The sequence below is a fragment of the Chelon labrosus genome (assembly GCF_963514085.1).
Source record: "Chelon labrosus genome assembly, chromosome: 1".
NCBI classification, from domain to species: domain Eukaryota; kingdom Metazoa; phylum Chordata; class Actinopteri; order Mugiliformes; family Mugilidae; genus Chelon; species Chelon labrosus.
This window is the reverse complement of record NC_140337.1, coordinates 30523077-30595165: the sequence shown is the minus strand read 5'-3', so window position 1 is coordinate 30595165 and position 72089 is coordinate 30523077. Positions and strand designations below refer to the sequence as shown.

At 41.9% G+C, this 72089-nt stretch overlaps 3 protein-coding genes across 3 annotated transcripts; all 3 read left to right on the top strand.

The window, feature by feature from the left end:
• Window positions 1-36851: 36851 nt before the first annotated feature.
• LOC311489778 (Fc receptor-like protein 1) lies at window positions 36852-38960 on the top strand. The gene is made up of 6 exons (XM_084547041.1): window positions 36852-36985; window positions 37189-37227; window positions 37407-37664; window positions 37748-37993; window positions 38077-38145; window positions 38338-38960. Exons 1-6 carry the CDS (start codon window positions 36955-36957, stop codon window positions 38556-38558), a joined length of 864 nt encoding a protein of 287 aa, XP_084403167.1. The 5' UTR covers window positions 36852-36954; the 3' UTR covers window positions 38559-38960.
• Window positions 38961-42454: 3494 nt separating this feature from the next.
• LOC311492382 (high affinity immunoglobulin gamma Fc receptor I-like) lies at window positions 42455-58059 on the top strand (the record flags this gene model as incomplete). The annotated part of the gene is made up of 8 exons (XM_084550647.1): window positions 42455-42628; window positions 48709-48750; window positions 48930-49187; window positions 49270-49515; window positions 55159-55404; window positions 57654-57713; window positions 57804-57877; window positions 58045-58059. The coding sequence occupies exons 1-8, from the start codon at window positions 42598-42600 to the stop codon at window positions 58057-58059; spliced, it is 972 nt and encodes a 323-aa protein (XP_084406773.1). The 5' UTR covers window positions 42455-42597.
• LOC311486038 (putative high affinity immunoglobulin gamma Fc receptor IB) lies at window positions 42662-45124 on the top strand (the record flags this gene model as incomplete). Its single annotated transcript, XM_084541791.1, has 5 exons — window positions 42662-42785; window positions 43059-43316; window positions 43399-43644; window positions 43709-43777; window positions 43962-45124. The coding sequence occupies 5 exons, from the start codon at window positions 42662-42664 to the stop codon at window positions 44165-44167; spliced, it is 903 nt and encodes a 300-aa protein (XP_084397917.1). The 3' UTR covers window positions 44168-45124.
• Window positions 58060-72089: the final 14030 nt, after the last annotated feature.

The following is a 72089-nucleotide window of genomic DNA, read 5'->3' as shown; positions in this document are numbered from 1 at the left end:
CTAGCAGTCATCTTTCACTGCTTCTATCATATCTTGAAATGATAGTATATTTACAACTGGTCGTAATCAGTCGCAAGTCCGTCACTAACCAATCAGCATTCATTAGCAGAATGCTAGCGTGTTCCGGCCAACAACGGCCCAACCTGTAAGAAACTGAAAAGACATAAGTACTCATTCCAGTGTTTCCCACAGGATTTTAGGAGACTGTGGTGGCACGGTCCGGGGGGGGGGGTGGTTCATTCACAATATATATATAGTCATATTATATAGCGCTGTCTCTTTACGAAAGACGGTAGTCTTGAGTTGTTGAAGTTGTGCGTGGCTGTGGATGTGTGCCTCTGAACTGTGGGCATGTTGCAAATATAAAGTAAAAATAAAGATGAACGTTTGTCTTGCTGTTTGTTTTGGAGTTGCAACAGATAAATGTTTTAGACTAACATCTAAAAAAAAAATTCGGCGGCACGCGATCTACCCGCACTACCTTTGCGATCTACCGGTCGATCGCGATCGACGTAATGAGCACCCCTGCCATAGATCATCTCGTCGTTTCTCTTCTCAAAAAATTTTCAAATTCTCTTCAAATGCCGTCCTGCTGTCCTCAGATGTATGACTGGATAGCTCCAGGTGCAGCCAGGAAAGCTCCAGACAATGCAGCGCGACCTATGCGTGTGTATGTATGTGTGTGTGTGTGTGAGTGAGTGCGAGTGCGCTCACTCGCAGGCTGGAGAGACCGAGTACACCGGGATGGGCTGACTGACAGTGATTAGAAAATAATGAATATTGTTTATTATTATCATCATCATCATCATCATTTATTTATTTTATTTTTTTTATGATTTTTTTTTTTATGGTCAAATGAGACTGGCGGGCCCAAACGAGACTGTGGCGGCCCGCCACAGTCTCGTTAATTAATGTGAAACACTGCATTCATTCGACTTTTGGACTATAATCTATATTGAACTTGCGGAATCAACAATAAAATCTACGTTGATTCAACGACAAGCAGGAGAAAGAGATACATTTAGCCGTCTAGCTCCATAGAGTCCCATTCAGTCTGCACTCGCCCGCGATCACCTCCAGTGGAATTCTAATGGAACTGCAATCAAGATCGATACAATGGGGCTAATAGGAAGTGCCAAGGCTCCCCGTAGACGGGCTTTGGTATCACCTAGTTATATCAGCCATCTTTGAGCTATGGAGCTATAGAGCTACAGCTAGCTAAACTTAGAGCTACTGTTAGTTACCTTTAGAGCTAAAGTTAGATCTACGGTCTATGGGGAATGTCTCGTCTTGTCGTCTTCCGCTTATCCGGGTCCGGGTCGCGGGGGCAACAACTTCAGCAGGGAAGCCCAGACAGCCCTCTAACCAGCCACTTCAGCCAGCTCCTCCGGAGGAACCCCCAGGCGTTCCCAGGCCAGACGAGAGATATAATCTCGTCTATGGGGAATGTCTCTGCCAAATTCAGTGACTTAACTCTACATCTATGGTTATCTAAACTTATCTAAGCTACAGTCAGCTAATTTAAGAGCTAAAGTGAACTGATATTAAAGCTACTGTTAGCTAGCTCTAGAGCTAAGGTGAATTGACTTCAGAGCTACAATTTGCTAATGTTAGAGCTAGCGATGTAGCAACACTTCCAGATCTGCTTCCAAAACGTTTAAATTCAGTTGCCCACATGTGTTTAGGTCTTTGAACTCAGTTTTGATTCACTTGTCAAGGAATCTTACCAACACCTCCGAGGTCACAGACATATTTACTGCCTTTACCTGTCATTTATGCAACTGTGCTGAACTTGTAGAAATAAACATAATTTCTAAATGTGTTTTAAACAGAGAGGAGTTGTTTTAATATATTTTTCTTCTTGATTAGATTAAACCTCTGATGCATGAATTACGGAAGCCTTGGTCAAGATTTTTTTTGGGAAGTGTTTTTATTAGGGCCGGGACTCGATTAAAAAACTTAATCTAATTAATTAGAGGCTTTGTAATTAATTAATCGAAATTAATCGCATTTTAATCGCATATAAATATTTGACCTGAAAACAGTGAGAAGTAATTTTTTTCATATGGATTTTTAGTATCATTTAGTACCATTGAATAATGACTAAATTTCCCATCCACGGGGCCAACCAAAGCGGTCTCATCAGCTTCTTCTTTCATGTTCACTGTGGTTTGTTGTTGTCTGAAGTAATGAACAGTGATGCCAACTCCTCAGGAAAGGAAAGTAGCTATTGGCTGTCCTAAAAGTCGCTAGAAGTCGCTAAATGACGTCATCGGCTAATTTGCATAATTTACCTTTCGGATGTAATTGTGATGGACGCTGTATTATTAACGCGCCTCCTTTATCCGGGCTTGGTATTGGCAAAATGACTCTAAAGAGACACAAGTCACAGGCACAGAAGAACCTGAGCATTTTTTGCCATAACTAGAATATTTTTAACATTTTTTGTACAAACGGTTTTTACTTGACAAAATTAACAATCTAAATGGATTATTATTTTATTATTTATTTTAGTGTGACAGTGAAGAAACATTTACATCCCGCTCTGTAAACCAGGGCGCGATCAGCGGCAGCTTTGCGCATGCGTCATTCGTTTGCAGTCTGGACGCGGTGGCGTGGTTCTCCCTCTCTGCTCTGACCGCTGCTGCGCGGGGCTACTGTGAGACTGACCGCCTGTGAGTGCTTTGGGACGGGAGAGGGGCTCACGGCAGCACCCGCTGCTTGTTGAGGACACTGGTAATGAACGCTAGTTGGTGCTCCAGTATAATCGGTCCGCCGAAACTCATCCAGTGAGAAACGTTCTGCGGTGCAAAAATAAGTGTGATTAAAATGCGTAAAAAAAAATGAACGCGTTATTTTTGTGTAATTAATTAATCTTAACGCGTTAAAGTCCCGGCCCTAGTTTTTATTCTTATCAGGACATTAAAAAAAGCGGTGAGGTAGAGATATGTGCAATATAAGGCAGTGCAAAAAAAACAGATTTAGTTTGTGCAAGAACTATGTTAGACAGCTATAGAGCCACTGTTAGAGCTACAGTTAGCTAACTCTAGAGCTAAGGTGAATTGACTGTGAAGGTTCTCAGTCATCCAGGTCATGGTACATCCAAAAAAGGTTTAAAAAAGGCAACTGGACTTGTAGAGTTTTTTGAGAAGACGTTTCACTACTCATCTGAGTGGCTTCTTCAGTTCTAGGGGACTGGTGGAAACCGGTGCAGCTAATTTCCATTAAGGGCTGGATACTTACCTGACGTTAGAGCACCATTTTCATTCGTTTTAAAATAAGTTCAGTGTATGTTCCATCATTTCCTTGTAGCTGGTGTCACTTGAGACACTTGACACCTCTTTGCACCTCATTTCTGACTTTTTGCCAATGAGTGATTTAAATGCTAGCTTAACTTGTTTAAACACTGTTTTAGTAGAAGCCGTGTTGTCTACATAATTGGGTGACAAGTTCACACATGCCTCAGATGACATTTCTTTCTCACTGGTGTCCTCTTCTGTGTTTTTCAGCTCCAGAGAAAGAACATTCTTTCGATTCTGAGGTTGTGGACGAACCATAGAAGTAGCAAATTACAGGTAAACAAGCCAACCGTCGCAGGTGCACACCCCGGATGATGATAACACGCAACTCTGGACTCAACGGGGAATTCGCCTTTGGCTAAGCCCCACCCCCCTTAGTTACTGTTGCTACGTCCGACATTATCTTCTGGGCTTTGGTTTTCTGGTTATCTATAAGGCTCTGGTATCAACATGGCTTATGCTGTGACAGCTCTTCCTGCTGAACTTTTGTCAAACTTTTATAAAGCAGCAAATAAAGTGTCCGATAGAAGTAGGCAAAAGGGGCTGCAATATGCGTTCGAAGGCTATATTCAGGACATACAAGTGAAACGCAACGAACAACAAGGCATCCAAATAGAGGCAAAAGCATACCGGTCACAGTCAAAAAATGAACCACCGCATATCCTATTAATCGAGACGGAGGCTGGGACTGACAATATCAAGGAGCAACACTGTTCATGCAAAGCTGGGTACGTCTCTATTCACTTCTATAATCGTTATTACGAAGCAAACGGACTAACGTTACGCACGTATAACGTATTTCTTCAGCGTGTGCTAGCGTATCAACAACTATGCAACTTAAGCTGTAGCGGTGATGTTTTGGTTAGCTCCACAGGGTTTTGCGCGCACATCATTGGGGTTTTGAGGGGTTGAGCTGACTGTGAGGACGTCCACACAGTTTAATCCAAAGACGACACTTGTCAGGATTTGACTTCGGTTTTGGGAAGGGGAAAAAAACGGACACCCCCTTCCAACCTTTCTGGTAAAACGCGTATCTGTGTTACAAATGCCCCAGGCACAACGTTTAACCATATTTTTGATAAACTACGACAGTATAGCCTGCCGAGACCGAAAATATGAGACGCCTGCGTTAAAGTCAATGGAGCGCTGTGAAAAAGTGTCGGACCCCTGTGGGAGCTCTCTTGGCTGTGATTGGTCAATCTACATTCTAGGGTGTGGCTTAGCCAGAGGCGTGTCTAGCCCATTTTTAAGGGTGCTCAAGCTCCCCTAAACTTTGTCCCAGCACCCCTAAAAATAAGAGTTGAAAAAACGTTTTTTCATAGAAAAACGTTTTTCTATGATAAGATGACAAAAAAGTCAGCACAACTGTAGAAAGTATGTGGTTTAAACGTAATATTTTAACGAGGAAATGCAGCCCCACCACCACCACCACCTCCCCCTTGCATTGCAGTGATATGATCCACCTCGCTCGTTTGCCCCTCCCTACCCCATACAGCGCGCACACACTTTAAGTTTGGCTGACCATCTGAGGCCTCTGGCTCCTGTGAGTTACCAAATATATATCTATCTACTTTATCACTCATTACAGTAATTAGCAACATCCCTAACTTTTACTCTTTTTACTGTTCTTGCTATTGTTATGTACGAGTTTGCAAGCTTAAATTCTAATTTAAAAAACTTAAAAAGTTTTCTGAATCTGAATCTGACGTGTGTGTGTGTCGCCAGCTTTAAACCATGGACATTTGTAGTTTTTTTAAGAAAAAAGAACCAGGTTCAAATGAGAGAGTAGCAGCACAGAGTGGGAGAGAGAAGAGGATGGAGAGGAAGAACTAGGTGAGAAAGCTGATAGTTAACGTGAGTCAGACCACATACTCATAATGCCATAGCTTCTGTTTTCCTATGCTCATTGCAGTAGAGTGCATAATGATTTCATATAACCAAACCATAACATCCTGTTATCCAGGGCTCTCAAGTCTACACATTAATTTCGATAAATTCACACGCCTGACATTTCTCACACTGAGAAGTGATAAAACTCGCCGCACATTATTACATACACATATGTACATACAAAAGATGAGTAAACTATGAATGGATGAGTCGAAGGCAGACTGCGCTGCTTGAATCAGCGACCTACCAATCATAATATAGTATGTTTCGTTGCCAGGTAAAATAGCAGCGCCGTAACCACGCCTTCCACATATGCGCGCGAATGCTGCGATTGCGTGCATACGTCCAAGAAGAGCTGGAAGTGGAAGCCCGCGAGCACGTAATCACTTCATCACTTAATTTTTTTATTTTTTATTTTTTTTAAACAATCCACCTTATTCCTAGCTCCCATGAGTCCTTGCGTAAATTATGGATGAGACTTCCGGTGTGGACGGGAACCGGCGTTTTTACATGCTAGCTGTCGGCGCTAATCCACTTTCTCCGACTACAACAAGACGTAAACCATGTGGGAACACCAGCTGTCACAGCTCAAACAAGACGACGTTACAATCCCGCTGCCTAGTAATATAGAGGGGAGGGAGGATGACATGAAGAAGTGGCCTAAAATAACATACAGTGGCATAGTTATCTAATTTATTAATTCTGCTGCTTCGGACGGGGAGGCAATGAATATCTAAAAAGCTCTGAGGTGCATCAGTACCTGCACAGTAATAAGGTTGGACGCGTTTTGTTAAAAGAGATTGAGGGACACAATCTTATTTACCTTAAAGCAGACGTAGAGCCCAACTCATCACCGAGCCTGGGTATTAGTGTCATCATCGGGTGAAATACAAACAGCAGGGTGTTCATGTGTTGCAGGTCAAGGCAGAGCTTGCAGCCACGCTGCTGCCACCCTTTGGAAGGTATTGTTCTGATAGTGATAATGATATTGTACACAGCAGTGTTTTGAACATGCACCCCGGACGGAGAGGGAATGTTGTTGTGAGAGTCGGTACAGTTTCCACCGCCTACCGAGGGATGAGGAACTCAGAAGGATGTGGCTGAAACAACTGAACCTGAAAAAACTTGAAGAAAAAAAAAACACCAAAAAACATTGTACGTGTGTACACTCAGTCACACAAGGATAGTGTTGTTTGCTGGAACTGCTACAAAGCAAGTCAAAGAAAAGGCAATGTTGTAGAGCAGATAGAGGCAGCCAGTGTGACTGAAATTAGTGAAAGAAGGGAGTACCTGGAACGTGTTATGGCGGTGACTTGTTTTTTGGGGAAGCAAGGAATAGCGTTTCGAGGTCACGATGAAACAGATGAGAGCCTCAATAAAGGCAATTTCCTCGAGTGCATGGCACTTTTGAAGCAGTTTGACCCTTTTTTGCAGCGGTATACACCCCCATCAAATGCCACTTACCTCTCAAATCTCAATCAGAATGAAATGATGTTCATTTGAGGTAACTGCAACTATTGTCGGTGAGATGAGGGAAGCAAAGATGTATGCCATTATGGCTGATGAGGCCAGGGATGGAAAGACAGAACAGCTGGCACTTTGTGTCAGATATGTGTCTTTGGAGGGTGCGGTGAGAGAAAGGTTCCTTGCCCTTGCAGAAATACACAAGTTTGATGCCACATCGATAACAGCAGGAATTGAGGGTCAGTTGAAACAGAAGGGAATTGACCAGCTGAAGTGTGTGGCACAAATATACGATGGAGCAGCTGTCATGAGTGGTTATGTTGGGGGCGTGCAAGCCCAATTTCAAAAGCAGCATCCTGAGGCAATATATGTGCACTGCTATGCACATGAGCTGAATCTTGTGCTATGTCACACGTGCAGAGCTGTGTCTGAAGCCACAGAGTTCTTTAGCTTGCTGGAAAGTCTCTATTATTTTTTTTTAAGTGTGTCACTTGAAAACCATCACAAGTTTTTGAACACTCAAAAGAAGTTAGGATTACAGCGAAGTGAACTTGTAAAGTTGTCGAACACACGCTGGACATGCCAGCTTCTTTCAGTGACAGCGGTGCTTGATAATGTCCCTGCTATCATTGAGTGCCTCTCCACAATCAACACACCCATCGCACCGGGACTGAAGGCAAAAATTAGTAAATTCTCTTCAGTGTATTTGCTAATGGTTTTCCAGACTCTCCTATCTATAACAGCAGGTTTACAAAGATACCTACAGAAGGAGACCACTGACATCTCACAAGCACTGACATTCAAAGATGCAGTGATTGACACCTTAGAGCAGAAACGCAGTGATGCCACTGCTGCACATCTTCACACCAAAACAAAGGCTATGTGTGAGGCAAGCCAGATAGCTATCCCTGAGCCGTCCTCTGGACAGAGACGGAAGACAAGGAGAATGGATGGATTCGTAGTCGAGTCAACTTGTGGGGCAGGCAGTGAAACCAGATGATCTTCAGACAAAAAAAATGTGTTGTTGACAGAATGATTTCTGAGCTTAAAAGGCGTTTTTCTAGTGGGAACCATGAGATGCTAAACGGAATTCAGGCATGCAATCCAACCTCAGACCTCTTCTTGTCTGAGCCTCATTTGTCAGCACTGGCACAGCATTACCACATTGAACTTAGGTCAGAAGAAGTGGTAGTTGCCAAAAACTTTCTGAAACGCAAGAGTGAGGCTGGTGGTGTTCCAGACATGCTTACGGTGTACAATCTCCTGGATTCCGAAATGTTCCCTTCCCTGAAAGATGTAATTCAGGTTGCCCTGACAATACCAGTTAGCAGTTGTAGCTGTGAGAGGTCTTTTAGTGCCTTGCGTCGGCTACATACCTGGCTGAGAAGGACCACGGGCCAAAGCGGACTCCAGCACCTAGCTGTGATGTCCATTGAGAAGGAGGTGCTTGAGAGAATCAAGCATGAAAAGGTAATTGACAGATTTGCCTCTCTCAAGGTGAGGCGACATAGATCAACTCTCCCAGAGTAGAGAGGGTGTGTGTGGGGGGGGGGGGGGGGGGGGGTGTCTGCTAAGAGTCTGTAGGGTCTGTTCAGTCCAAAAGGAGAGACAAAGGATGGAACATCATTCTATTATTCTGCGACATCATTCGTTGTCTCTTTGGCAGGGTTGCCTATCTCAGGCATGCAAACTGGTCAGGGGTCAAAAAGGTGAGAAGAGTGCGCAAAGAGGGAAATGGCCACGAACCCCCCACGAAGCACGAAGATGTGCACTGCTAAGTTTGACGTTGTTTGGATAAGAAATGTAAAATATATCGGTAAAATAGGTTTTCTCCGCTCTAACTGATGAATTATTATTGCGCTGGCTCAAACGCTAGATGGTAACCATGGCAACGGAGACTCAACGTTATTTTACAGTTTACAGACAAAACATGAGTGATTTTATCATCTATCTATAAATCAAGAATTTCTTTTAACTTATTTGGTGAGTTTGTGTTTGTGTGTGTGTGTCTGTCTGTCTGTCTGTGGCACGCATATCTCGCGAACCGTTGGCCCGATTGATTTGAAACTGGGCAGGTGTCTCGCTATACAATTAAAACCACCAGTAAAAACACTACAATTAATGTCTTTGTGGGGAGGAGACATGGGTCACGACAATGGTCACAACTGAAAAATCTTCTTCAGCTCCCAATACATACTTCCGACGGGCACTGCACTAGTTGACAACAAATGAGCGGCGTGACGCGGTCGGAGCGCACTGAGGACAGTGAGTCCGCTGCCGGTCGGCAGTCGCGCCGGGAGCGAGTGGGCCCCGTCCCTCCCCGCACGGAGAGAGGGCGCAGTGAGCACTGATTCCACGACCCCAGGGAAGCGGTGAGGTGAGATGCGGGGGGTCGCTGTAAAGCTCGCGGCCGGAGCCGACGAGCCACCTTCGCCCCGAGCACTTACAGGCCGCGCACCGCCACGGAGGAAATGCGCCCGGCGGGGGCCGGCCGACGCCGGGGAGAGGTCCCGCTGAGGGGATCCTCCCACACCGTGCCGCCGAAACCCTGACCCGCCGAGATGGTTCTAATAATAGCCCCGGCCGCTATTAGAGACCGGCCTTTATTTACCTTCGCTGACAGCGAGACCGGCCAATGTTGGAGACCCGGCCGCTAATGGAATACAGGCCAATATTAGAGGATTTACGGTATATAGAACATTATATTATTATATTATTAAAATATATTAAAATAAAAGTCAACGAGTAGGCATCCCCCCCCCCCCCCCCAAATATTTTCTCCTCGGATTTGCACGAATCACATAAGTCACCCAATTTGGATTGAAAACGGCGAATTTCGCCGAAAGGTGAGGAGTTTGCATGCCTGCTATCTACTGACCTTCATATCTTTCAGTTTGTTTTGCACAGATTGTTCCTAAATCCTCTTCTCATTTAAATTTATTTTCTTTATTTTTTTCATCAAATGATAGCTTTGTGACACGGTAATTTGACATTAAAGAAAGATTTGTTCTCTCATTTATTGTTGGCTTTCCAGTCTTTGGTGGGCAGTGGTGTGTGTGTGTTTTTTTTTTTTTTTTTTTTTTTGGCACTAGCAGATAATGTGTTATTTAGAGGCTGCGTTCCGGTGCCCCAGTCACTCCCACTATATGGATATACACAGATCTAAATATCTCCCGACGGACTGCAAATTACACAAAAGTTATATGGGTGAGTAAACTACCGTATTTTACGCCAGAAATAAGGTCCAGGTTGTAAAAACACTAGTTCCCCTTTAAAGGGTTGTTTTCTCTTCTCACTGTTTAATGCTCAAGGTCAAACTGTTTTCTTTCTCTCCCTCTATAACCTCTTCCATCTATGTTTAACTTTTCCTCTCCTGTCTGAGTTCACCATAAAAATATTTGCAAACCTTTAAATGTTAGAACTGGAATGTTTGAATGAGGAAAAAGAGAAGAAATGAACCTGAAAAACTTAATTACATTAAAAATAATGATGTATCTGAATATTAATTACTTTACAACGTTAATTATTTAATACAAAATAAAACAAAAAATTAAAACTGAAGTAATACAGAAAAATAAAACATGGTCCTAGTTATAAATAAATAAATAAATAAATAAATAAATAAAGGTTCAACCCTCCTACCATGAATCTACCGATGGTCCACGTACACAGAGCGTCCTCTCACTGGCACGATGAAGGTGGTAAAAGTCGTCTGGGTTGGCCGCCATCTTGTCTCTTGTGATCGTGTTTGTGTGGGACCTAAACGCAAAGAAATGTGGTCGTGAGAATCTAAAACACTGTGTAAAATGTCAATAGAATAAATAAATAACAGGACGCTTTATATGAACATTGACGGTAAACTTCTTCCCAGGCCGTCTCCTGCGCTGTGACCAATCAGCTGACAGCAGGAATCCCTCTCATCTCATTGGTCGAGGGACTGTTGCTTGTGAAGAAGATACCTGAAGACAACAAAGAACCAACTGATTCTCACACTTTTCTTATTGCACTATTACAAGAGTTTTAAGTGAAGCAGGACAGGTTTCTGTTTAACCCTTTGGGGTCTGAGCCCATTTTGGCCACGTTTGATTTTGCCTTTACATACCACATAAAACAATGTTTGCCATACCCATGCTTGGTATCTTTTTTTTTTTTTTCAGCACGACTTCATCTCTATGATCTGATAATTATTTTTTCACTTTGACCTACTTTATTAACCCACTGGGCCCAAAAATAGACAAAAATTATCAAATCCAAATTGAAAAAATATTATTTATTACAATACAAAACACAAACATGCTCAATGAACTGCTTTGAAACTTGAAAAAGTAAACATAGGTTGCAAATAGGGCTCGTATCTATATCTAGATATGAACATTCAAGATATTAATATCGAAAAAGCAACGATATAAACGATATAGACCAATGACAAACATATGAGGGCGGGAGTGAGGAAGACGGAGACGCGCACACACACACACTACATACACAGCGGGGAAATTAAAAAGAAAGAAAATAAAGTGAGTGTGGAAGATAATGCGGCCGGTGGCGGTGCAGAATAGAGGGTGACAATTTTTCGGGACTCGCAGTCCGGGAGTCAGTTTCACTGTTGGTAACGCGATAGGGACGGGATAGAGCAAATAATCAACGGGAGCGGGACGGAGCCGGAGATTAAATGCGGTGAGTGCGCCCAACTTTAGACAACAACATAGGGAGCTGGACGGGATTTGGAAGTCTTTCTCTCGTGATTTTGCGGGACAGGATTTTTGTTGGGGGGCAGTCACGTGATCGGGATATGACGGGAGTATTTTTGTGGGCTTGGGATGGGAGAGACAGTTGATTACCGTGTCACTAGTGCAAAATCTGATTTGGTGCCAAAACATAATCATCTTCCATTATTTCCAGGTATATTGGATTTAAAAATGATGATGTAAACCAGAGCGAGGTGTTGTGCTGGTCGCTTGGCGAAAATTGCACAAGATAGCACAAGAAACATGTTTCAGCACATGAAACAACACCATCACGTGCTGCACGAAGAGTGTATTGCGAGAAACACCGGGGACTTCTCAGTCATCCCAAAAGAAGCCAAATCAAAGTTTGATTGCTGATGCGTTCAGTAGCGTTACACCGTATGAGTCAACGTCCACCAGACATAATTTACACATTACAGACGCTGTAACATACCACATTGCGAAAGACATGGTACCCGTGTACACAGTGTAGAAAGAGGGCTTTAAAAAAATGGTATCGAGATATCTGGCATAATTATCGAGATATGAAATTCTGTCCATATTGTTCAGCCCTAGTTGCAAATATGAACAAATAAATGTAAAATTGAAATAAATACTTTATACAAATATTTACCATATAAAGCATGTATATTTATAGGCGTTTTTTACCTTGTCACCTGCAAGTCTTCAAAACAAAGAGAACTACACCAGTGCTTTGTATTCCCTCAAAGTCTCAAATAGTGCAAATGTAATATAAAAGCTAAAATTGAGATGTAATCAAACTATATACAATTTTTTTTTTTTTTATCTGTGCCACTCCACAAAGCAGTTTCTGTTCACAACGAGACACAGCGTCACATCACAGGACGGGCACTTCCAGGGAGTGAGGTTTCTTTTTTTGTCCACCTGGTGGCAGCGTAGGCAGCTCCACTGTCCTCATATCTGTACATGACAACAAATAAAAAAACTAGCGATTGTTCAGGTTATTGTTCACATGCATATGATGGATAGTGAACTCAAATGTGGGATATGTGAATACTCAGTTTACAAAAGAAAACCTTACAAGTAAATAAATAAATACATACAACTAGAAATAAACATAGATAACGTAAAACACAAAATAAACTTAGTATATCCATCTCCTTGAAATGAGTATGAGAGTTCAGATAAAGCCACCTCTGAGTTCAGCCCTGCTCTTCTGTACACATAAACCTAAATATATATATATCACGTTATTTACATATCAGACGGTTTTATAACATTTACCATACAGCAGTAAACAAAACAAACGCTACAAATATTCATGATTAGTTTGACTTACCGCTCATCACCGGCGGCGTTCTCGGTGATAAAAGACAAGTCGGTCACGTCATCATCATCCTCATCGCCGCTCTCCTCCTCCTCCTCAGACGATGAAGATGAAATAACGTTACCTTCGTCATCGTCCTCGGCAAAAAACAGCCCGAGGTCTTGATGGACATCCAATGAGCTGCTTCATTTCCGTCTCAAAAACTCCGGTTGGCTTCTCAAGGCGCTTTACAGTCTTGACTTGACAGTCTTGCCTGGGCCCGGGACGAGATAATCTTAAATCCCCCCCCCCCCTCTCTCCTCTCACCGGTAGCCTGACTCTGTCCCTCTGCTCCGGGACAGCGGGCCCCTCCCGCATCACTCTCTCTGTCACCTGACTGCAGCCGGATCTCTCTCCTCTCATCCTGTTTCTGTCAAAGATAACGTGTTGTGTCAGGCTTTTATACAAGCTAATGGACGTTAGCATTAGAGCTAGCCTGTTAGCTTACGTTACAAGGCTGGTAAACGTTGGCTGCTCTGTTTCTAACCTACGTTCACTTTACTAGTCCCAGCTTCACCGTCACCAACTTTTTTTTTTTTAAATATTTGTTAAGAAAATGTTTAAGGCCTCTATTTTCTTCTTCTCTTCTTCTCTCGTCTTTCCTTTTCTGAGCCCCGGACTTCAAATCAAACGGCAGCATCACATTATGATCAGTGGCCAAACCATTTTTGTGTTGGGGGTGGGGGGGGGGGGTCTTGACCACTATTTCAAGGACAATTAAGAAGAAAACAAATAAAAAGCTTTTATGTAACAAAAATATTACATATTTTTTCACAAATAGACCTATTTTATTTTATTTTTTTAATTATTCCATAATTTAATGAGGCCCCTCCCCCCTTGCCTGCAGCAGTTTTTCTCCACCCGCATCCTGCTTCTAATTGACCTTTGGCTAAGCCCCGCCCTAGAATGTAGATTGACCAATCACAGCTCCCACAGGGGTCCGACACTTTTTCCACAACGCTCCATTGACTTTAACGCAGGCGTCTCATATTTTCGGTCTCGGCAGGCTATACTGTCGGTATATATCCAGCATCCAGGGTATGGATAAGCCCAATGATGTGCGCGCAAAACCCTGTGGAGCTAAACCAAAACATCACCGTTACAGCTTAAGTTGCATAGTTGTTGATACGCTGCACACGCTGAAGAAATACAACGTTATACTTGCGTAACGTTAGTCCGTTTGCTTCGTAATAACGATTATAGAAGTGAATAGAGACGTAGCCAGCTTTGCATGAACAGTGTTGCTCCTTGATATTGATACCAGAGCCTTATAGATAACCAGAAAACCACAGCCCAGAAGAGAATGTCGGACGTAGCAACAGTAACTAAGGGGGGCGGGGCTTAGCCAAAGGTCAATTGGCTCTGACCCTGATGGCAACGAGTACTAGCCAATCAGAGGCAGAGCGGGGCAATCTGTTTTTTTTTTTTTGTCAGTGAGTGACGTTTAAATGAAAATACGCGCGAATGATGGTGAACTTTAGGAGAGTTTTTAAAGGAACAAATGCCCGGGACAAAGTGGACGCAATGCGCGGAAAAAATATAACAAAGACTGGGAGAAAGAGAAAAATAAACAAACTGTATCGTGGGTTCAGTTTTGTAAAACTGCGCAGTTCTGTCCACTTGGATGTAAATTAACAAGCCTTACCCACAGTTTATAAAACCGTGCGCACGGTTTATTTATTGTTCTCTCCCCAGGACCTGGGGAGGGTCCGTAGAAAGAGTCGCTCGTTTTCACAAACCTCGTTACTTATTTGTCTCGCGAGATCTGGCAACACCGCTAGACAACCGTTGGTTCAACCGTTAATTAGCTAATTAACTAATAATTAACTGCAGAGCGGCAGCTTTGAACTCACGTCTCCGTCTTTTACACTTAATAAAAATCAACACTTTGACTAACACAGCGTACATTCACATTTCGGTCCTTTAAAATAAAAATAAAATGACTAGCCTGTTGTGTTTTATCGCGTTTATGGCATGCTACAATGCTACACCGCTAGCTCTTTGATAGCATACGCGAGTAGCAGTTCAAACAACAAAACAGAGTTAAAACTCACCAAAACCGCCGTGTTTTACTTTACTTTTACTGAACATCCACGAATTCCCGTCTTGAAACATTTTTTCTGGTTTCAAAATCATCTTTTCATGAACGTATTTCACTGGATGGTTTCTCGCTCCTCCGCTTGCTCTCTCTGTCTCTCGTCTTCACCGAGGTGGCGCCAATCTCTTAAAGGGGAAGTACCATACAAGTCTCTTAAAGGGGAAGTACCATACAAGTCTCTTAAAGGGGAAGTACCATACAAGTCCCTTAAAGGGGAAGTACCATACAAGTCTCTTAAAGGCATAGAGCTCCGAGAGACTTTTTTTTTTTTTTTTTGTCGACACCTCCATATTGGCAGGAAAACTGGAGCCAGCACTGATTCCAGGCCGTCAGTGTTTACTGACTTTAAACAGACCAGTACAAGACTTTTTTTCAACTACTTATTATTTCTTTTAAAATTATTCTATCACATGCGCCAGCTCAGAAATTTTTATATTCTGCATTTTATTTGAACTTGATTTATATTCATTCATACTGGCAAAAGTAAAACCTTTTTAAACCGTCATGACCTTGAAAAGGCTATTCACGCTCTAATAAGCTCCAGACTGGACTACTGCAATGCCCTGTATACTGGTGTCTCCCAGTCCTCTGCTGGCCGCCTTCAGCTTGTGCAAAGTGCAGCTGCCCGTCTTTTAACGAGCACTAAAAGAAGAGAGCACATAACTCCTATCCTCTATTTCCTCCAACAAACTTTTAATGTTTGTTTTTAAAGCTCTTAGCACCCTCGCCCCATCTTACTTGTCTGAGATGCTGACCATTTGTGAGTACGGTAGAACTCTTGAACACTGGGGTGACCGAGCCTTTTCAGTTGCTGGACCTAAGCTCTGGAATAAGCTCCCCAGTGACATCATTACTGACCTGGGCCTTTTTAAATCAAGACTTAAAACGCATCTTTTTAAAATGGCTTTTAGTACCCGGTAGCGTGGTGACACTTATATATATATATTTTTTTTAATCTATTTTTATCCTTTACTTTATTGTTTTTAGTTTTTTTAGCTTTGTTTTACTAATGTACTTATTTTCCGGTGTGTTGTTTTAAATCGTTGTTAAATCTTTTGTAAAGCACTTTGGTTCACCTGTGGGTCGACGTAAGGTGCTATATAGATAAAGTACATTTACATTTACAACCTCAGCAGGCCACCATACCTCCAAACCATCAACAAGGTAAAAGATAATATAAATTATTGGTGCTTCATGCACTGTCACCTTCAGTGTCTATATAAATCCTGCACACTTAATTGATGCAGATGGAAGACATGCACTGTATATACTGTACATAATCACCAATGTATCCATTCGTTGATGTACTATTTGTTTAGATTACATCTTAACAGCTGACTTGTACATACACTTTTTACTTTTGTTTGGTGCTTTTATGCGTTCGTACTTATTTCTACATACTTTTGTATAATCTCATCTATCTCTTCACTTGATTGGTTAGCCTTACTGTCCATGTTATTATCAGGTAGTTTTACATGAAAAGTAATGTAAAAATGGAGTCAAGAACATTAAGATGATTCTGATTTAAACAAAAAATAAATCAATAATGTATTGTTCCATTTTCTGCCATTGTATTTCCCATTCACCTAAAAGCATCATTTGGACTTTTGATCAACAAACAAACAATAGCATCGGGGTCTTTTTTCTTCATGGATTTTGCTTCCAAAACGCTGATCCTAAAAAGTAGTTGTAGTAGTAATAGTTTATTTTGTAGTACATTAAGTATATAATTTTTCAAAAGGGGTAGTTTTTTTTAGATGCTCTCTCATATTAGTCTGATGTGCCTATCTGATGTTTTAAAGTATTTGGTCACTTTTGGAATGTCTTTGCCATGGGTGCTCTTGGAGAGGGCCTTGCAGTTGAAGCAGAGCCCGCAAAAAGTACTGGCTGGTTGGCGGAAGGAGAAGCTGGTAGGACCCACATCACCGCTCTCTCTCCATGCACTTCATAATGCCCCCTTACTATGAGGTCAACAGCGCTGAAGTGACCATCATTTCCAGGAAATATGGCAACATTAGTATCATTAATGATGTAGAGACTGGAGCTATGAACCTTTAAAAAAGTAAAGCCAGAGTTCCTCTGTTTACAACAAGAGCCCTCAGAGAAGTGAGAGGAAAGAACAGTTAACAGAGATTAAAGCATCTGTCACAAAATTCATTGCTCTGATTGGTTGTGGGACTATCCAATTGGATGCAGAGGTACTTTTTTCACTATTGGTTGAACTGCTCCCCTGAACAAAATCTCATTATGAAATCCCCATGGCTAGGCTGGGCTACAACAAGAGTGGAAACTCAATGTTAACACAATAACTGTACCTAAGAGCTTTATTAGGACTTTAGTGTACTGTAGTTCTAAAGTTTGTATTACACTAGCTTGTACTTTGGTAACCTTATTTGAAATACTTACAGGTATGTAAAGGTCATAAGCTCCACCCCCTCCATATTAGTGGATGGGACTTGGACCGAAATAAAACACTAAAATACAAATATTTATTTATTTTTATCTGTCATTTTAGGTAGTTGATATAATGATGACTGTTCAAGGGTCAATTTTTTGGATAGTTTTTTTTTCATTCATTCATCTTCTGTACGCGCTTATTCCTGTTAAGGGTCGCGGGGGTCTGCTGGAGCCTATCCCAGTTTTCATCAGGCGAGAGGCGGGCGTACACCCTGGACAGGTCTCCAGTCTATCGCAGGGCTAACATAGAGAGACAGACAACCATTCACACTCACACCTACGGCCAATTTAGAATCACCAATTAACCTAATGAGCATGTCTTTGGACGGTGGGAAGAAGCTGGAGAACCTGGAGAGAACCCACGCAGACACAGGGAGAACATGCAAACTCCACAAAGAAAGGCCCCGTCGGCCCATGGATTCAAACCTGGGACCTTCTTGGATAGGATCTGTTTTAGTTATTTGACACTATAAAAACAGGATGTGACATAATGGCAACTACCAGTTGCCATGCCAACCGCTCTGTAAAGCGGTCCCATGAAACCGTGAGAGTATTAACAATTTTTATACATAAGTTCAGTGTATGATCCATCATTTCCTTGTAGCTGGTGGAGGTAGAGCAGAGTGTGGTATTAATTAAACAAGAACACAAGTGAGTCTGGAGGAAGTGTGGGCGGGGCATCCATATCACGGCTCCACGTGGCTCCACCCTCAGACCGTACTGATCAGACTCCGGCTCCAAAGTCACAAGATGGCTCCGCCCCTATCCCCGGGAAAATAGAGTCAGTTTGATCAATGAGAGTGGGGACATCTTGTCCATATTTATACAGTCTATAGTTCAGGCCACATGTTACTGCTGGTCTGTCTCACTGAGAGACACCTGATGACTAGACTGTGATATGTTTTTGGAATTATTTCTTCACTTCCTAAAAACAAAACATTAGCTTAGCAATTGTTACAATTTTCTCTATTGTAATGACTTGCCAAAGCAGCAGATTAATGTTTGTATTTCTCTGAGTATAGTGATTTTTTGGCATTGTGCTTAACAGGGTATAAGATGACCTACAATCTAAAATAAGATTTTTAGAAATTAAAGGTCTGTGAAAATGGACAGAAGAGCTTTAACCAGCTTACACAGGGTGAGATACATCACACCTCTCTCTGGATTTTTCAGAGATGCAACACGGCTTCACCAAAGATCTAAATGATTTTTAGAAATTAAAGGTCATAATGTTATAAGGGCATGTGACACTCTGTCAGGCTAATTATTCAAGTAGCAACTATTTAATTCAGTAAAGGACAATTTATATAAAAACTATTTATAATCAGTTACAGAGCAATAGTGAACTGTAGGTAATATTGTAATTCTAAATTGCAACATTTCCATCAGTTTTTTTGTTCAAAACAAATAATGACCTCCGAGTACAATACTGGTTACTTGTTTCCACTCAAGACCACAACACTGCAGGACATCTTTGAGTTCCAGCATAAGTGCTGAAGCATTGCTAATATTAACTTTCCTGCTTGCAAGATGTTCTATTATTACTCTGGCCACATCATCATCAAAAAAGTGAACCAGTACGTTAAGAACTTTGTCCATGCTCTATAGCGGCTTCATCAACATTAAGAGAAAACATACACGTTTTGAGCTTCTCAGACAGACGTTTCTTATGGTGCGTTCGAGTGCCCATCCAAACCAGTGGGACGTGGGACTTATCCTGCCTCCAACTAGGAAAAGTGCACTGGAATGCCTGTCGAAGTGGGAGCTCGACCTACCCCGACCTCACCAAAATTAAGTCGGAGGATAATGGCGGCGCCCAGGGAGTCTCACGTCGTTTATATTGTGCGCTCAAACTCATTGATTCAATATTGATTGACATTACATCAGGACAATTGTGTCATATAAACACGCAATTGGTTTACTGTCATACAGTTTTGTAGCGTTTAATAGGGGAAGGGGTAAGACAACACGTACCTATGCAAATGGATAACGTTACATATTTTGTATGTGACCTTTAGATGATTTTAGACTTTTTAGAAGCAATTTAGCAAAGACAAAGGCTACAGTGCATAATTACTCATCCGCAGTTTGGCCTCTTCCATCTCGTTTATGTATGTAAGTAGACTGAATTGCTGACAGTCAAAATGCCTCTTCAAAAACAAAGCGAGTATCAGTTTAGCGCGGCGGTCGTCCATGTTTTCTGTTTACATTCCACTTCAATTGCCTCGAACGCTTAGAAGTAGGAGCTAGTACATTTCAGGTAGGATAAGTCCCACATCCCACTGGTTTGGATGGGCACTCGAACGCAGCATTACTCTGGTGGTGTTCATAGAATTGGCATGCTGATAACAGACATTTTTTTTTTTTTGCACAGATCTATAAGCGGTTGAGCGATCGTCAGTGATAAATCGTGTTCTGCAATGAACGGGCACACACGTATTTTCAAGTCACAAACACCATCAGTCATTGACGCCGGTACATCAGCTGTGGATGTTGCTCCCGGCAAACGACTTGTGTGTTGGAGAGCGTGGACAGCTGTTCTGTGACCGGAGTCTCCTTCGTGATGCCGTAGAACTTTTTTTTGCTGCTAGTAGCGTAAATTAGCTTCTTCGAGCACAACACACAGAAACAAGAACCTGGCTCTCTTAATTTCTGGCACCAGCTACCAAAAGGTTTGCCGTTTCTGCCCCTTTCTTCTATCATCGCCCAGCGCCATTTATTTTTAAGTTCTTTATTAGTTAGGACGTCTTCCCCTGGCCTCATTAATTTATTCTCCATCTTTCAACTTTGGTGAAACTGGTTGCGTTGTGTCAACTATGTTCAAGACAACTCGGAAGTAACTGAGAAGTCATAGTGTTCACGCTACAGGTTAACTCAGAGAAGAAAAAAACGGTTTAGGATATTTTCACTATTTGCTGAAGACTACAAATCTGCAGCAGCAATTTACGCTTATTTTGGACAAAGACAGATAGGCGTGTAATTTCCGAGTTTGATTGAATTAATTTTTCACAACTCGGAGCTCGTTTAATCCCCAAGTCATGAACGCAGTATCAACTGCTGCTGGATCTCAATTAAGATTGTCCAGGACCCGCCCCCACCCTACTTATGATTGGCTAGTATATTCGTTCGGTTAGGCGTGAAAGCTGGTATGCTATCATTGCATTGGTCAGCGAACTCAGTTGACTCGAACCTGACAATAACCCCCATCGACAAATTTTTTATTGTATTTTTTTAAATCGTAGTTGAACGCCACACGCCGGAGATCCGGCACGGTGCCGGAATACTTTAAGCCCTGTTAGGAGGACGGAGAGGGGCACACAGCAGTTAACATGTTATACAGTAATAGCACAGAAGTGCATTTAAGTGCAAGTAATTAATATTCAGATACATAATTCTTTTTAATGTAATGAAGTTTTTCAGGTTAATTTCTTCTTTTTTTCCCTCATTCAAATATTCCAGTTCTAACATTTAAAGAATTGGAAAAATGTTTTATTGGGAATTCAAATAGGAGAGGAAAAGTTAAATATAGATAGATGGAAGAGGGGATAGGGGGAGAGAAAGCCAACAGTTTCACCTTGAGCATTAAACAGTTTGAAGGCAAAACAACCCTTTAACAGTTTGTCTGTGAAGGAAACCGGACTTATGGAGTTTTTTGAGAAGACGTTTCACCACTCATCCGAGTAGCTTATTCAGTTCTAGGGGACTGGTGGAAAGTTTGAGGTTTAAATAGGAAACTCCTACTGAAACTTGCTTGTTTTGTAAACAACCAGAAACCGGTGCAGCTAATTTCCATTAACGGTTAGATACTTACCTGACATTAGAGCACCATTCCCTATGAATGGAGCTCTAACAACCCTTGTCTGTCAGAAGCTCCAGTTTCAAGGTGTGAATGGGGTTAAAACTTCTTGGGGACGGAAGTTAAAACTGATCGTAAATCGATGGCAGACTGAATCTCAGCCCACCTCCTCTGTTTAGAGAAGGTTTTTCCAGTCTGACATAGATGGCTTCCTTTACTCCTCTTTCAAATCATTGGTCTTCTCTGGCGAAGATCTGGACGTTGTTGTCTTCAAAGGAGTGTCCTTTGTCCTTCAGGTGTAGGTGGACCACTGAATCGTTTCCTTATGAGCTGGCTCTCCTTTGTTGGAACATGCGTTTGTGGATGGGTTGTTTGGTTTCCCCAATGTATAAGTATGTACAGTCCTCACTGCTGTGAACAGCGTACACCACATTACTCTGTTTCTGCCCGAGTGTTTTGTCTTTAGGGTGAACCAGTTTTTGCGTAAGTATATTGCATGGTTTTAAAACAAACTGGATTGCGGTGTTGCCTGAAAATTCTCCTGAGTTTCTCGGACACTCCAGCCACGTAGGGGATGACGATGTTCTTCCTTTTGTTGTTCTCCTCCTCTCTGTCCTTTTTGGGATATCTTTTTGAGCCTTTGACAAAGGCCCAGTTGGGATATCCACATGTCTTGAGGGTTCGTTTGATGTGTTTCTGCTCTTTCTCCTTGCCATTCAGTCTTGTGGGTACAGTCTGTGCTGGGTGCTGAAGAGTTCTGATGACCCCTAGTTTGTGTTCCAGGGGGTGGTGGGAATCAAATAATAAATACTGATCAGTGTGAGTTAGTTTCCTATATACTTCAGTGTTGAGGCTTCTGTCTTCTTCCGCGTGCACCAGACAGTCCAGGAAGGCCAGACTATATCTGCTGATGTCCTCCTGAGTGAAGTTGATGTTGCTGTCCACTGCATTGATGTGCTGTGTAAAAGATTCCACCTCCTGTGTCTTGATTTTAACCCAAGTGTCGTCCACTAGCTGAACCAGTGGGTGGGATGTTTCCCATGAAGCAGTTGAAGGCTCTGGTCTCTACCTGCTCCATGTAAAAATATTTATCTGATATATTTTTACAGCAGTCAAAGTAAGTGGCTGTTTTCAGCCACTAACCGTATGAAAGGGTAGTAAATTTGCCCACAGTGTATTATTGGCCTATTGAAAATTTTGAGATCATATTTTCAAAGTTGATGTAAAATTAAGGTTCCTCACCGAAAATCAGTTCATTTGCTGCAACAGAGTGAAAGTTATGGTCAAATTAAGAGCAAAAAATTACTCCAAGTGGCTGTTTTCATCCCCAACCGTACACAAGGGTTAATCTGTTGTAAAGTTCATGATTAAACTCAAAGTCATTTCTTGCGAGGTTAATCTCTAACAACCATATCAACTCTTTTTCTGGTCTATGCTCTGGATACTTCTGAAATATTTTTGCACTGCTTGGATTCCAGCCAGAATGTCAGTGTTAGTGTACAAACGGTCAATGTCGATTGTAAAGATGAACGAATGAGAAGAAATTTTTAATGTTTTGACTACGCTGATGAAATGATAAGTGTCTTTAAGACAGGAAGGACGTCTGACCGAGAGAGGATTCAAATAATAGTCTATGTACTCGGCTGTCTGTTACGTTTCGCTGTTGCAGTCTGAGACAGTTGGTCTCCCAGGTGGAACCTTGAATGGAACCGACCATTTCTCTGAGTCTTTATGAATTTTAGGCAAGATGTAAAATCTTCTGGCTCTCGGTTCTGGAGCACCTTGTAAATGTTTTCTCTGTTTATCATTAATCAAACATTGATCATGTAAACTGTCCAAAATGTTGTGTACCATGGGAACTGTTTTTAAATAGAATGGCTCTTTTAGCTTTGTATAATAAGTTTTATCATTCAACTCTCTTTCTACTTCAAACATATATTCTTAATCTGTAGGTGTCGTATAAGATTGTGAATCTTACACGACTATAAATGAATCCTAAACCACTTTATTCTATCTTCTGCACCTAAATATAAAGAGGAAAGAATCTTTGTGGACAAAAGGCTTGGTTTTAGTTAACAGATGTGAATTAGAGGCTTTTATTTTTCTGTTTTACTTTTGTAATAATTATTAATGATGTAAAGTAAATCATTAATATTCAGATATATAATTCTTTTTCATGTGTTTAAGTTTTTCAGGTAAATTTCTTTTATTTTCCACATTCAAATATTCCAGTTATAACGTTTTAAAGGATTGCAAAACATTTATTATTTTTTTTTTATTGGGAATGCATTTAAGAGGTTAAAGATAGATGGAGGGATAGATGGATATATGGATAGATAGATGGATAGATAGATGGATAGATGATAGATGGATAGACAGATGGATAGATGGATAGATAGAAGAGGGGATAGGGGGAGAGAAAGCCAACAGTTTCACCTTGAGCATTAAAGGGGAACTACTGTTTTTTACACCCTGGTCCTTATTTCAAGCATAAAATATGGTCCTTTACTTGTCCATGTAACTTTTGTGTAATTTATATTGCTTCGGGAGATATCTAGATCTGCGTATATCCATAGAGTGGGAGTGAGTGGGGCACCGAAACGCATCCTCCAAGTAACGCATTATCTGACACGAAACTCATTCATTTCACCAATGGTTTGTTATCGTACGCTAGTGCTATTCCCCGTTGAGTCCGGAGTTACCTGTTATCATCATCCGGGGTCCCAGGCTCTGTAGATTGACAGACCCCGGATGATGTCTTCTGAGCTTGATGATGTAATCTCTGAGCGTCGTGCACCCCTGCGACACTCAGCTTGTGTACCTGTGATTTGCTACTGCTATGGTTCGTTTATAACCTCAGAATCGGAAAAATATTCAGCTATGTTGCAAAAAAATAGCAGTAGCAAATTACAGGTAAACAAGATGACATCATCCAGGTCAGAAGACATCATCCGGGGTCTGTAGGTCAATCTACAGACCCCGGATGATGATAACAGGTAACTCTGGACTCAACCTGGAATAGCACTAGCATGCAATAACAAAATATTGGTGAAGTTAACGAGTTTCGCAGCAGATAATGCGTTATTTAGAGGCTGCGTTTCGGTGCCCCAGTCACTCCCACTCTATGGATATACGCTGATCTAATTATCTCCCGAAGGACTAAAAATTAGACAAACGTTATATGGGTGAGTAAACGACCGTATTTTGTGCCAGAAATAAGGTCCAGATTGTAAAAAAACAGTAGTTTCCCTTTAAACAGTGGGAAGGGAAAACAACCCTTTAACAGGAAGTAACCCTCTAACAGAATCAGGCTCAAGATGGACGTAATGGGGAAGGGATGGTGAAGAAAATGAGGGGGAGTAAGGAGAGTGGGGATAGAAGAAGGGATAGAAGAGATATGTACAGATTGAAATCAAGTATTTCAACAGCAGCAGAAGAGTCTTCTCCACAGAGGTATTTTGGTCTTCACTGTCTCTCTGCTTTGGACGGAGTCCTCACTTGGAACAGGATGGATCCTCGTTGTCGGCTCTACGCTAAAAGGCTCGAGATCTCTTCTTGTCTGTTTGAACTTTGTCTTTACCGCATGGCCACGTCCAGTGAGGAAGGTCTTCATAGTTGAAATTACTCCATGCAAGGTTCTCTTGGACCGTTCTCTGTTGACTTTAGCGGCTTTTGCAGTCAGAGTTGGGAAAGAGTTGATCTCATCGATGACATCTTTTAATATGGCCTCTGTGAACTCAGGTGTAACTCTAACAGGGATGTCCCCTCCGGTGACATCACAGAAAGCCTGACAGATGGAGCTTTCCACGCTACTGTAAATGTCATAGTCGAAAAACTCCATCAGATGTTCAGAGGACATCGGAACCATCATGGTGGTGCCGTCAGAGGATGTGGATGTTCTACACATGAACAGTGTGACGATTTCAAGGACAGACTCTCTGATTGAAATCATCACATCTGTACACATTTCCAGCAGCTTCTCCTTCACGTCACGATTGTAGACGCCTTCGCTTAATTCTCGCCATTGCCTAAAAACAACAAAAGAGAATGAAATAGTTAGTCACAGGAACAATTCACATAGGCTATCAAGAATAATGTGATAATATTCGATGAGTTAAGATACTTACTCATCAGTGAGGGACTGGAAGAATCCGCTTATTATCCCAGAACAGGTGGACAGGTTGGTGGAAGGACGCCTTGATTGTGTTGTTGATTCATCATCCTCAGAAAACCTAGTGTGTTCTTCCTCTTCGAAAGCTACTTTTCTGGATTTTTTCTCAGGCAATCTGGGGAAGCTGCTGACCACATCAGGGGTGGTCTCAGCATCCCTCAGAACCTGATCACTTCCTGTTTCATCCTGGTCTTCCTGGTAAATCACGGCAAGTCCATCCTCATCAAAGTGTTCCTTACAGGATGTTTTCTCAGACCATTTGGAAGAGCTGCCCGCCACATCGAGCATGGTCTCCTCCCATTCATGGTCCTGATGTCGTTCCGTTTCATCCTTGAAATCCTGGACCTGTTCAGTGGAGGACTCCTCCTCCTTCTCCTCCTCCATCGTGGAAGCAGTTGTTAGAACTTGAACATTTCTGGTCATATCCTGTAAATCCTGGTTTGGATCTGCTTCATCTACCTGCAGGGTCAACACAGTGCAACCATCTTTTTCAGGACCAGATGTTATATCAAGGGCACAAGAGGAGCTTTCTGCCAGGTCAGGATTTGGCTCTTCTACCTCAGCGACAGCAACAGTCCTTAAAGCCTCATCACTTCTCATCTTATCCTCCACATTCTGGTCTGCAACCGATTCATTAGCCCGCTCAGAAAAGAGAGGATTTCCACCGTCTTCCAAAGGTCCTGAGTCCTTTGAAATTTCAACAGCCTTTACGCCATTGGACTCTGAATGTAGAGAAACATCTTTGCTGAGAAGTTTCTTCAGTCCCATCTTCATTTGTTCGACACATTTGGCAAACTTAACACGTTTCGTCTCATCTTGGAGACTAGAGGTGTCTTCAAACACCTGAGAAGAGCTGTCCTCTAGACAGGAGGTGGACTCCTTCTCCTCACTGATGGCAGCAGTTCTCATAATTTCCCCACTGCCTGTCCCATTCTGGAAATTATAGGTTCCTGAGTCACTTGGGGGACTTGACACCTCTTTGCACCTCATTTGTGACTCTGGAGAAGACTTTTTGCCAAGGAGTGATTTAAATGCAAGCTTTATGTGTTTAAACACTGTTTTGGTAGAAGCCGTGTTGTCTACATACTCGGGTGAAAAGTTTGCACATGCCTCTGATGACATTTCTTTCTCACTGGTTTCCTCTTCTGTGTTTTTCAGCTCCATGGAAAGCGCATTGCTTCCATCGTCCTCAGAAGGTTCTGAAGGTACATTGACCTCCATGACCACTGACGGAGGGGCGGCAGGGCCCTGATCCAGTTGAGAAGAAGCTCTGCTGTCAGTCAATAATGTCTCATTCCTGATGTGACTCCCACATGGCTCACCAGCTGGGATCTTTTCACTTCTGACCAGTGGCCTCACAGCTTTCTCAGTCTGTTTGGTACCTGCAACGTTTGGTTTGGTGGAGGAGAAGTCCAGTGGCCTCACTTCCGTGGTTGCCGCAACGTTTGGTTTGGCCAAGGAGGAGTCCAGTGGCATCGTTGCCTTGTGTGTCTCCTTGGTTGCCGCGACGTTTGGTTTGGTCGAGGAGGAGTCCAGTGGCATCGTTGCCTTCTGTGTCTCCTTGGTTGCCGCGACGTTTGGTTTGGTCGAGGAGGAGTCCAGTGGCATCGTTGCCTTCTGTGTCTCCTTGGTTGCCGCGACGTTTGGTTTGGCCGAGGAGGAGTCCAGTGGCATCGTTGCCTTCTGTGTCTCCTTGGTTGCCGCGACGTTTGGTTTGGCCGAGGAGGAGTCCAGTGGCATCGTTGCCTTGTGTGTCTCCTTGGTTGCCGCGACGTTTGGTTTGGTCGAGGAGGAGTCCAGTGGCATCGTTGCCTTCTGTGTCTCCTTGGTTGCCGCGACGTTTGGTTTGGTCGAGGAGGAGTCCAGTGGCATCGTTGCCTTCTGTGTCTCCTTGGTTGCCGCGACGTTTGGTTTGGTCGAGGAGGAGTCCAGTGGCATCGTTGCCTTCTGTGTCTCCTTGGTTGCCGCGACGTTTGGTTTGGTCGAGGAGGAGTCCAGTGGCATCGTTGCCTTCTGTGTCTCCTTGGTTGCCGCGACGTTTGGTTTGGTCGAGGAGGAGTCCAGTGGCATCGTTGCCTTCTGTGTCTCCTTGGTTGCCGCGGCGTTTGGTTTGGTCGAGGAGGAGTCCAGTGGCATCGTTGCCTTCTGTGTCTGTTTGGTTGCCGCGGCTTTTGGTTTGGTCGAGGAGGAGTCCAGTGGCCTCACTGCCTTCCGTGTCTGTTTGGTTGCCGTGACGCTTGGTTTGGTCGAGGAGGAGTCCAGTGGCATCGTTGCCTTCTGTGTCTCCATGGTTGCCGCGGCGTTTGGTTTGGTCCAGGAGGAGTCCAGTGGCCTCACTGCCTTCCGTGTCTGTTTGGTTGCCGTGACGTTTGGTTTGGTCGAGGAGGAGTCCAATGGCACCACTGCCTTCTGTGTCTGTTTGGTTGTCATAACGTTTGGTTTGGTCGAGAAGGAGTCCAGTGTCCTCGACGCCTTCTGCGTCTTTTTGGTTGTCATGACGTTTTGTTTGGTCGAGGAGGAGTCCCTCACTGCCTTCTGTGTCTTTTTGGTTGCCGCAACGTTTGGTTTGGTCGAGGAGGAGTCTGGTGTCACAGATGACTTTCCTGGTTGAGTCATTTCATTGCTGTCATTGTCCCCACAGTGCTCAGCAAACATTCGCCTCATTGCAAAAAACTTCCCTAGGTGTTTCTGGATTTTTTGCAGGACGTCTGAGGATTCATCCCCAGACGTAGCACATTCTGCCTCCCAGCGATGGATTGACTGCCTCAGCTCACCAATATTCCCAGCAGTCAGCCCTATTATTTGTGAGACTGTGGTGTCAACGAGCCTATCAATTTCCATATCTCCTTGTTCTTCACTTGTTTCCGTACCAGTTCTCACCGTTGTTGGTTGCAGGTTATCTGCTTTTGGTTTTGTCACGTTCTTCCTGTCCATTGTTGTGTGTGTTAATTTTAGTGTTTGGTTTTAATCTTTCACAAATAACTGTCGTTCAGCTCAGATTTTCCGTTCGCCGCAGAGTCTCCGTTCAGTGTGTAGAAAAAATCTATACTAAAATGTGAATTGAGACTGGACCTATTTAAAGGAAATCTCAAATGGAATGTCTTTGATGTTTCCTGAGATCAAAGGACAGCAGTTGACCACGCCCCCTGCCTTGTTGCTGGGCAACTTCTTCAAAGGAATACAAAATGACCTTGTGTGACCTTGTCATGATCACATGACATTCCATTTGAAATGCTGACCAGCCTTGCTGCTAGGCAACGCTTATTTAATTGTAAACACTTCCATCTATATTCATGTGTATTGATTTACAGTACTTCGTAGACTGGACTAGATTAGACGTTTATTGATTATAGATTATAATCATAGATTATGTCACATCCTGTTTCTGTAGCGTCAAATAAATAAAACGAAACTTATCCAAAAAATTGACCCTTGAACATTCATCATTATATCAACTACCTAAAATGACAGATTAAAAAAAAATGTATTTTAGTGTTTTAGTTCAGCCCAAATCCCATCCACTAATATGGAGGGGGTGGAGCTTATGACCTATACATACCTGTCAGTATTTCAAATAAGGTTACCAAAGTACAAGCTAGTGTAATAAAAACTTTAGAACTACAGTACACTAAAGTCCTAATAAAGCTATTAGGTACAGTCAACTTCAAATATATCTGGATTTAGATAAACTTGTTGTGAGGAACCACATTCAATATAAAAATGAAGTTAATTCAACAAAGCTTATTTTTCGATGTATTTGATGTATAACAATTATTGTGTTAACACTGAGTTTCCACTCTTGTTGTTGCCCAGCCAAGCATAGATTTCAGCGTAACTCTGGACTCAACGGGGAATAGCAGTAGCGTATCATAACAAAATATTGGCGAAATGAACAGGTTTCGCGGCAGATAATGTGTTATTTAGAGGCTGTGTTTTTCAACCTTTCTTGAGCCAAGGTACATTTTTTTCATTGAAAAAAAATCGCAAGGCACACCACCAACTGAAAACGTTAAAAAAATGAAACTCTGTCGCCAATATTAACAATATAAAGTCATTCTTGTGAAATTGTCTTTAAAAGAAATCAAATAAACACAAAGAAAAAAGTCTTATATATATACACAGCAGGGGTCACATTAACCGAATATTTTCCGTTATTGACCTTTTTTTTTAAAAATGTGACAGAAAAATCTGAAGGCCATCTGTCATTTTGACAGATTGTAATTCACACCCCTGACCACTTGGTGGCGAGTGACCTTATTAATTGGCTCCAAACATCGCAGAACTTTTGTCGGTGCACGATTTCCTGGTACACCGATTACACTGATGCACACGTCAGAGCTCGGCTAACCGTTGACCATAGATATACAATATATATGTATATGTCTATGTCTATGCAGCTAACGGCTACCAAAATGGAATTTGCATACCACCGAAGCACTTCAACCCTACGGTACCGTCTAAGGCCACGTCCACACGTACGAAAACGATCTTTTCCCTCTCCGTTTTCGATCATCGTTTCAAGAAATATCCGCGTCCACACGGATCCGTTTCAGCACGACCGAAAACGCTACTTCATATTCCAGGCCTATAGGTGGCGCTGTTTCAGTTTCAGAAATTCACCAAAAATGGAGAGGAAGAGGCGGAGCATGCGCACAAATCTTCAGTGCTGTTTACAAATCGCCTTTTTTGCTCAGCGTGGTGGCACAGGAGCATGATATTTTGCCCTAGTAACCCTAATAGGCTCAATATCTTCTCCAGCATGAAAACTAGCATGTAGTCCGCCATTGTTGTTGATGTTGTTACGAGACGTCTCGCGGGAGGTGGAAGGCTGCTCGGGAGTGTGGCGATGACGTCATCGTTTTCCCCGTATTCGCCGTCCACATGAAAACGCAAGAGCTGCGTTTTCGAATTTCTCCAACCTGGGACCCGTTTTCAGAAAAGTGCGTTTTAGGGCTATGCGTTTACAGGATACGTGTGGACGAAAGGCCAAAACGATGAAAAACGTATGCGTTTCGGCGTTTTTGCGTTTCCGTGTGGACAGGCCCTAAGAGCTGTTTACGCTAGCAGTCCCGTTCCGAGTACGGTACAAGACGTGTCGGCAGCATTGACTGTCGGCAACCTTTAACTTTTGTTGTTGTTGTTTTTGTTACCATTTAAAGTCAATACTGTTCTGAAAAAAGTACTTAAAGTTAAATAAACTTTAATGAACATTAAATGCTATTGAATATGTCTTTATTATCATTTAAAAAAATTAAAGTGACGGGTAAAAAAAGATTATGACGGGATTTTTATGACCCTGTCAGTCAAAAGGACAGACAACGAAAAAGTCCAGCGCAAACTCTGATACAGACAGATATATATTGTGACGACCCCTCCCCTCTACCTATCTGTTCACCTCTGCTTTTTGTTGCAGGTACGGGGAGTGGTTAAGGGGTAGAGTGGGAGGGTCGTGATTATACCTTCCCATGTGGGCTGGCCTTTCCAGAGGGCATAAAAGACAGCCTTCTGCATAGCCTCACTCTCTCTCAGCAGGCTCCAGACCCACCATTTGTTTCTTCTTTTGTTTGGTTTGTCGCACTATACAACACACATCTCACCATATTGTCCACACATCCACACACTGCTGACATGACTGACTCCTTTCTTACCTACATACCACATTCATTTGTAAATAAGTTGATTCGGCTATGTTAAAATAAAACTACTTTTCGTGCTTTATCTGTGTGTCGCCTCCCTCCTTGTTGCCACCTTAGAGCCAGGTGGTAACAATATACACAGACTATTTGCAGGTAATAATTAATTCGTTTTCAAAAAATGTTTTAGGTGAAATTGGATAATTTCCCACGGCACACCTGACGACCTATCACGGCACACTAGTGGTTGAAAAACACTGATTTAGAGGCTGAGTCTCGGTGCCCTGAGCGTTCCGCTACATGGATATACGCTGATCTAATTAAGTGCAAATGAAACAAAAGTGATATTGGTGAGTAAACGATGGTATTTTATGCAAGAAATAAGGTCCAGGTTGTAAAAAAAAAAAAAAAAAAAAACAGTAGTTCCCCTTTAACGTGAACTGACTTTAGCACTACTGTTAGAGCTATGGTTAGCCAACTCTAGAACTACAGTCAGCTAGCTCTAGAGCTAAGGTGAATAGACTTCAGAGCTACGATTTGCTAATGTTAGAGCTCGCAATGTAGCAACACTTCCAGATCTGCTTCCAAAACGTTTAAAGTCAGTTGCCCACATGTGTTTAAGTCTTTGAACGCAGTTTTGATTCACTTGTCAAGGAATCGTACCAACACCTCCGAGGTCACAGACATATTTACCACTTTAACCTGTCATTTATACAACTGTACTGAACTTGTAGAATTAAACATAATTTCTAAATGTGTTCTAAACAGAGATGAGTTGTTTTAATATATTTGTCTTCTTGATTAGATTAAACCTAGTTGTGAAATGTAGGGACCTAAACTATGAAATCGCTCTGAATGTAGAAAAAGTATTTATTTAATCTCAATATGAATTACATGATGTATTTTTAATAATATTAAACATGGTCCTACCCTAGAAGGTTCAACCCTCCTACCGTGAATCTACCGATGGTCCACGTACACGGGGCGTCCTCTCACTGGCACGATGAAGGTGGAAAAAGTAGTCTGGGTTGGCCCTCCATCTTGTTTCTTACGACTGTGTTCGTCTCTCCACTCACCACCGAAAACAGTCTTTACTCTGTTGTGAACATCCAACAGGAAACGAAAGAAGCGGACCTGTACAACATGTCGTACAGAAAAGCAATTAATCTACTCATGTAATTTAAATCAATTATAATTTTACAGTTACTGTGAATCTTAAGGTGCTCATATGGTACTGTGGGACCTAAACACAAGGACCTGCGCAGGCAGTTAATGCCGGTGCGAGTCATTTGTACTCGTGCGCTTGCCAGTCAGTCGGGTTCATTCTTGTTTCTACTTCTTGCTTTAGTTTCAACAACGGCGGTAACCTTGCCGATACTTTACTGATCCAAAACATTTGAAAATTGCAGAGATGGAGAAGCAGACGGAAATACTAAAGCAGAAACTCGCTGCTACCAAGCGGACCAATCACAGCTCTTGTTGTCTGTGTCGCCGCGGTGCTTAGTTTCATTTCTGGGGAGGTGGACGTCAGGCTACATATAAACCGCCTAGTATCTGACGTACACCCTCCCCCAAAAATGTTAGTACGCAACACGGAAAACGGAATCGTCCCGCGTTTGGAAACAAAAGTACGCGTCCCGTATTGAGCTGAAACGGGACGCTCTTTGTCCCGTACTACCGTGAGAATCTAAAATAGTGCGTAAAATGTCAATGGAATTAATAAATAACAGGACGCTTTATATGAACATTTACGGTAAACTTCTTCCCAGGCCGTCTCCTGCTCTGTGACCAATCAGCTGACAGCAGGAGTCCCTCTCATCTCATTGGTCGAGGGACTGTTGCTTGTTGCACTATTACAAGAGGAATGTTCTGCTTTCTATTGTTTTATATTAATTTATACAGTTTTAATTTAAGCAGGACAGGTTTCTGTTTAACAAAGATATTTATTTTATTCTGTTAATTTTGTTATTTTGTATTAAAAATGGATTTTAATAATAATTTGTTTTCCGTTTAATCTAATTCAATTCAGGTTCGAGTCATATAGTTAAAAAAAATCGTTTCACACACAAATAAGAGCTAAAAAAATTCACCAGGCCAGGAAGGGTGAAGGCAACCGGGACGTCCGGGACTGTCAATGAGGTGTCCCTTATTTATTTTTCAGGGAGGTGACAACCTTAGCAGCAACCATACCTGCCAACACTCACGATTTACGCGGGAGTCTCTCTCGATTTTTAACAATTTCTCTTGCCCTGCTCCAGATTTGTAATTTCTCCCGACGTTAAAGTGAAATGAGTCAACAGCGTTTCATGTGTCCTGGTACCTGACAACCTGGCAACCCAACCCAAACGCTCCCGCCGTACCTGCCCTGTGTGTCATACGTATGGGGCCATTATTGTAGCAAAACTATCTGTAAATGTGTATATATCTCATACCACCAGAGGGCGCTAGCACTCAATGACATTAGCTACCACCTACCTGGGCTGGCTGGTCCCACAGACTGTATGGCTGAGACAAACAGTGGTCCCGATGCAATGGAGTCTGGATGGCGTGCTGTAACTACATAACACAGATTTTTTTTTTTTTTGATTAATTAGATTTGCAAATCTAGTTTCACACACACACAGATTGAAATACACATTTGCAGATAGTGTTGCTACAATAATAACGTCACTGCCCACGTCCAAGCTCACATCAATTCCCGGGCTACACAAAATGAGCGAGATGGAGACGACAAACGGAAAATATGCTTCAAAGTTTCAATCTGCGAAAAAAACAAAACAAAAAAAAAAAAGAGCGGAGGCACAGAAAGAACACCAAGCATCGTGTCGTCCTTGCTGAGGGGCGTGATGGCAGTGCTGTACGCGAAGAACAACATCCCTTTCGTTTTCTGTGACGACGTCAGTAAAAGTGTGTCTTTATTTTGACCCCATTATTAAGATGGTAACTATATTCATTTAACGCAGGTGCTCTACGAACTGGAAATTGCTATTTTGAATTTTATTCATTCACAGAAAAAACAAAATATGTTTGGTTAGAAAATGGTTTTCCTCAGTTACAGTTAATAATGAATGTTTTACAAAATGATTTAGTGTGCGTGTGGTGTAGAATCTTAAATTTTTGACAGCAGTGTTTTTTGTTATTGTTTGTATAATTGTATATCGTAATTTATTGGGTTTAAAATTACATAAGAAGGATGTAGAGTCGTTTCGGGACGTACGGCGTAGCATATTTTATTGAAGTTATGGATTTAAAAGTTGTTTTGTTTGTCTCCCTCTTTTTCATAGCCAACAGAAAAGAAACAGCGCCGACTAGTGTTTGGGTGGAGTTGTTGCAGAGCGAGACACACTGACGAGGCACAAGTAGAAACAGCTCGCGTGGCGCGCAGGTTACGGCGTCTAATGCTGCATTCCAGTGAAGCTGGGATGTTGGATTTATCCCACTTGGAGTGAACTACATGCGTCCTGAAAGCATTCCAGGAGAACTAAATTGAACATAAACAACAAACATGGCCGACAGTGATCGAATTTTAGGTCTGAAATTTCAGATCTCCCAGTTTTCCTGAACGCAGCATCAGTTACTAGGCAACCGTTGGTCCGCCGCTAATTAACTGCAGAGCGGCAGCTTTGAACTCACGTCTCCGTCTTTTACACTTTAATAAAAATCAACACTTTGACTAACACGGCGTACTTTCACATTTCAGTCCTTTAAAATTAACCCAAAATGACTAGCATGTTGTGTTTTCTCGTGTTTATAGCATGCTACAATGCTACACCGCTAGCTCTTTAATAGCAAACGTGAGTAGAACGAAACAGAGTTAAAACTCACCAAAACCGCCGTGTTTTACTTTTACTGAACATCCACGAATTCCCGTCTTGAAACACGTCACTTTTCTGGTTTCAAAATCATCTTTTCATGAACGTATTTCACTGGATGGTTTCTCCTCTTCTCCGCTTGCTCTCTCTGTCTCTCCTCTTCACCGAGGTGGCGCGAATCACTTAAAGGGGAAGTACCATTCAAGTCTCTTAAAGGGGAAGTACCATACAAGTCTCTTAAAGGGGTACCATACAAGTCTCTTAAAGGCATAGAGCTCCGAGAGAGACTTTTTTTTTTATTTTTTTTGTCCACACCTCCACATTGGCAGGAAAACTCTGAGTTAAAATAAATGGTGCCAGCGCTGATTCCAGGCCGTCACAGTTAACTGACTTTAAACAGATAGAAAATTGACCAGTACAAGACAAAACTCTACAGATTATAAATCACAGACCTGAAAATGCGTAAAAAGTTACAAAAATATATATATATTTTTTAACATGAACAGATTTGTCTTTATGTTCATGTAAAAAAAAAAAAAAAAAAGCGCAGGCTTGTGCAGTATTTATTTTACAAGGTACGCACATGAGACAGTTGACGGCACTTTCAATAAAGGGTCTCACTGACAATTGCACTCTTGATAAGACCTAGTCCTGAAAAAGATAGTTGCACTGTGTTGATCTTGGAAGTAGATGAGGCAAACACAGATCAGGATTGTTCAAGTCCTGACAACTGCTGCCATGACGGAGAACAAGTCCTCCTCTGAACAGGTCAATATTTCAGTCAGCTCGATTCTGGAAGGGACAAAAGTAGAAGCAGACACAAATGAGAAAGAGATGACGGGCAATGCATCTTCAGCCTCCCCTGACTTTCCCTAGTGAATCAGAGAATGTCTCTGAGAAATCAGCGAGAAAGAAGTCCTTTGATGAGGATGGACTCAGCGTGATTTACCTGTAAAACTCATTCCGAGGTCCTTGGAGAAAACACCTTGTCCAAGGTCTGATATATAGCTCTCATTGTACATCCATTTTGGTGGGGAAGGACGAGGCTGTAGGGACCCTTTTAACTAGTGGGTTGACCCGCTTCTGGAGCCAGCCTCTAATAGACGTTGGAGTAAATTGTGGTTATATGAACTTTTTCATTGGCTTCATTCAAGAGTCAAACTATTTTTGAATCAGTAACTGAAACCATAAAGATGACTGAGGTGCAGAACTGCGTGTGTTTCACTAAAATCCTAACTAAAACTCAGAAATAGTGGAGGTGTATGGATAGTTCATATATTCTAATCTAACATTGACATTTTAAATAGTTACCCAGTTGCTACTGCCATCAAGGAGTGTCATTTCTATTGGGTGGGGGTGTCTGGTCTGGTATAGGTGGGTGCTACATGTTCAAGTAACATCCACACCAATGAATGTCAGGTCCAAAAGTCAAAGCAGAAATCTCGCAAATCTGCTCAATGTTATTCACTTCTTCTGTCAGTGGTTTCAATGTTGTGGCTGACACAAATCCAAGATAATAAGTATTAAATATGAGGTATATAGTTCTTAAAATAACCAAAATCATATGCCAATAGAACAGGACATTTGACTTGCCAAGTTATTTTAAAATGAGGTAATATGTCAAGCCTCAGAGAACCCACAGATTATTTTACAGTGAAAATGTGTTTGAATTCATATGGAGCATAAGGGGGATCTAACTGGGCTTTAGATGGTGGCTATCTGGGAAATTTAAATAAGATCCACATAGGTCCCACCAGTGCCTTCAGCAAGAATGAGCATATGAGGTATAAATGGGATCTAACAGGTTTTCGGGTTCGGTCTATCTGGATTTTTTCATATCAGACTTGAAGTCCCCACCTATGCACTGAAGTATCTGGGCCCTTGAGATGAGCTTTCACATAAACTCAGACCCCTCTTTTTAGCATCGAATCTACTGGTGTCATGCACTAGCAGCCATCTTCCTGACAGTATGTTAATGCATGTTTACATTCTTCTAGCCTGACCTCTATCTAGATACCATTATGAGCAGGTCATTTCTTAGCTGCTTTTTTTTTTTTTTAAAAAAAGCATGCAAAGGGTTTCAAAACTCCTTAAAGCCTTCTTAGTGTGCACTCTGTCGAAGATGACTCACAGATTAGCTCTGCGTTCGCTCTTTGTACCACCCACTAATGTTGAACTAAAACACTGAAGCTATTTCTACCACCTCTGCTTCTGTACAGTTGAACAGGAAGAGACCACTTCAGTCTGCAGCAAGACAACATGGAGGTCGGAGCTTTCTGCATCGCACTGTGTGAGTATTGGCTCCTTTCCAGATTAAAACGTAATGATAAAGACTTTATTTACAATTAAAAAGCTCAATGAACTTAAATTTAACACTTTTAACTCAAGTATTATTCTTCACCAGCTACGACATTTAATAATAAATATGCTGAACATTGTGAGCAGCTGTAGGAGACGACAAAACTTTTCTTGATTCGTCTATTTTCTTTACAGCAGTGATGATCCTGCTGTGTGCACAGGACCAGGAAGTTGGTGAGTAGATGTTTTGTTGGGCAGTTATAGAAAAGAGGCAAAACTATCTTGAGATTGGTGTGTTTAACCGTCACAGGAGTTCCTCTATTACGTTTCTACTTTTACATGTTGTAGACGTCATCCAGCAGTTCACAGGAGTAAATGTCTACACTGAATATCTCTGTTTTTCTTTGTCTCAGATGCAGCTTTTCTTCATATCTCTCCAAACAGACTGCAGTTCTTTGAATATGAGTCGGTCACTTTGTACTGTAAGGGAGTCTTTTACTGTGATGTTGAAAGTACCTCCAAAGGGAGAATGCCCTTGTGTTGCACCTCCAATAACAGAACATCAAGAGGACCTAACTGCACCATTGAAAACCTTTATCGAGAGGATTCTGGAAAGTATTGGTGTGAGGAAGGAGGAGAGAGAAGAAACATCATCAACATCAATGTCACTTGTATGTTTGCAGTGAGGCAGTGATATTTTGTGATTATCTCAACATGATTTCAAGAAGAAATTAAATATGATCGTGTTCTTCAGCTGGTTCTGTGATCCTGGAGAGTCCTGCTCGTCCTGTGATGGAGGGAGAAGATGTGACTCTGAGCTGCAGAACCAAAATATCTTCCTTCAACATAACAGCTGAGTTCTGTAAAGATGGAGTCCGCAAGTGGAGAAGCTCCACAGGAAATCTGAGCTTCGAAATAGTCTCCATGCTTCATCAAGGATTCTACAAATGTCAAATCTCTGGAGTTGGAGAATCACCACAGAGCTGGCTGTCTGTTGGAGGTGAGATTTTAAGTTAAACAGTGTATACAAGTGATGTAACCTCCTGTAACTGTTTTTTTTTTTTTTTTTTTTTTTTTTTTTAGCTTCCCCATCTTCAGCTACACCATATTTTCATGAAGAGACGAGTCTTACCTCCTGTTGCAAGTGTAATGGTAAGAAGACTTAATCTGAACTACACTACACACCTAATTGTTAAATAACTAAACAAATAACCAGGATACCGTCCTGTTGGATGCAAGGCCTTTTAAGAGATAAATGTATTGCTCTTTGCTTCTTTCACTTGTATTTAGTCACAACCACTTTCTGTCTCATAATGTCTTTTCTCTCTTCAGAAACTCTCACAGAACATCGTCCCTCCTCAGATCACGGCTGGCATGTTTACCCCATCCTAAGGACCATGTTCACCATCATCATGGTGGCACTGCTGCTGCTGTTGCTTGGATGTCTTCACTGTGTGATAGTCAGAGTTATAAAACATGACTCATCTCCAACAGAAGAGAGAGCTTTCTGTTATATTGAAGAAAAAGATGGCCTGGATGACAACCAATACGAGAATAAAAACTAGCTTAGTTGCTGAGATCATGAAGTAAGTATTTTATCATGTCTAGAGTTAAGCCCGCTGCTATTAAGCTGCTTTCTATGCTTCTAGACACAGGGTTAGACGCTGTAACTGGATCAGGAAATGAGCGTCTTACTGAGAAACTTGTCTAACGTGTCTGCAAATGTGGTTTTTAAACCTTTCACACTGGCCATAACTCTGACACATGGTGTTTAAAATAAGCACAGCGTTTGAGCACTTCTATTAATTGATGCTGGTTTGTAGAAACGTGTGAACTGTCACAGTGTGTCACCACCATTTGCTGTCTTCTGCTGTTTGCCATTTTGTAAAATCTAAAGAAAAATAAACTTAGAAATGCAATAACATGCTGTTCTTTAATGTGGTGGTTTTTCATTTTCTTCCAAGGTTATATTTAAGAGTATGAGAAAGATGAGAAAGTAAGGCAGAAGTGAGGAAAAGACAGATATAAAAAGAATTCATGTAAGAGAAAATGAAAATCATGATATTCTTAATCAATTTGACCCTTTTATTTCAGAAGAAGTATTTATAGATGAATCTAGACTGAAAATGGAAGTCTGGCAAGTCTCTATTACTGCAGAGACACTTATGAACACATGTTATTATATTTATGCAAAGCGTTTCAGTTTTTACACACTGTTGGCTAGAAATGTTTTGATTTAAAAACGGTCTGCTTGGAGGATAGAGGGGAACGAGATGGACAGTTGACAGTATTTTCGTTCAACTTTTTCTTTAATTCGCAATGTTCTGGAACCACAACCCCACGTTAGAAAGTCTGACCACCTGGCAATCTGGCTCAAACCAGTCTACGACAAAAGGCTCAAGACAAAACCAGTCACAGTTAGCACCATTAACACCTGGACCCTGCACAAGCTAGCCTGCAGGGCTGCTTAGAGGCCACAGACTGGAGCAATTTCAAAGCGGCCACTAATGACATCCACGAATACACAGAGACAGTCAGGACTGTGCGTTTTTCCCCAACCAAAAACCCTGGTTTAATGGGGACATAAAGCAGAAAATAGGGAGGAGGCGGTAGGCTTTCAAGTCAGGAGATCATGTGGCGTACAAGAGAGCACGGTACGAGCTGCAGAAGTCCATCAGAGTGGCAAAAAGGGCTCACTCCCAAAAACTTGAAGGCTACTACCTCAACCACAACACACGCAGTATGTGGCAGGGAATCCAGTCTGTCACAAACTACAGGAGGACCACAACAACCACAGACCCCCGGGACACCACCCTTCCAGACAGTCTGAACACCTTCTATGCCAGGTTCGGCAGGCTGAACACAGACTCACCATCAAAAGCCCCCTGTGACCCCACGGACACTGCCTTCCAGGTTACACAAGCATATGTCCTGAAGGCTCTGAAAAAGGTGAAACCCCACAAGACGGTGGGACCCGATGGAGTGCCTCCCAGAGTACTGAAGGCCTGTGGGGAGCAGCTAGCCGGTGTGTATGCTGACATCTTCAACATGTCATTATCCCAGGCTGTAGTTCCCCATATCTTTAAAACCTCCACCATCATACCAGTCCCCAAAAGACCAGACACACCCACCCTAAATGACTTCAGGCCAGTGGCACTCACACCAGTTACTATGAAGTGCCTCGAAAAATAGTCCTCACCCACATCAACAACACGGTCCCAGACATGGTCGACCCCCTCCAGTTTGCATTCCGACCCAACCGATCAGTGGACGATGCGGTAGCAATAGCCCTTCACCACACCCTGCAACACCTGGAGAGCACCAGAACGTATGCCAGGATGCTCTTCCTGGACTACAGTTCTGCATTCAACTCCATCCGCCCAGGCAGACTGATCGAGAAGATGACAGACCTTGGCGTCCCCACTCCCACCTGCAACTGGATCTTGGATTTCCTGACCAAAAGACTACAGGTGGTGAAGATGGGACGACGGGTGTCTGCTGAGCTCAGGGTCAGCACAGGATCACCACAGGGCTGCTGCCTCAGCCCCAAACACTTCACCCTGTACACACACGACTGCGGCACCACCCAAGATGGCACCATCATCATCAAATATGCTGATGACACCACCATCCTGGGGCTCATCAAGGGGGGAGATGAATCAGGATACAGGGCCCTGGTCAACAACATCCTTGTCTACGGAGAGGAGAACGACCTCATCCTCAACACAGACAAGACCAAGGAAATAATTCTGGACTTCAGGAAGAATCCTCCCCCTCTACTGCCTCTTTTCATGAGAGGGACTGAGGTGGAGAGGGCAGACAGCTACAGATTTCTCTGTAAAGAGTCATAAAGACCACGGAGAGGATTATAGGGACAAAACTTCCTTCCATGGACTCTATGTACGTGCAGCGCTGTAGGAGACGAGCAGAGGGAATCATCAGAGACTCACTCCACTCAGCTCACTCTCTGCCCAGACACAAACACTGCACGTACAACCTGAGACACAGCAGAGCGGACAGTATCATCACACATAGAACTTGTGCAAAAACTAACCAAACACTACCTCACTTTAATGACATGTGCAATAACTGACTTAATATTATCTCTGTACACTGTGCAATTGTTCTGTAGTTCTCCGACAAATGTGCAATAGTCCATCAGTGCAATATTCCCAATACTCTCTCTCCCTGTCTCCTGCTCCCTCCCTCCCCCACCTCACATTCCTAGAACCAGTCTAACCAGTTTATCTATTTATTATTATTTATTACTCTGTCACCAACATTGCCCTTTCCTGTGTTTTAGTACCTGAAGCTAAAAATGTGTACACATCATCACCTCCTGCATAACGCCTTCATACTTCTAATATTGTAATATCACAGTTGTATATTGTTTCTACATTTTGTATTTATATTTGTTGTTGTATAGTGACTTTTATATTTTATACTTCTCTTTTTAACTAAACTGTTGACTCTGAGAGCCCTGCACATGATTTCCAATCTGCCTGGACTGTTGGTTTATGAACAAATGGCCAAATTAAGAACCTTGAATAAAGAACCTTGAAAGATGCTCAATGTTAATCACTTCTTATGTCAGTGGTTTTAATGTTGTGGCTGACACAAATCCAAGATAAAAAGTATTAAATATGAGGTATATAGTTCTTAAAATAACCAAAATCATATGCCAATAGAACAGGACATTTGACTTGCCAAGTTATTTTAAAATGAGGTAATATGTCAAGCCTCAGAGAACCTACAGATATCTCAAATCTCAATCTCAACGATTACTTTACAGTGAAAATGTGTTTGAATTCAGTGTACACTAGCGCCATCATCTTTCAGTACATCGCAGCTACACATGTTGGCTCTAACTATCACTTTAACAAAGATCTGACTGGGCCATAGGTGAGACTCAACCAGGCTGCAAATGGGATTGTCTGCACTTTCCGTAGTTGCCCAATCTGTGCATAAGGGGGATCTAATTGGGCTTTAGATGGTGGCTATCTGGGGAATTTAAATCAGACCCACATAGGTCCCACTTGTGCCTTGAACAAGGATCTCACTAGACCATCGGTGCGACACGACTAGGTTACAAGTGGACACAGTGGCCCAACCTATGACTGCCCATATGAGGTATAAGTGGGATCTAACTGGTCTTCAGGTGAGGCCTATCTGGATTTTTTTCATATCAGATTCTTGAAGTCGCCACCCATGCATTGAAGTATCTGGGCACTTAGGATGAGTTTTACATGAACACAGCCCCCTCTTTTACCTTCTAATCTACTGGTGTCATGCATTAGAAGCCACCTTCCTGACAGTATGTTACTGCCTGTTTACATTCGTCTGGCCTGACCTCTATCAGGTACCATTATGTGTAGGTCATTGCTGAGCTGCTTTTTTTTTTATAAAAACAAGCATGCAAAGGGTTTTTAAACTCCTTGAAACCTTCTTAATGTGAACTCTATCGAAGATGACTCGCAGATTAGCTCTGCCTTCGCTCTTTGTACCACCCACTGATGTTGAACTAAAACACTGAAGCTATTTCCACCACCTCTGCTTCTGTACAGTCGAACAGGAAGAGACCACTTCAGTCTGCAGCAAGACAACATGGAGGTCGGAGCGTTCTGCATCGCACTGTGTGAGTACTGGCTCCTTTCCAGATAAAAACTTAATGATAAAGACTTTATTTACAATTAAAAAGCTCAATGAACTTAAATTTAACACTTTTAACTTAATTATTATTCTTCACCAGATACGACATTTAATAATAAATATTCTGAACATCGTAAGCAGCTGTACGATGCGACAAAACTTTGATTGACTGGTCTATTTTCTTTGTGTCTTCAGTGACTGTGATGATCCTGCTGTGTGCACAGGAAAAGGAAGTTGGTGAGTAGATGTTTTGTTGGGCAGTTGTAGAAAAGAGGCAAAAATATCTTGAGATTGGTGTGTTTAATCATCACAGGAGTTCCTCTATTACTTTTCTACTTTTAAATATTGTAGACGTCGTCCAGCAGTTCACAGGAGTAAATGTCTAAACTGAATTTCTCTGTTTTTCTTTGTCTCAGATGCAGCTTTTCTTCGTATCTCCCCAAACAAACTGCAGTTCTTTGAATATGAGTCAGTCACTTTATACTGTGAGGGAGTCTTTTACTGTGATGTTGAAAGTACATCCAAAGGGAGAATGCCCTTGTGTTGCACCTCTAATAACAGAACATCAAGAGGACCTAACTGCACCATTGAAAACCTTTATCGAGATGATTCTGGAAAGTATTGGTGTGAGGAAGGAGGAGAGAGAAGAAACATCATCAACATCAATGTCACTTGTATGTTTGCAGTGAGGCAGTGATATTTTGTGATTATCTCAACATGATTTCAAGATAAATTAAATATGATCGTGTTCTTCAGCTGGGTCTGTGATCCTGGAGAGTCCTGCTCGTCCTGTGATGGTGGGAGAAGACGTGACTCTGAGCTGCAGAACCAAAATATCTTCCTCCAACATCAGAGCTGATTTCTATAAAAATGGAGTCCGCAATTGGAGAAGCGCCACAGAAAATCTGAGCATCAAACCAGTCTCCATGCTTGATCAAGGACTCTACAAATGTCACATCTCTGGAGTTGGAGAATCACCACAGAGCTGGCTGTCTGTTGGAGGTGAGATTTTAAGTTAAATGAGGTATACAGGTGATGTAAGTTGCTGTAACTGTTTTTTTTTTAGCTTTCCCATCTTCAGCTACACCATGTTTTCATGAAGAGAAGAGTCTTAACTCCTCCTGCAAGTGTAATGGTATGAAGACTTTATCTGAACTACACTGTCTAATTGTTAAATTACTAAACAAAAACCTGGGAACCGTCCTGTTGGATACAAGGCCTTTTGAGAGATGAATGGATTGCTCTTTGCTTCTTTCACTTCTGTTTAGTCACAACCACTTTCTGTCTCATGTCTTTTCTGTCTTCAGAAACTTCCACAGAACATCGTCCCTCCTCAGATCACGGCTGTCACATTTACCCCATCCTAAGGACCGTGTTCACCATCATCATGGTGGCGCTGCTGCTGCTGCTGCTGGGATGTCTTCCCTGTGTGATAGTCAGAGTTATAAAACATGACTCATCTCCAACAGAAGAGAGAGTTTTGTGTGATATTAAAGAAAAAGATGGACTGGATGACAACCAATAGGAGAATAAAAGCTAGCTTAGTCGCTGAGATCATGGAGTTAATATTTCATCAAGGCTTCTCTCACATTTCATCTTTCATCTAGAATTAAGCCCGCTGCTATCAAGCTGCTTTCTGTGCTTCTAGACACAGGGTTAGATGCTGTAACTGGATCAGGAAATGAGCGTCTTGCTGAGAAACTTGTCTGACGTGTCTGCAAATGTGGTTTTTAAACCTTTCGCACTGGCCATAACTCTGACACATGGTGTTTAAAATAAGCACAGCGTCTGAGCGCTTCTATTAATTCATATTGGTTTGTAGAAACGTGTGAACTATTACAGTGTGTCAGCACCATTTTGTGTCTTCTGCTGTTTGCGATTTTGTAAAATCTGAAGAAAAATAAACTTAGAAATGCATTAACATGCTGTTCTTTAACGTGGTGGTTTTTCATTTTCTTCCAAGGGGGGAACCAGATGAACAGTTGACAGTATTTTTTCTTTCATTTGCAATGACTTCATGTTCGGATTGTCAATAAACACTAGAGTCTATTACGTATGGCAAGTATACAGCTTCTCAACATATTCACTATGAAGTCCTTTCTCTAGGCTGAGCATTCACAGTAATTCACCCCATTTTTATTTTTTATTTTTTTATTTGCTTGCAACCCATTTGTGGTCAAAATCTATTGGTGTCAGACACAAGCAGACATCTTCCTGACTGTATTCATAATGTCATTTAGTTTGACTTATACAAAAGTGTCTTTTGAAACTAGAGAAGGTACTCTTTCAATTGACACAAAGTATCACATAACTGGATCTAAACAGAGAAAACACCAAAACTTTTACTTGCAAAGTCAACATGGCAGAATTTCTTCTCATGTCTGAATATTTTGACATATATGAAAACAACTGTCAACTGATATTGTTTTCATTACCGTTTGAGGTCCATTTGAGTTGATTCGAAGGATTCTCCATCAACTGTGCAACACATTGTGACTTGCCTAACAGAATCTGGGCCCTGTGCTTCAATTTCATACATGGTCTTTGTCTGTGTCTCGTGGGCTAATGGTGGTACTATAAATAGTAAACACATATCTATCTTGTATAAAAAGAGACCTGTGTGTCCATTGCCTCCTGAAGAGGAATCAGTATTTTGTAGCCAGATTCCTGTTCAAGAAGCAATAACTCTAATGTGGAACACTTTGGGTACCTTGGTCCAAATGCCCAAATGGAAATGTCCAATTCTGTAGTCAGTGTCAGTTGGGAGGGTTTGGTGTGCTCTAGGGAGGAAGCTGTCTCTCAGTCTGCTTGTTGTGGTTCTGATGTTTCTGTACCTTTTCCGTGAAGGAAGACGAACAAACAGTCCATGGCCCGGGTGGGTGGGATCTGCTGCGATCCAGCTGGCCCTCTTTTGGACTGCATGGACCGAGTCCAAATCTGGGAGAGGACCCCCCACAATCCCCTCTGCAGTCCTTATCACTCGAGCTAAGTCCCTCCTGTCCTGTGCTGTGCAGTTCCTATACCACACCGTCATACCGAGACAGAGGATTGCCTCGATTGTGGTCCTGTAGAAGTAAGTGAGTAGTCAACAGGTGAGTCCAGGCCTTTTGATCTTCCTAAGGAAAAAGAGCCTCCTCTGTCTTCCTGGACCTCCTGTAGTCCACAATGACCTCCTTGGTCTTGCTGGTGTTCAGAAGAAGGTTGTTGTCTGAGCACCACTCTGTCAGGTGCTGGATCGCCTGTCTGTAATGAGTCTCATCATTGACACCCACCCCGGTGGTGTCATCAGCAACCATCACAATCGTGTTTATGGGATGGATGGCAGAACAGTCATGTGTGAAGAGAGCTGGGCTGAGCACACAGCCCTGTGGCATTTCGGGGTTCAGGACCAGTGTGGACGATGTGCAGTCCCCAATTCTCAACACGTGAGGTCTGTTGGTGAGAAAGTCTCTGATCCAGAGGCACATAGAAGCAGACAACCATAGGTCATGAAGCTTCAGTGTCAGCTTGTCCGGAATGACAGCGGTAAAAGCTGAACTGAAGTCATCGAAAAGCATCCTGGCGTATGTGTTAGGATGCTCAAGGTGGGACAGGACTGTGTGCAGAGCTATGGAGACTGCATCCTCTGTTGATTGGTTCCCTCTGTAGGCAAACTGGTGGGTTGTCCAGATCAGCAGGGATGACGTCCTTGATGTGCTTTAGGACGGTCCTCTCAAAGCACTTCATGATTACTGGGGTCAGAGCAACCGGGCGATAATCGTTGAGGCAGGTGACAGTTGGCTTTTGAGGTCGAGAGACAATGATGGAGGACTTGAGGCAGACAGGAACTGTGGCCAGCTGCAGAGACAGGTTGAAAGTGTCCAGGAAAACTCCTGCCAGCTGGTCAGCACATATTCTCGGGGTGCAACCTGCCACTTTTTCAGGTCCTGCAGCTTTTTTTATGTCGATCTGTCTCAGGGTGGAGCTGACTTGACGAAGCTGCAGGACAAGAGGATGATGTTGCTCCTCCAGCTGGGGAAGAGGCCTAGTTATATTGAAGAGTGCAAAGAAACTGTTCAGGGTGTTAGGGAGGGTGGGATCAAGGCTGACCTGTTGGTTGCTGAACTTGTAGTCTGTTATTGTCCTGATAGTCCACTACAGATGATGAGTAAGCCTCCAGGTTCAAGCTCTCTTTAAAAACTTCCCAGTCGGTGTGCCTGAAACAGTAGAGCTGAAGAAGCCGCCTCAGACCATACCTGCACTGTACTGGTGGTTGGTTTAGTCCTGCAGATCAGAGGATGGGATGTGGTCTGACATGCCCATGTGTGGAGCTGCTACAGCTCTATGCTCCCCATATGTTGCAGTAAACCTGATCCAGGGTGTTACTGTCTCTGGTTGGAATGTTTATGGAATTTGGGAAGTACTCCTTTAAGTTCCATGTGGTTGAAGTCTTCAGCCACAATCACAGCTCCCCCTGGGTTTGCATTCATCTGTCTGTTGATCAGACAATAGAGCTCCTCTAATGCTAATTTAGCATTAGCCTACGGTGGAATGTAGCTGGCCACGATCAGGATAGAGCAGAACTCTCTAACCAGTTTATACACTCTGCATTTTAGTGCCAGATATTCCAGGTCAGGGGATCATTCCGGTAATGCTGTTAGTTGTACACTATGAGTTGTTAATATGTAGCACTAAGCCTCCACTTTTTCATTTGCCAGAGGATGCAGTCTGGTTGGCTCGGAACAAAGAGCGACCCCGTAGCTCTACCACAGCGTCTGTGGTGTTATTTTCCAGTCAGGTCTCAGTGACGATCGCCACACAAATGTCCCTCATATGCTGGACGATCCTCAGCCGAATCTTGTCCATTTTGTTGCCGATAGACCTAGCGTTCATCAGGAAGAGACTGTGAAGAGCTGGTCTGTGTGAGTTAGCTTCTAGCCTGCTCTGCTTGCCCCACTTTTGTTTATGGTGTCTTCTCCGTCTACTACGCCACAAAGGGGGGATGGTATGTGTGTGCTGCACTTCTAGTGGAATGACAGTCGGCTTGGGAGATGCGTAAAGTCTCTGCTGACTGCTCAGTTCCTAATAATTCAGCTCGTACATACTGAATCAAGGCATCCACAAGATGCAATAGGGCAAAACACACATATAAACTAACAAAAAGCACAGAGCCCCCTGCCGCAGCGTACATACCCGCTGTCATCTTGGAAACAAGACAAGCCAATGGGCCAACATAATTACTAACTGACAACCAAACAAATTTGAAACAAAATACAGGAGTCCTTCCCTGACTCACTAACCAGAAACAGGAGAAAAACAAGACAAACAAAACTGGTTTATCACCCCTACTTCGTAGAAGTGTGGTGGCAAAACATTCAGACCTTGAAGTGAACAATACAGTCAGAGTGTGGAGTGGTTCAGCTCCTGATAGGTCACAGTAGAAGAGAGAGAGCACCTGGCTTCTCCAGCAAAAGCCTTTTTAAATTCCAGCTCCTCAAGCATCCTCCAATCACTGGCCGGCCTACAGGAAGCTGTAATGAAAAACGAAAACAGCAACCCCTGCAGGCAGGGAGGGACAATAATACCACACAGGCACTCACTCACATGACCGACAGTCATAACAGGACTCAGTGGTTAAATGTGTGAGCTGCTTTTAAGATGTTTCCTCACAGTGTCAGCTATACATCAAACTTGCTAATGCTAATAAACCACAAACCAACACTGAGAACATAGCAAACGTCAGAGTTGCATTGAAGGCAGATTCACTCTGCCTTGGCTCTTTGAACCACCCACTGATATTAAACTAAAACACTGAGGCTATTTCCACCACCTCTGCTTCTCTACAGTCACACAGGAAGAGACTGTTTTTCATTCTACGCTTCATCTGATGTTCAGTCAGTCAGCAGCAAGACAACATGGAGGTCAGAGCTATCTGCATCACACTGTGTGAGTATTGGCTCCTTTCCAGGTTAAAACTTAATGATAAAGACTTTATTTACAATTAAAAGGCTCATGCACATGAAAGACTGAACATTATTTAGTGAATGAACCTAACTTTAACAAATTTATTTTCTTTTCCGTCTTCAGTGACTGTGATGATCCTGCTGTGTGCACAGGATCAGGAAGTTGGTGAGTAGATGTTTTGTTGGGCAGTTGTAGAAAAGAGGCAACAATATTTTGAGATTGGTGTGTTTAATCATCACAGGAGTTCCTCTATTACTTTTCTAATTTTAAATGTTGTAGACGTCGTCCAGCAGTTCATAGGAGTAAATGTCTAAACTGAATTTCTCTGTTTTTCTTTGTCTCAGATGCAGCTTTTCTTCGTATCTCTCCAAACCGACTGCAGTTCTTTGAATATGAGTCTGTCATTTTTTACTGTGAGGGAGTCTTTTACTGTGATGTTGAAGATAAATTGACTGGGGAGAAGCCCTCGTGTTGCACCACTAATGACAGAACATCAAGAGGACCTAACTGCACCATTGAAAATCTATATCCAGATGATTCTGGAAAGTATTGGTGTGAGGAAGGAGGAGAGAGAAGAAACATCATCAACATCAATGTCACTTGTATGTTTGCAGTGAGGCAGTGATATTTTGTGTTTATCTCAACATGATTTCAAGATAAATTAAATATGATTGTGTTCTTCAGCTGGTTCTGTGATCCTGGAGAGTCCTGCTCATCCTGTGATGGAGGGAGACAATGTGACTCTGAGCTGCAGAACCGGAACATCTTCCTCCAACATCACAGCTGATTTCTATAAAGATGGAGTCCACAATTGGAGAAGCTCCACAGGAAATCTGAGCATCGAAACAGTCTCCATGCTTGATCAAGGACTCTACAAATGTCACATCTCTGGAGTCGGAGAATCACCACAGAGCTTGCTGTCTGTTGGAGGTGAGACATGTAGTTTTTTTCAAAATAAGGTTCATAAAATATTGACCACGTATGTGTGGAAAACAATTCCCGTCTGCTTAAGTTTCATCTTTTCCTGCCGTTGATACAGCAGATCTCAAAGAGTCTAATCCTGCCTCCTCTTCCTCTGCAAGTGCACGATGGATCATCATCTCCGTCTTGTTGATGCTTCTCTTTTTGGTTGTTGGACTACTTCACTTTGGCAGATTTCCCTTTCTCAGAGGTGAAGAACATAATGTGAACTTTACTCAATGCTTCCATCATGTAACAATTTCAGGAAACACTGTACAATTTTAACTTCCCTCTTGAGTAACTATTGTTATTTAGAAAATCAGTTCTGAGGGTACTTTAGTTCCACCACCATGTTCAAAATACCTTCTTTTTTTTTTTTTTTTTTTCATAGATATTTGTTCACAGTCACCGGCAGTGCCTGATTCAGACTCATCAGAGCAACAGTCAGGTAGGTTTAACATTAAGAGATTAAACATTTAGCAGAAAGGATATTAAATTTGTATATTTATTGTTTTGTTTTTTTCCAGTCTCTGTACAGGCCAGTGCACCTGAAGCAAGCCCAGCAATGTGTGCTACTGTAAACCAGTTAGGGCCAGTATTGTTGTTGTTATTGTACAAGCTAAAAAAGAAAAAAAGAAAAGTTCAGTCTTTTGACCTCAGGTCTGTTTGCTGTGTTACAAATTTAAAATAGTTTCTGTGCAAAAACAAACATGTGGAGTCTGACAGCGTCTGCACTTTAATCAAGACATCAGAGAAGTTTCGATTGATTTTCATCAGGCAGTTATAACCAACTTGTTCCATTAGCTTTGTTTGTCCACACAGTTGCTCACCAGTTGAGCGCTGCTGCTGCTGCTGTTTCTGAACTTGCCGTGGTTAGCTGCATATCTGATGTTGTTGCATTGCTTTTTTAGGTTTGTGGTCAGCAACAAGACGAGAGTTTCTTGTGTTTCACCGATGAGAATAAAAGTCATGTCCTACACGTCAGAGCGTCTGTTTGAGTTTGTTCTGTGGTACAAAATGTCAGAGTTTTCTCACGTGTGTCATGATAATTATAACTATAGCAGAACGTTCCTCGGTTTTATGAGTGACCTGTGGTACAGTCACGTTCACACTGACAATGGTCTTGAGAGCTATGTCTTTTGAAATCGAAGTGAGTTGATCTTCCTGCACTCCTTCAGAGACAGATCCATTACTCTGAATTGTCTTCTTTTGAATTTCTTGGGTCATCAGTAGTTTGAAAAAACAATGAAAATGTAATTCCTTGATATCACTTCCTGTTTTATTTCTGGTGGTTGTATTTTACCACCAAGACACCTCACCTGTGTCTTGCCAACTCATCTTCCTTGTCTGTGGTTTGCTCGATCCTCTGTCATTAGTTTCACCGGTCTCTCATTACTCTGTGTTTGCATATATAGTCCTGTCCTTTAGTTTGTGAAATTTCCCAGTTTGGGATTAATAAAGAAACTATCTATCTGACAATTTATCTGTCTTATCCCTTGTCAGTTTGTCTGACCAGTTACTGTGGAAGTACCTGTCGTACTTTCCTGCTATTCCCTGTGTTCCTTTGCTTCTTGTGTTTCTTAACGTCCTTTGGTTTTTGGATTGCTTTGCTTTTTCTGCTGCAGTTTCCATGAATCCAACAAAAGACAAACTGGACCTTTTGTTGGACTTTAGCTAATGGACTTCCTATTATGTCGCTGAAGTGCCTGTTGTTCTCTGTTATACAAATATTCATTAAAGTTATTTTGTTTTCCTCCCCTTCTACACCTTGTGACAATCTTGGTAGCAAAAGCCCGGGTCATTGATCTCCCCCTTATGGTGAGGAAAGGTGTAATACAGACTAGCTGGGCCATGTTACGTTTAATGGAACCACTTATAATGATGAATATTTATCTTTCTGTCTTGCTGGGGACCCACAATATGTGCCAGAGAGTTGGTGGCATGAAGTCCGGTTATAGGGCTATTTGATGAAGAGAGGAGACCACCCCTTTCATCAGAGAGTCTGTCCTTGAAATCGTCACATTGTTCATGTGTGGAACACATCTTGAGCCTTTCAGTGTAGATCAGATAACGAGGATCCATCCTGTTCCAAGTGAGGACTCTGGCCAAAGCAGAAAAAAAGTGAAGACCAAAAGACCACCGACCTATCACTTTAACAAGAATCTCACTGGGCCAGAGGTGGGACTCAACCGGGCTGCAAGTGGTTTTGTCCACATTTTCCACAGTGGACCAACCTATGAATGCCCATATTATCACGACTCAGTGGCTGCTGGACTCAAAAGCACGATTCAAAAGTAAATGACAAAATCAGGTTTATTTCAAACTGAGCAGTCGGGGAAAAAGGCAAGACACAACGACTGGGACACTTGACAAAAAAAAATAAGACAAACTGGCAATGACAAACACCAAATACAAACACCTGAGACTTAAATACAGGGGAAGGAAGGACAACGACACAGGTGCAAACAATCAGGGCGGGGCTGCAGGAATCAGCACAAGGGAGAACATGAAGGCAGGAAGTCAAGACACCTGAAACAAAAGGAGAGGGTAAATACAACAAAATAAAACAGGAAGACAACAAGAAAACATGACCTCATCAAGGACGAGACTTGACACATATGGGATCTAACTGGTTTATAGATGGGGCCCAACTGGTTTATTTATATGAGGACCATGTCGGCCCCACCTATCACTTTAACAAGGATCTCACTGGGCCATAATCGGGACTCAACCGGGCTACAAGTGGGTTTGTCCGTACTTTCCATAGTTGCCCTACCCATGAATGCCCATATGAGGTATTAGTTGAATCTACCTGGGCTTTAGATGGTGGCTATCAGGGGAATTTATATAAGACCCACATACACTATATTACCAAAAGTATTCGCTCACCTGCCTTTACTCATTCTATGAACTGAAGTGCCATCCCATTCCTAACTCATAGAATTCAATATGATGTCGGTCCACCTTTTGCAGCTATTACAGCTTCAACTCTTCTGGGAAGACTGTCCACAAGGTTGAGGAGAGTGTTTATAGGAATTTTTGACCATTCTTCCAAAAGCGCATTGGTGAGGTCACACACTGATGTTGGTCGAGAAGGCCTGGCTCTCAGTCTCCGCTCTAATTCATCCCAAAGGTGTTCTATCGGGTTCAGGTCAGGACTCTGTGCAGGCCAGTCAAGTTCATCCACACCAGACTCTGTCATCCACGTCTTTATGGACCTTGCTTTGTGCACTGGTGCACAGTCATGTTGGAAGAGGAAGGGGCCCGCTCCAAACTGTTCCCACAAGGTTGGGAGCATGGAATTGTCCAAAATGTTTTGGTATCCTGAAGCATTCAATGTTCCTTTCACTGGAACTAAGGGGCCAAGCCCAGCTCCTGAAAAACAACCCCATACCATAATTCCTCCTCCACCAAATTTCACAGTTGGCACAATGCAATCTGAAATGTACCGTTCTCCTGGCAACCTCCAAACCCAGACTCGTCCATCAGATTGCCAGATGGTAAAGCGTGATTCATCACTCCAGAGAACGCGTCTCCACTGCTCTAGAGGCCAGTGGCGGCGTGCTTTACACCATTGCATCCGACGCCTTGCATTGCACTTGGTGATGTGTGGCTTGGCTGCAGCTGCTCGGCCATGGAAACCCATTCCATGAAGCTCTCTGCGTACTGTACTTGGGCTAATCTGAAGGTCACATGAAGTTTGTAGCTCTGTAGCAATTGACTGTGCAGAAAGTCGGCGACCTCTTTGCACTATGCGCTTCAGCATCCGCTGACCCCTCTCCGTCACTTTACGTGGCCTACCACTTCGTGGCTGAGTTGCTGTTTTTCCCAAACGCTTCCATTTTGTTATAATAGAGCTGACAGTTGACTGTGGAATATTTAGGAGCGAGGAAATTTCACGACTGGATTTGTTGCACAAGTGGCATCCTATGACAGTTCCACGCTGGAATTCACTGAGCTCCTGAGAGCGGCCCATTCTTTCACACATGTCTTGTTTCACAGTCTGCATGCCTGAGTGCTTGAATTTATACACCTGGGGCCAGGCCAAGTGATTAGAACACCTGATTCTGATCATTTGAATGGGTGAGCGAATACTTTTGGTAATATAGTGTATGTCCCAATTGTGCCTTGAACAAAGATCTCACTATGCCATAGGCAGCACCCAACTGGGATGCAGTATAGTTTAAAAGTGGGTTTGTCCTCAGTTTTCATAGTGGTCAAACCTAAGAATGCCCATATGAAGTATAAGTGAGACCTAACAGGTTTTCAGGTGTTGCCTATCTGTTTTTTTTTTTTTTTTTTAATATCAGAAACTAGAAGTCCCCACCTATGCAATGAAGTATCTGGGCCCTTGGGATGAGCTTTCACATAAACTCAGCCTCCTCTTTTAGCTTCTAACCCGTTTACAGTCAAACTCTACTGGTGTCATTCACTAGCAGCCACCTTCCTGACAGTATGCTAATGCCTGTTTACATTCCTCTAGCCTGACCTCTATCAGGTACCATTATGTGTAGGTCATTGCTTAGCTGCTTTTTTAAAAAAAAAAAAAAAAACACAGGCAAAAGGGTTTTAAAAGTCCTTCAAACTTCATTAATGTCAACTCTTTCGAAGATGACTCGCAGATTCGCTCTGCCTTCACTCTTTGTACTCACCCACTGATATTTAACTAAAACACTGAGGCTATTTCCATCACCTCTACTTCTCAACAGTTGAACAGGAAGAGGCCGCTTCTTCTTTTACACTTCAGTCTGATGTTCAATCAGTCAGTGGCAAGACAACATGGAGGTCAGACCTTTCTGCATCGCACTGTGTGAGTACTGGCTCCTTTCCAGATTAAAACTTAATGATAAAGACTTTATTTACGATTAAAAAGTTCATGCATGTGAAAGTCTTTGAACGTTATTTAGTGAGTGAACTTAAATTTAACTCTTTTAACTTAAGTATTATTCTTCACCAGCTATGACATTTAATAATAAATATGCTGAACATCATGAGCAGCTGTAGGAGAAGACAAAACTTTTATTGATTCGTCTATATTCTTTGCGTCTTCAGTGACTGTGATGATCCTGCTGTGTCCACATGATCAGGAAGCTGGTGAGTAGATCTTTTGTTGGGCAGCTGTAGAAAAGACTCAAAAATATCTCGAGATTGGTGTGTTTAATCATCACAGGAGTTCCTCTATTACTTTTCTACTTTTAAATGTTGTAGACGTCGTCCAGCAGTTCACAGGAGTAAATGTCTAAACTGAATTTCTCTGTTTTTCTTTGTCTCAGATGCAGCTTTTCTTCATATCTCTCCAAACAGACTGCAGTTCTTTGAATATGAGTCGTTCACTTTTTACTGTGAGGGAGTCTTTTACTGTGATGCTGAAGATAAATCGACTGGGGAGACGCCCTTGTGCTGCACCACTAATGACAGAACATCAAGAGGACCTAGCTGCACCATTGAAACTCTTTATCTATATGATTCTGGACAGTATTGGTGTGAGGAAGGAGGAGAGAGAAGAAACGTCATCAACATCACTGTCACATGTATGTTTGCAGTGAGGCAGTGATATTTTGTGATTATCTCAACGTGATTTCAAGATAAATTAAATATGATCGTGTTCTTCAGCTGGTTCTGTGATCCTGGAGAGTCCTGCTCATTCTGTGATGGAGGGAGGAGATGTGACTCTGAGCTGCAGAACCAAAATATCTTCCTCCAACATCACAGCTGATTTCTATAAAGATGGAGTCCGCAAGTGGAGAAGCTCCACAGGAAATCTGACACTCAAAACAGTCTCCATGTCTGATCAAGGATTCTACAAATGTCACATCTCTGGAGTTGGAGAATCACCACATAGCTGGCTGTCTGTTGGAGGTGAGGCATGTAGGTTTATTCGAAATAAAATTCATAAAGTATTGATCATGTATGTGTTTACACTCTCAAACAATTCCCATCTCCTTAAAATTTCATCTTTTTCTACAGTCAACACGGAAGATCACAATGCCTCTAATCCTGCCTCCTCTTCCTCCACAAGCACACCATGGATTGTCATCTCCGTCTTGTTGATGCTTCTCTTGTTGGTTGTTGGACTACTTCACTTTGGCAGATTTCCCATTCTCAGAGGTGATGAAAACAAAGTGAACTTTACTTAATGCTCTCACTGGTTTTGCTTTGTCACAACACGATTCTTCCATGTACACAAACGTCACGGAGGAGTTCCTCAAGGTTGGGTGCTTGGGCCGAGGTTTTTCACATTGTAAATGTTTCCATTGGTTAATAATTTCAGGAAACACTGCACAATGTTCCAAACAAAATGAACTTCCCTTTTTTTGTAACTACTGTTACTTAGGAAATCAGTTCTCAGGTTACTTTAGTTCCACCACAAAATTCAATATACCTTCTTTTTTACAGATTTTCTTTCACGGTCACCAGCAGTGCCTGATTCAGACTCATCAGAGCATCAGACAGGTAGGTTCAACTTTAAGAGATTAAACATTTAGCGGAAAGGATATTAAATATGGATATTTATTGTTTTTTTTTGCAGTTTCTGTACAGGCCAATGCATCTGAAGCAAGCCAAGCAATGTATGCTACTATAACAAAGAACAGGAAGAAGAAAGGTATTTCTTATAACTTTATATGTTGTTAGCCCAGACCACAGTTAGCATGCTACTCAGCATGTACATTGTTTGACGTGATGGTGCTGGTGATAAAAATCTTGGTACTGGTGTTAACTTTAGCATCCTGCATAATCAAATCCACAGCGTCAGCTTAGACGAGGTACACATGGTTGTCTGTACAACTTGAGACTTGTATTCACTTATCTAAGTTTCTGTAGAGTTTATATTTTTTCTATTTGAAACTTGCATTTTTGATCTCAAGCAGAAGTTATTGACCCTAATTCAACAACTGATCAGATTATAAATTGTGGAACAAGCCAAAGCTCCAGAAACATATGCTTATTGCCATACAAGCCATGAGGTTAGCTTAGCTTAGCATTAAAAAAGTTGTGGATTTAATTGCAGAACCAATTCTGTAAAAGCCACATTAAAGGGGAACTACTGTTTTTTCCAACCTGGACCTTATTTCTGGCATATAATACGGTCGTTTACTCGCCCAAATAACTTTTGTGTCATTTGCACTCGTTTAGGAAATAATTACATCAACGTAAATAGCGGGAGTGACAGGGGACTGAGACACAGCCTCTAAATAACGCATTATCTGCTGCGAAACTCGTTCATTCCACCAATATTTTGTTATGATACGCTAGTGCTATTCCCCGCTGAGTCCAGAGTTACCTGTTATCATCATCCAGGGTCTGTAGATACACTTACAGGACCTGGATGATGTCTTCTGACCTGGATGATAACATATCTGAGCAGCATGCACACACGCGACGGTCAGCTTGTTTACCTGTAATTTGTTACTGCTATGGTTCGTCCACAACCTCAGAATGTGAAAAATATTCAGTCATGTTGCAAAAAACCTAGCAGTGCAAATAACACCCCTGTTCTCCAGCAGCTTCACTGGCTTCCCATCACCCATCGCATCACCTATAAAATCCTGCTCTTAACATTCAAAGCCCTCCACAACCTCGCCCCTTCTTATCTGACAGAACTTCTCCACGTCAACACACCCAGCCGGACTCTTAGATCATCTTCATCCATCAGCCTCGCCATCCCTCCTGCCCGCATGACCACCATGGGGTCCAGAGCCTTCAGCCGTTCCGCCCCCCGCCTCTGGAATTCCCTTCCACCCAACATCCGCAACATTGAAACTTTGGCAATTTTCAAATCCCATCTCAAAACCCACCTTTTTCTCCAATCATACCCTCCTTGACTGTCACTCTCTCCAGATTTTTAATTTTTAAACCAAATCTTTTATCTTTTTTATCGTATCTTTTAGTGTATTATAGTTTGTTAAATGCTTTTGATGTCTGTTATGTATTTTAAACCCTGTTTTACCTGTACAGTGACCTTGGGAGTTTTGAAAGGCGCCTATAAATAAAATGTATTATTATTATTGTATTATATTTTATACTGGAAATAAGGTCCAGGTTGTAAAAAAAACAGTAGTTCCCCTTTAAGTTGATATTTTTCAGCTGTGATTGTTTCTTTCTCTCAGATGAAAATGGAGATTTACCCGTTTACTACGCTTTGGGCCAGAGTGGTGCTCCACAGCTGGGTCAGAATTAAAATTATTCATAACATTGTTAATCCCAATGTCTGTGAATGATTTATTGTTCTAATTAATATATTTTATTTGTCTTCAAAGCAGCAGAGTCCAGTGTTCCATCGCCAACCCAAGCCCCTGTTGACAGTGACGCCTACTATTCTACACTTCAGATTGTGAGTCAAACACAGTCTTTTATCTCCTCGTTGCTACACAGTTGTCTTTCTATGAGCACGTTCTTGCTGTCCACTCATAGTTGCTGAAAGAAAAGTCAAAAAGCATCTTTTCTTTCTATAATCTACAACTCACATAATATTTGTCTTCTGTGTCCTATGTGTTACAGGTTGCTGAGTGCTGACTGAAAAGAGGAGCTTCATGATCCACATGAAAACCAGGAAGTGACCCAGTTAGGGTCAGTATTGTTGATGTTATTGTACAAGCTAAAAAAGAAAAAGAAATCTTTTGACCACAGTTTGCTGTGTTACAAATTTAAAATTTTCTGTGCAAAAACAAACATGTAGAGTTTGACAGCGTGTGCACTTTAACCAACACATCATAGAAGTTTCGGTTGATTTTCATCAGGCAATTTAACCAACTTGTTCCATCAGTCTGTTCACACAGTTGCTGCTGCTTCTAATCTAATCGTGTCGCGGTTAGCTGCATATCTGATGTTGTTGCATTGCTTTTTTAGGTTTGTGGTCAGCAACGAGGCGAGAGTTTCTTGTGAGACCTTCACCAATGAGAATAAAAGTCATGTCCTACATGTCAGAGCGTCTGTTTGAGTTTGTTCTGTGGTACAAAATTGTGTCATGATAATTATAACTACAGCAGAACGTTCCTCAGTTTTAAGTGTGAAATTCACGCACGTCCTCATGAAATAACCTGTGTTCACACTGACAATGGTCTTGAGGGTTATGTCTTTTGAAACCGAAGTCAGTCGATCTTCCCATGCTCTCACAGGACAGTCAGAGACGGATCCATTACTTTGAATTTTCTGCTTTAGAATTTCTAGGGTCATCAGTAGTGGCTGTAATCATCACAAGTGGCTGCCCTCTGCTCTGAGTGTAACTGTGTGAATGGATGGGTCAAATGCAGGATTAGAATTTCCCCATGTGGGATCAATAAGAGAATAATTTGTTTTTTAGCTGATTTACAGATGGGGCCCAGCTGGTTTATTTACATGAGGCTAATGTCGGCCACCAATTTAACAAGGATCTCACTGGGCTATAGGTGGGACTCAGCCGGACTGCAAATGGGTTTGTCTGCACTTTCCATAGTTTCCCAACTCATGAATGCCCATATGAGGTATAAGATCTAACATGTTTTCAAGGTGAGGCCTATTCGTTTTTTTCATATCAGACCCTTGAAGTCCCAACCTATGCACTGAAGTATCTGGGCCCTTGGGATGAGCTTTCACATAAACTCAGCCTCGTCTTTTAGCTTCTAACCCGTTGACGTGCAAAATCTACTGGTGTCATGCACTAGCAGCCACCTTCCTGACAGTATGTTAACGCTAGGGATGGCTCTATCCAACTTTTTCATGTCCGATACCGATACCGATACTGCAATTTGGAGTATCTGCCGATACCGATATCAATCCGATACCTTCTTTTCTCCTCTGTTAAGTTGTTTATGATACATATAGTTTGTATAGATTTACTTTGCTTAATATGGACATCTAAAAACACCATGGTCAAACTGCAACAAATATTCTGCTCCCCTAAGGGAAGAAATAAAATAGCCCACAATGTGCCTCAAGCCATAAGCTCTTTATTTAAACTTCAAATCAGTGCAAACTGCAAACTTGAATGTTTCTTCTTTTACATGTAACCTCTGGGGTTGAACTGTATGTAAAACACCCATATCAAACTAGATATAGAATGGACTTAGTAATGTTCCATTGAAGACGACAGGGGTGCCCACACTTCTTTAGCTTGCGAGCTGCTTTTACAATGACCAAGTCAAAGTGATCTACCTGTGTATCCTAAGTCATTAATTGTTGCTACAGTGTTTAAAGCTCTATCCATCTTTGTTTTTATTTTTATCAAGAAAACTTGGTGCACTACACCTTTAGAAAAATAGCGCTGTCTCTTTAAGAAAGACGGTAGTGTTGAGTTGTTGTGGTTGAAGTTGTGCGTGGCTGTGGATGTATGCCACTGAACTGAGGGTATGTTGCAAATATAAAGTAGAAATAAATAAAGATGAACGTTTGTCTTGCTGTTTGTTTTGGAGGTGCAACAGATAATGTTAAGCCAGACTAACATCTAAAACATTTTATTTTTTCCAATGGCACGCGATCTACCCGCACCGGTCGATCGTGATCACGTAATGGGCACCGCTGCTGTAGGACATATAGCTGCTTTAAGTGACTGCTAACTTTAAATAACTGTCACAAACACTTACGTCCAGTGTTGCTGCCAGCCCTTGAGACACTCGCGTTGCACAAGTTGCATTCGGCTGTTTTACTTTTCTCTTCGGTGTGTGCAAAGTAACTCCACACAGCTGACATGATAAGAGCGCTAGGCTAATTCACTGTCACCAGGTTCTGTTTACACACGCTTGCAGCAGCTGCTCTCTGTTTACGGCATGTCGCGCAAAATTAAGTTGAGCATTTGGGCTTAGGTATCGGATCGGACGGGCTATAGTTATTTTTTCCAATATCCGATCCTGAAATTTTGACCAATATCAGGCCGATACCGATCCTAAGTATCGGATCGGCTCATCCCTAGTTAACGCCTGTTTACATTCCTCTGGCCTGACCTCAATCTACCATTATGTGTAGGTCATTGCTTAGCTATTTTTAAAAAAAAAAAAAAAAAACAGGCAAAAGGGTTTTTAAACTCCGTCAAACTTTATTAATGTACACTCTTTCAAAGATGTCTCGCAGATTTACTCGACCTTCACTGTTGTACTACCCACTGATATTTAACTAAAACACTGAGTCTATTTCCACCACCTCTACTTCTCAACAGTCAAACAGGAAGAATCCGCTTCTCATTTTACACTTCAGTCTGATGTTCAGTCAGTCAGTGGCAAGACAACATGGAGGTCAGAGCTTTCTGCGTAAAGACTTTATTTACAATTAAAAAGCTCATGTACGTGAAAATCTTTGAACGTCATTTAGTGAGTGAACTTAAATTTAACACTTTAACTTAAGTATTATTCTTCACTAGCTACGACATTTAATAGTACATATGCCGAACATCGTGAGCAGCTGTACGAGACAAACATACTTTTTTTTTGATTCGTCTATTTTCTTCAGTGACTGTCATAATCCTGCTGTGTGCACATGACCAGGAAGTTGGTGAGTAGATGATTCATTGTGCAGTTGTAGAAAAGAGGCAAAAATCTTGGTGTTGGTGTGTTTAACCATCACAGGAGTTCCTCTGTTACTTTTCTACTTTAAAATGTTGTAGACGTCGTCCAGCAGTAAATGTCTAAACTGAATTTCTATGTTTTTCTTTGTTTCAGATGCAGCTTTTCTTCGTATCTCTCCAAACAGACCGCAGTTCTTTGAATATGAGTCGGTCATTTTTTACTGTGAGGGAGTCTTTTACTGTGATGTTGAAGATAAATCGACTGGGGAGAAGCCCTCGTGTTGCACCAGTATTGGCAGAACATCAAGAGGACCTAGCTGCACCATTAAAAATCTTTATCCAGATGATTCTGGAAAGTATTGGTGTGAGGAAGGAGGAGAGAGAAGAAACATCATCAACATCAATGTCACTTGTATGTTTGCAGTGAGGCAGTGATATTTTGTGATTATCTCAACGTGATTTCAAGATAAATTAAATATGATCATGTTCTTCAGCTGGTTCTGTGATCCTGGAGAGTCCTGCTCGTCCTGTGATGGAGGGAGAAGATGTGACTCTGAGCTGCAGAAACAAAACATCTTCCTCCAACATCGAAGCTGATTTCTATAAAGATGGATCTGTATATATATCTGTATATGTATATGTGTATATATATATATATATATATATATATATATATACACATATATATATATATATGTATGTATGTGTGTGTGTGTGTGTGTGTGTGTGTGTGTGTTTTTTCCTCTTCATGTCATTTTTTGACTGGTGCGACTTATAGTCCGGAAAATACGGTAGTTAGATAGATTGTATTTCTTTTCTTTAAACTTAGCTTAAAATGGCTCCCATGGAGTGGAGGCCACAGACTGCAAAGAGGTCAGGGAAATATCACAAAATCATTTTGGAAGAGATCCCTCCCCCTTGTTGTCCTGCAGGGGGATGAGACTTACGACGACCTTCTAAAAATACGTCAAGAAATGTTCTGGCCTGACAAGCGTGAGCAAAGTGAATTCACCCTTTGCCGTGTAGACGGTAGTAGGTGGACCAAGGTGGAATTCTCTGCAGAGTTCAAGACTGTTTCTGATATGACCACTCCTTGGAAAAGGACACTTTATGTTGGACGAAGAGAATTAGGTAATTTGGGTAATGCTAATTATCAATACCAATAATATCACAAGTGTAATAGTTATTTACTACTAAACATCTGTTATTTTTGCAGAAGTTATCTGTATGGATGATGAAACTCCAGCACCAGGTATGTTAAGTAAAGTATAAGTAAGTAAGTAAGTATAAGTATACTGTATATACTCTTTTGATCCCGTGAGGGAAATTTGGTCTCTTCATTTATCCAAATCCGTGAATTAGTGAAACACACTCAGCACACAGTGAACACACAGTGAGGTGAAGCACACACTAATCCCAACGCAGTGAGCTGCCTGCAACTCGGGGAGCAGTGAGGGGTTAGGTGCCTTGCTCAAGGGCGGATGAAGAGGATATGGATCAGAGTATGTTTGAAGAGGTAATGGCATTATCTGGTCTGATCTTGCACCCACAAATTCTCAAAGATACTGTTAGTGTGATTGTTAGAAGTGTGCCAAGTGGAGGAGAGGATACTTTCACTGCTAGTGCAGGGACAGCTGCAGCTCAACACATTTCAAATGTCAGGGTCAACAGTGAGTCAACTTCAAGTCAACTCCAGTCAGGGTCCACTGCAGGGGCAGCAATAAGTGAGATCTGGACACCAGAGAGTGCAGTGGAGGGAAATGAGAATCGTAATTTGTCCAGTGGTGGACACGTGAAGGCATCACACAATCCCACCCTTCCCTCTTGTAAGTATTTTGTTTTCTATCCACATAGTGTCTTTTTCCACAAATTATGTGAGGAAAAATGAACATCTTGTGTATTAAGGGAAGGGACCACTGCTCCTCAAAACATAAATTTCAATCAATAGGCTTGTCTGAAGTGCTGGATGTAGAACACAGAACAGGACAATTCTGTACAACATCACAGTGGACCAGCAGATAAAACTAACCAAGTGTAGCGAGTTCACTCTGTTTCTGTTTAAGTTTGCCCTATAGGTTAGCTTCAGCTGTCAGTCCACTATTACGTCAATGTTCCATATGTACCATATATTTTCTTACTGACTGCACTCAATGTTGAGGTCTCAGCTTAAGGTCCCCTTTAAAAGCTTGACTAGTCTAGTCTTTCCTACCACGTAGGAAACATTGTGCATGATGTGTGTACTTCTGTGTTTGTATCCCTTAGTGTATCTTCCACGTGTCCCATATGTGGACAGCGCCTTAATCAAATATGATGAAAGTCTTCTCCTTGGAGAAGGAACGTTTGGTCAGGTGTATGGAGGCTCGTACCAGGGTACACCTGCGGCTGTGAAAAGAATAGTGAAGAGCAGGACATCCACCATGAAATAAATGTGTCTCTGTAAGAATATTTGACTTAAATGATTTTTTCTGTGCTCTGTGTAGCTTTGTAATGTGTTGCATTTGATAACTTAAGGTGATTTATATAATGCTAAGTAATTCTAATGTTGTTGCAAATGTGTTTTGATGACGTATCATGCCGTGGCGCGTGATATTTTTCAGCTAATTCTCATAACTTTTCATAAGAGACTTTTTCGTCTGACTCCGCTTTTTCTGACAGCGTTTTTCCTGAGACCTGACTCCTTTGAGATGTTTTTTCTGAGGCCATTTGGTTTGAAGCAGTTTTATCTGAGGATGACAGAGGTTTTTCTGACGCTGAGGTAGTTTTGTCTGAAGATGACGGATGTTTTACTGAGTCTGACATCTGAGTCTGACATCTGAGTCTGAGGATGTCCTAAAATGAACACCGTATTGCAGCTTGTTTGAGAACCTCATGGTTGAAGCAATTGTGTTGAAATGGTTCAGGTGTTTCGAAGCATTTGATACAATTAAATGTGGCGACATCTGCTGGATAATATTATTCATAGCATTCACATGAAACGAAGGGTCGTGAAACAGAAAGTTGTTTTTGCTTAACAATAAAGGATCTACAATATGTGCATCTTGAAATGCTTGATTTTTTCTTTTATAGAAAATAATATAATTGTATGAGTTTGACATCATATAATACTGTATGTTTTAAATATATGCTTTCATACCCTGCTGGCATTTCAACATTGAAACAACGTTGAAACAACGCAGTAAAATCCAACATGGTTAAAGCCTCAACTACAAATCACCGTTGAATAAACATTGATATTGCAACATTGCAACTTGCAGTAGGCCTATCACACACAAAAATGATAAACATTTTTTTTTTACATTATTTTATTTTGTTTTGTTTTACATGTTAAAAGAGTATGTTTAACATAAATGATCTATCCAAATCATTCAGCAACAGCAACAGCAGGTATCTTCCGACGCCATGATGTCCATTATTTGGGTCAGGGTGGTTTTATGGTCGCTGAAGACCGCATCTAAAGAGGAAACAACAAACCATTATTGTCAAAAACTAGTGAAAAAGCCTGTGGACATTCTCCGGGATTTGAATCAGGGATATTCCGATCACTGAACGACCCGTTCGACCAACTGAGCTGCGCTCGACCAACCAGCCGCAAGGACCTTTGTGAACAAGCAAAAAGATCCATTTGCATAGTATGTGGGTCTGTGTGTGCCTTGCATGGCAGTTGCCACCATTGGTGTATGAATGTGTGTGTGAATGAGAGATCATTGTAAAGCGCTTTGTCCGCTTGCGGTCAGTGTAAGTACAGCACGTGCAGAATTATTAGGTACCTCATGTTTTTGCGTTTTATTGCGATTGATAGACATACAAAAATATATTTACAAAATAAGTGAAATGCTTGTGCATCTAGGGACGGTGATGACAGTAGTTGCACACTGGGAAGGGGATTTGGGTGGTTTAGAAATTTTTATTTAAAAACAAGATAATTTCAGCTGAGTTAGGCTATGTTTCTCTTCTATGTATGTATACAGGTATGTAAATCAATGTATAGTGAATGCCTATGTGCCAATGAGTATGCAAGTTAATCTAACGTTATACTAATCTTACCTTAAACTTCACTCTCCTTCGTTTTGAATCAATGAAACTAACATGCAAAACTCTCCTCTCAAAAACCCACAACCATCTGAGGGATTGTACCCATTTATAATCATTGTGAGTTTGACAATCCCGTGACACGTCGCAGATGACGGCCGATACGCGTGTGACGTAATGAAGCTTCATTTGGGGAGTCACGTGACTTTTCAACTGATGAAGAGAGGCATCGAAACATCTTGTCGCGATACTTCTGCTTTGAAAGCTCGACACTGTTTCGAGCGTCTGCTTCGAGCATAACATCTCTACCTCATGGTTCAATGTCTGCCCTTAGCTTGTTGCCCGGCTCGATTGCTCTTTTGTTTTCTGTCAGCTACCGTGGTATTGAGACGTGTGGACCCTTTCTGTTGGATTTATTTCAGTTGTGGTGGAAGGTGCGGACCAGAGGTAAGATTTGGGTACCCTTTACTGCTACAAGTGGGTTTGTCCGTACTTTCCATAGTTGCCCTACCCATGAATGCCCATATGAGGTATTAGTGGAATCTACCTGGGCTTTAGATGGTGGCTATCAGGGGAATTTATATAAGACCCACATATGTCCCACTTGTGCCTTGAACAAAGATCTCACTATGCCATAGGCAGCACCCAACTGGGATGCAGTATAGTTTAAAAGTGGGTTTGTCCACAGTTTTCACAGTGGTCAAACCTAAGAATGCCCATAAGAGGTATAAGTGAGATCTAACAGGTTTTCAGATGTTGCCTATCTGGATTTCCAAGTCCCCACCTATGCACTGAAGTATCTGGGCCCTTGGGATGAGCTTTTACATAAACTCAGCCTCCTCTTTTAGCTTCTAACCCGTTTACAGTGAAACTCTACTGGTGTCATTCACTAGCAGCCACCTTCCTGACAGTATGCTAATGCCTGTTTACATTCCTCTAGCCTGACCTCTATCAGGTACCATTATGTGTAGGTCATTGCTTAGCTGCTTTTTGTTTAAAAAAAAAAAAACACAGGCAAAAGGATTTTAAAAGTCCTTCAAACTTCATTAATGTCAACTCTTTCAAAGATGACTCGCAGATTCGCTCTGCCTTCACTCTTTGTACCCACCCACTGATATTTAACACCTCTACTTCTCAACAGTTGAACAGGAAGAGACCGCTTCTCATTTTACACTTCAGTCTGATGTTCAATCAGTCAGTGGCAAGACAACATGGAGGTCAGAGCTTTCTGCATCACACTGTGTGAGTACTGGCTCCTTTCCAGATTAAAACTTAATGATAAAGACTTTATTTACAATTAAAAAGTTCATGCATGTGAAAGTCTTTGAACGTTATTGAGTGAACTTAAATTTAACACTTTTAACTTAAGTATTATTCTTCACCAGCTATGACGTTTAATAATAAATATGCTGAACATCATGAGCAGCTGTAGGAGACAACAAAACTTTTAGTGATTCGTCTACATTCTTTGCGTCTTCAGTGACTGTGATGATCCTGCTGTGTGCACATGATCAGGAAGCTGGTGAGTAGATGTTTTGTTGGGCAGTTGTAGAAAAGACTCAAAAATATCTTGAGATTGGTGTGTTTAATCATCACAGGAGTTCCTCTTTTACTTTTCTATTTTTAAATGTTGTAGACGTCGTCCAGCAGTTCACAGGAGTAAATGTCTAAAATGAATTTCTCTGTTTTTCTTTGTCTCAGATGCAGCTTTTCTTCGTATCTCTCCAAACAGACTGCAGTTCTTTGAATATGAGTCGGTCACTTTGTACTGTGAGGGAGTCTTTTACTGTGATGCTGAAGATAAATCGACTGGGGAGACGCCCTTGTGCTGCACCAATAATGACAGAACATTAAGAGGACCTAGCTGTACCATTGAAACTCTTTATCTATATGATTCTGGACAGTATTGGTGTGAGGAAGGAGGAGAGAAAGGAAACATCATCAACATCACTGTCACATGTATGTTTGCAGTGAGGCAGTGATATTTTGTGATTATCTCAATGTGATTTCAAGATAAATTAAATATGATTGTGTTCTTCAGCTGGTTCTGTGATCCTGGAGAGTCCTGCTCATTCTGTGATGGAGGGAGGAGATGTGACTCTGAGCTGCAGAACCAAAATATCTTCCACCAACATCAGAGCTGATTTCTATAAAGATGGAGTCCGCAAGTGGAGAAGCTCCACAGGAAATCTGACACTCAAAACAGTCTCCATGCTTGATCAAGGATTGTACAAATGTCACATCTCTGGAGTTGGAGAATCACCACAGAGCTGGCTGGCTGTTGGAGGTGAGACATGTAGGTTTATTCGAAATAAAATTCATAAAGTATTGATCATGTATGTGTTTACACTCGCAAACAATTCACATCTTCAACTTTTCCTACCATCGATACAGAAGTTCACGAAGACTTTAATCCTGTTGGAGGTGAGACGTGTCACTTTTAATGATAGGTTGAATAACGTGTTTTGCTTCTTTCACTTCTATTTAGTCACAACGACTTACTGTCTCATAATGTCTTTTGTCTCTGCCCAAACTCCCACATATCATCATTCATCCTCAGATCACATCTATCACATTTACCCCATCCTAAGGACCGTGTTCACCATCATCATGCTGCTGCTGCTGCTGCTGCTGCTCGGATGTCTTCACTGTGTGATAGTCAGAGGTATAAAACATGACTCAACTCCAACAGAATAGAGAGCTTTCTGTTATATTAAAGAAAAAGATGGCCTGGATGACAACCAGTAGGAGAATAAAAGCTAGCTTAGTTGCTGAGATCGTGGAGTTTATATTTTATCATGCCTCCTCTCACATTTCATCTAGAATTAAGTCCGCTGCTATCAAGCTGCTTTCTATGCTTCTAGACACAGGGTTAGACGCTGTAACTGGATCAGGAAATGAGCGTCTTGCTGAGAAACTTGTCTAACGTGTCTGCAAATGTGGTTTTTAAACCTTTCGCACTGGCCATAAGTCTGACACATGGTGTTTAAAATAAGCACAGCTACTGAACGCTTCTATTAATTGTTGCTGGTTTGTAGAAACGTGTGAACTGTCACAGTGTGTCAGCACCATTTGGTGTCTTCTGCTGTTTGAAATTTTGTAAAATCGAAAGGCAAATAAACTTAGAAATGCAATAACATGCTGTTGTTTAATGTGGTGGTTTTTCATTTTTTTTCCCAAGTTATATTTTAGAGTATTTTTTTTCAAAAAATTTAACCTGAATGGTGCGCAGCAGATGAGAAAGTAAGGCAGAAGTGAGTTAAAGACAGATGTAAAAAGAAAAGATGTAAGAGAAAATGAAAATCATGATATTCTTGATTAATTTAACCCTTTTATTTCAGAAGAAGCTTTTATAGATGAATCTAGACTGAAGATGGAAGTCTGACAAGTCTCCATTACTACAGAGACACTTATGAACACATATGTTATTATATTTATACAAAGCATTTCAGTTTTTACACACTATTGGCTAGAAATCTTTTGATTTAAAAACTGTGGGCTTGGAGAATAGGGGGAACCAGATGGACAGTTGATGGTATTTTCATTCAACTATTTCTGTCATTCGCAATGACTTCATGTTCTGATTGTTAATAACCACTATAGGTATAGCAAGTATACAGCTCCTCAATATAAGTCCTTCCTCTAGGATGAGCATTCACATTAACTCACCCCATTTGCTTGCAACCCATCTGTGGTCAAAATGTATTGGTGTCAGACACAAGCAGCCGTCTTCCCGACCATATGTTTGTTTACATTTACATTCCCTGAGCCATACCTTACTCTGGACACCATTATGTTTATGACGTTGCTTAACCGCTTTTTTGAAAACTTGCAAAGAGGTCTGTAAACCCCTTCATGCCTTCTTAATCACTTGTCTTTTTAGCTCTTTAGCCAACAGAGAAAACACCAAAACGTTGACTTACAAAGTCAACATGGCAGAATTTCTTCTTATGTCTCAATATTTTGACATATATGAAAACAATTGTCAACTGATATTGTTTTCATTAGCTTTTGAGGTCCTTTTGAGCTGATTCACAGGATTCTCCATCAACTGTGCAACACATGGTGACCTGTCTAACAGAATCTGGGCCGTCTGCTTCAATTTCATACATGGTCCTTTGTCTCTGTCTTGTGGGCTAATGATGGTAGTATAAATAGTAAAGTAATAATAGATGGCACTCCCGAGGTGCGACGTTGCGGAGCTTTCCGAGTCCAGATACTTCTTTGCTTTCTTTTCTCTGTTAATTTTTTCACACTGCAAGGAGTGTCTATGATCGGGCGACCTTACTTATGCTGACATCTTCAACATGTCATTATCCCAGGCTGTAGTTCCCTGTATCTTTAAAACCTCCACCATCATACCAGTCCCCAAAAGACCAGACACACCCACCCTCAATGACTTCAGGTCAGTGGCACTCACACCAGTCGCCATGAAGTGCCTTGAAAAAACAGTCCTCACCCACAACAACAACACTGCCCCAGACATGGTCGACCCCCTCCAGTTTGCATACCGCCCCAACTGATCAGTGGACGATGCGGTACCAATAGCCCTTCACCACACCCTGCAACACCTGGAGAGCAGAAGAACGTATGCCAGGATGCTCTTCCTGGACTACAGTTCTGCATTCAACACCATCCGCCCAGGCAGACTGATCGAGAAGATGACAGACCTTGGCGTCCCCACTCCCACCTGCAACTGGATCTTGGATTTCCTGACCGAAAGACCACAGGTGGTAAAGATGGGAGGACGGGTGTCTGCTGAGCTCAGGGTCAGCACAGGATCACCACATGGCTGCTGCCTCAGCCCCAAACTCTTCACCCTCTACACACACGACTGCATCTCCACCCAGGACAACACCATCATCATCAAATATGCTGATGACACCAACATCCTGGGCCTCATCAAGGGGGGAGACGAGTCAGGGTACAGGGCCCTGGTCAACAACATCCTTGTCTATGGAGAGGAGAACGACCTCATCCTCAACACAGACGAGACCAAGGAAATAATTCGGGACATCAGGACGTTCGGGACTTTAAAATGTCCAGGAAAACTCCTGCCAGCTGGTCAGCACATACTCTCAAGGCGCGACCTGCCACTTTATCAGGTCCTGCAGCTTTGTTGATGTTGATCTGCCTCAGGGTGGAGCTCACTTGACAAGGACAAGAGGCTGGTGTTGCTCCTCCAGCTGGGGAAGAGGCCGAGTTTCATCGCAGAGTGGTGCTCCACAGCTGGGTCAGAATTAAAATTATTCATAACATTGTTAATCCCAATATCTGTGAATGATTTATTGTTCTAATTAAAAAGACACAGTAGTACGGAATATTTTATTTGTCTTCAAAGCAGCAGAGTCCAGTGTTCCATCGCCAACCCAAGCCCCCGCTGACAGTGACGCCTACTATTCTACAATTCAGGATGTGAGTCAAATACAGTCTTTTATCTCCATGTTGCTACACAGTTGTCTTTCTATGAGCACGTTATTGCTGTCCACTCATAGTTGCTGAAAGAAAAGTCAAAAAGCAACTTTTCTTTCTATAATCTACGACTCACATGATATGTGTCTTCTGTGTCCTATGTGTTACAGGTTGCTGAGTGCTGACTGAAAAGAGGAGCTTCATGGTCCACATGAAAACTAGGAAGTGACCCAGTTAGGGCCAGTATTGTTGATGTTATTGTACAAGCTAAAAAAGAAAAAAAAAAAATCTTTTGACCTCAGTTTGCTGTGTTACAAATTTAAAATTTTCTGTGCAAAAACAAACATGTAGAGTTTGACAGCGTGTGCGCTTTAACCAACACATCAGAGACGTTTCGGTTTATTTTCATCAGGCAGTTTAATCAACTTGTTCCATCAGCTTAGTCTGTTCACACAGTTGCTCACCAGATGAGCGTTGCTGTTGCTGCTGCTTCTAATCGTGTCGCGGTTAGCTGCATATCTGATGTTGTTGCATTGCTTTTTTAGGTTTGTGGTCAGCAACGAGGCGAGAGTTGTAATGAGAATAAAAGTCATGTCCTACACGTCAGAGCGTCTGTTTAAGTTTGTTCTGTGGTACAAAATGTCAGCATTTTCTCATGTGTGTCATGATAATTATAACTACAGCAGAACGTTCCTCGGTTTTAAGTGTGAAATTCACGCACGTCCTCATGAAATAACCTGTGTTCACACTGACAATGGTCTTGAGGGTTATGTCTTTTGAAACCGAAGGCAGTCGATCTTCCCATGCTCTGACAGGACAGTCAGAGATGGATCCATTACTTTGAATTTTCTGCTTTAGAATTTCTAGGGTCATCAGTAGGGCCCAGCTGGTTTATTTACATGAGGCTAATGTCGGCCCAACGTATCAATTTAACAAGGATCTCACTGGGCCATAGGTGGGACTCAGCTGGACTGCAAGTGGGCTTGTCTGCACTTTCCATAGTTTCCCAACCCATGAATGCCCATATGAGGTATAAGATCTAACAGGTTTTCAGGTGAGGCCTATTTGTTTTTTTCATATCAGACCCTTGAAGTCCCAACCTATGCACTGAAGTATCTGGGCCCTTGGGATGAGCTTTCACATAAACTCAGCCCGTCTTTTAGCTTCTAACCCGTTGACGTGCAAAATCTACTGGTGTCATTCACTAGCAGCCACCTTCCTGACAGTATGTTAACGCCTGTTTACATTCCTCTAGCCTGACCTCAATCTACCATTATGTGTAGGTCATCGCTTAGCTATTTTTAAAAAAAAAAAAAAATAGGCAAAAGGGTTTTTAAATTCCGTCAAACTTTATTAATGTGAACTCTTTCAAAGATGACTCGCAGATTTACTCGACCTTCACTGTTGTACTACCCACTGATATTTAACTAAAACACTGAGTCTATTTCCATCACCTCTACTTCTCAACAGTTGAACAGGAAGAGACCACTTCTCATTTTACGCTTCAGTCTGATGTTCAGTCAGTCAGTGGCAAGACAACATGGAGGTCAGAGCTTTCTGCATCACACTGTGTGAGTACTGGCTCCTTTCAGATTAAAAGTTATTGATAAATACTTTATTTACAATTAAA

What these genes read in the sequence shown, in the direction of transcription:
- LOC311489778 (XM_084547041.1), top strand. Translation starts at nt 36,955, where the DNA reads ATGGAGGTCGGAGCTTTCTGCATCGCACTGT. An exon ending in CATCAACATCAATGTCACTT is followed by an intron (nt 37,665 to 37,747) that starts GTATGTTTGCAG and finishes CGTGTTCTTCAG; the next exon opens with CTGGTTCTGTGATCCTGGAG. An exon ending in GAGCTGGCTGTCTGTTGGAG is followed by an intron (nt 37,994 to 38,076) that starts GTGAGATTTTAA and finishes TTTTTTTTTTAG; the next exon opens with CTTCCCCATCTTCAGCTACA.